This window comes from Pteropus medius, unplaced genomic scaffold (assembly GCF_902729225.1).
Source record: "Pteropus medius unplaced genomic scaffold, Ma_sr-lr_union100, whole genome shotgun sequence".
NCBI classification, from domain to species: domain Eukaryota; kingdom Metazoa; phylum Chordata; class Mammalia; order Chiroptera; family Pteropodidae; genus Pteropus; species Pteropus medius.
Window position 1 is genome coordinate 2,547,396 of NW_024344378.1, and position 54,400 is coordinate 2,601,795.

General features: G+C 46.2%; 1 protein-coding gene across 2 annotated transcripts; it reads left to right on the forward strand.

Annotated features, from left to right (window-relative positions):
• The first annotated feature begins 13,117 nt into the window (after positions 1–13,117).
• NET1 (neuroepithelial cell transforming 1) lies at positions 13,118–40,252 on the forward strand. 2 transcript variants are annotated; one of them, XM_039870991.1, is made up of 12 exons: positions 13,118–13,389; positions 19,973–20,039; positions 24,071–24,130; positions 33,671–33,778; positions 34,185–34,352; positions 34,728–34,790; positions 35,111–35,210; positions 35,348–35,424; positions 36,111–36,368; positions 36,778–36,948; positions 37,905–38,091; positions 38,431–40,252. In XM_039870991.1, the coding sequence occupies exons 1-12, from the start codon at positions 13,262–13,264 to the stop codon at positions 38,835–38,837; spliced, it is 1,794 nt and encodes a 597-aa protein (XP_039726925.1). In that variant the 5' UTR covers positions 13,118–13,261; the 3' UTR covers positions 38,838–40,252. The 2 variants fall into 2 exon arrangements, with proteins under 2 accessions (XP_039726925.1, XP_039726926.1); XM_039870992.1 differs by lacking the exons at positions 13,118–13,389; positions 19,973–20,039; positions 24,071–24,130 and adding an exon at positions 28,478–28,738.
• Positions 40,253–54,400: the final 14,148 nt, after the last annotated feature.

Genomic DNA, 54,400 nt, shown 5'->3' on the forward strand with positions numbered 1-54,400 from the left:
GTTGCTTAAATAGTGGCTTTTAATTTCTGGAGCAAATCTCTTCCAAGCAAAGGAAAAGGACATTCAGGCATAACTAAAACCGAATGCGTGATGGTTCCCTTTCCCAAGTCAGTAATTTTTGCCTGTGTCCATGGGTATGCCTTCCCTTTCCCAGTGACTCCTTGAATTACAGTCTTTCTTTGGATAACAGACCAGCAGTTTCTGTTAAAACTGAGTAAGTTGCACCAGTATTAGCTAAAAAGTTCACAGGTTTGCCCCCTACTTGTAAAGTTACCTTGGGCTCTCGGGGGCTCATTAGATAAGAGCCCTGACGCCCCTATTCATCTTCCAAAAGAATGAGGGGCCTTTTTTCTTCTCACCTCCTGGTTGTTCCTTTTCAGGGCACTCATTCTTCCAATGTCCTTTCTTTTTGCAAATAGCATATTGGTCTCTTCCTAGCCTAGGTTTTCTATTTTGGCCTTCTTCGTTGCTAGGTCCCCCTCTATGGTTAGGGTTTTTTTTTTCCAAGGAGGTCGGTTTCCTTGTTGTCCCACAAACATGACCTTTTGCACACCGTCCCTATTGTTAAAGACCTTCTGAGCTATTTCTAATAATTTGGATAAATTTTCTCCCTCAAAACCTTCCAATATCTGTAACTTCTTTCTAATGTCAGGGGCCGACTGGCTAACAAAGGCCAAATTAATGGCTCTTCTATTGTTGGGGTCCTCCGGGTCAATAGGTGTATATAAGCGGTAAGACTTTAATAGTCTTTCCAAGAATGCTGCAGGTGACTCGTCCTTAGTCTGAATTACTTCACTTACCTTGGACAGATTTATTGGTCTACGTGCAGCAGCCCGGAGTCCCTGTAGCAGAAACTGGCGATACCTTAGGAGAGCCTCCTTACCTTGATCTGTATTTGGATCCCACTGGGGACGTTGAGTCGGAAACACAGCCTGTAACCTGGTTAAGTCTGCTGTGGGCTGCCCATTTGGGTCTGTTACTCCTCTAGCCGCCTCCCGCAAAATTCTTTCCTTTTCTTCAGTAGTGAATAAGACCTATAAGAGCTGTTGGCAATCATCCCAAGTGGGCTGATGGGTAAAGAAAATAGACTCTAAAAGGGAGGTTAGTCCTTGTGGTTTCTCTGAAAAGGATGGCGTTTGCAATTTCCAATTATATAAATCACTAGTACTGAATGGCGAGTAGATGACAGAAGGCTCACCGCCACCTCCTGGAATCACCTTCAATGGGGCTTGAACAGATACTGGCTCTTTTCAGGGAGGTTGAATCAGGGGAAGGTGGCCTATGACCCCTAGACCGGGTTACAGGAGGTCCCGGTCCCTCCGGAGGAGGACGTCTACCCCCATTTCCATTATAGGGTGGCGGATACCAGTCATCCTCCGAGGGAGGTCCCTGCAACACCGGTGGGGGCTTCTTAAAACCCTGGGGTATGGCTGCCATTACAGTAACGGGTGCACGACTGCAACTCTGTAAGTATTTAGGGGCATCAGAAACAACATCAATCCAAACATCAATATAAGGAATTTGGTCAGGATGCCCAGGGTTTCCATAAATCACACCTCGAACCCGGAATGCAGTCTGCATGTTAAATGATCCCTCGGAGGGCCATCCTACTCCGAAGGTCGGCCAATCTAATTGACAAAAGCGCTGCAAATCAAAAGGGGTTACTGAAGCACCATAGGCCCTTGCTCTACGACAAAAATCTTTAAAGTTGTTAAGCATGCACTGTAACGGAGTTAGTTTGCCCTGTGATTGTCCCATAGTTCCACAATAAAGCACACGAAGCAAAACAAAACAAGACAGACATAGACTAACAAACCAGAACAGGACTGAGAAAACTGTCGTCACAGTCTCAGTCGACCGCCGACTTACTTGTCGCGTCCGACGTCCGCACGGTCCCTGGGCCCCCTACCAGAAACTGCCTCAGCACTCCCAGGATCGTGCTCCGCAAAGCGAGAAACCACAGGCGGCGGGCTAGGGCAAGTGCCCTAGAGGCCTCCCCAACCGCAAATGGTCCAACGCCCCGGTGCACTGATCAATTTTCCCACAACGAGAAGATCTCGCTGGGGCCTCCAAATGTTGTGTCCAGAATAACCAGACCCAACTTGAGTGCTCTTAACCAGGAGACAGTTTATTAGCCGGCGGCTGTCCTTGCAAAGGAGCAGCCACGAAATGCCAAGATACAAGGTTTTTAAGCCCTAAATCCTATTCTTCATTCTGTCTTAAACACAAAGGTCCATCTTTCTCCTATTCACTACCTGTCAACCCACTGGTCAGGTGTGCAAGCGGGAAGTACAGAAGCAGAAAGCTTGTGTCAGAATGTTATGTTCCTATGGGTGACCGCCTATGTTCCCATGGACAATAGTCGGTGTTCCCATGGGCGATGGCCAAATAGTAATTTTCAGCTTATATACAATTGATTATTTTTCATGCCACGCAAGCAAGCAGGGTTACACAGGCTAAAATTGGCAGTTAGCGTATGAGCTCATTGTTACAAGTTTCATGATTAACAGAGTGTGGTTAGGGGTTCCAGAAACTAGGCCTAAGTTATAGACTTCCTTTGTCCAGTTTCAGGTTTTAATTATTCTTTAACCCTTTCACATTTCAGCAGGCCATTACAGAAGGAAACAGACGGTCCACCTTGTTCTGGTAGCTCCGTGAGGCACACGGAGGAGGCGTCCCCTGAGGCTACCTGGAACAGGTGACACCTGAACTGGGTTTGTAGCGGGAATGACATCCCGTGGTCACAGGGCCGAAGAGAGAAGGCAGTGACGAGAGCCAAGGCAGAGGAGAGAGAGGAACGTGTGCTGAAGTCTGGCTTCAAGGGCACGCCGGACGCAAAGGAGAGGCTGGGATTAGAGATTCAAGCCGAAACTAGTGGGGACGTTGCTCCACGTGTCACGCGCAGGAGTTTAGACGATGGGGAGTCAGCGAAGCTTTGTGTGGGGAGCGGGATAATCCAGCCTGTGCTTCGGAACATGTGGGCGCGGAGCCGTGACCAGCACAGACTAGGTAGACGAAGCGAAAGGCGGAGAGCATCTGGATAGCGGCACGCTAGGCCCGGGCAGAGGATCGAGCGACCTGAGCTGGGATGGTCGTTATTAGGTCAGGAGGAAGCGATTCTGGAAACGTTACAGGAGCAGAGTTGATAGGACTTAATTCCAGGCAGAGAGCAAAGCAGAGGGCATGTGGACAGAGTCCGTGTGCGCCGCTCAGAATCCGCTTAGGTAGGGACTTGTGACACAAACAAACAAACAAGAGAGGACACCGAAGGAGGGGCAGGGTTCCAGGAGAGTGGTCAGTGTTGCTCAGAAGAAGCCACATTTAAGTGGGAGGACAGGTGCAGCCCGCAGGTGGAAACTCCAGCACAGAACTCGAGAGAGAAGGGAAACCTAGAGTTCCACAGTCACCCACGAAGAGCCAGCGTGGTCGTGAATAAGATAAAGGAAGGGCAGAGGAGAGGACAAAGGGGGACCCCGTGGGGCGGCCAACGGAGAAAAGGAATCTGGAGAGGTGTCCCACTAGGAGGACCACCATGCAGTGCCACAGGAGGCAAGGAAAAGTTTCAAGAAAAAGGAATCACAAAATGCGTAAGGTCAAATGTCCGAAGGCCGAGGAAGTCATCGTTTCGAGAAATCAGGGCTGAGCGATAATCTTCAAGACGGCGGTTTCAGCAGAAGGGTGGGGAGGACGCCAAAGCACAAAGGCCAAGGCGTGAACGGAAGGCGAGGGGTGGGCATCCAACCTACGTTCTTTTGACGAGTTTCACGGAGTGAAAAGATGCGACAGTACGTTGCGGAAGTCACAGAATCCAGAAAAGCGTGTCGGAGTTTTTGAATGAGGGGACCTCGACGTACACGTAGGGAGAAGCAAAAAAGGCAATGGAGAAAGAGAGACAAGTACGTACAAGGGACAGGGAAGAAGCAAGGTCCTCCGGAAGGGGAGGGTCGAGGGGAGAAGGTGGAAAATAATACACGGCCTTGAGAGGAGAGGATTTTCCTCTGAGGGACCGGAGGGTAGGCGAAGAGTCAGGATCATTTTAAGGGGAGATCAAAGAGGGACATAGGAAGTTAAAGTTGGATGGATGTGATTTAAATAAAGTAGGGAACCTGCCCATGCCTTTCGATCTAATAAATAGCGCGTACCCGCTGGGCGCCTGACACCGGAGTGACAGGGACAGTTAAGGCGGTCCCCACCTCGAGGTCACATTTCATTAGCACTTACGGTCCTCGGAGTTATTTCCATCGTTAGCTCAGGTGGTCTCACCCTTTGAGGAAGAAAAGGCAATTATCCGCTCTTCGACCCCAGATCCACGTTAAAAATTCAAAAACGGGAAGAAAATGATGCCCGTGGGAGTACGGTGATACAAGAAGGAACGGAGAGTAAGTATGAGGGAAAGCGAAGCAAATGTCCACTGTTTAGAGCAACGATAATAACGTCTCACGGGGTTTAAAAGACGTGTGGCATTCAAACGCAAAACGCACAAAAAGCAGGAAGATAGTAAATGAAGGGGAAGTGTCCTGTGGCCTTCGCATCGTCCAGGAATGGGGAAAACCCTAATGCGTGGTCGACGCCGCCCAGTCAGGTCTGACTGCGGCAATTTCTAGGGCATCCACTAAAAGAATCCTTTAAATGAATAGTTAACAAGCTAATAGAGAGGAAACATAAGTAATCAAGAAAAATACTTGGTGAATCTGATATCGATATAGGGCATGCAGAGGCAGGGAGCATCTCAAGCTAAGCGATTCGTAGACTCGCAAAATCTTGGAACTGGAAAGGGCTTAGCAATAGCCTTGTCCGAGACGAGGATTTTACGATACGGAGGAGCTAAGTACACACTTCAAGGTCACCTGATTGTAACAGTGCCACGCGTGGACCCGCCTTTCCTAAAATCTAGCTAAATGTGTGTCTCGCATTCCACAGTGGTAAACCTGGTTAAAAGACACAGCCTAGGGAAAAGTATTTGCATCTTGGTGCCTGCTCTCCAGCAGACCCAGTCCTGAGGCTCACAGCGCTTAGGTCAGCAAATGGCTTTACTCACTACTGAATCCGACAGGGCTGATTTTGAAATGCAAACATGAGAGACACGGATTAACTGAAAAATAGAGCCTCCTAGTAACCCGGACATGAGTGTAGGCTTCTTCAAGTATCTGAGGGTTTCTTCCACACTTCAGCAAATGGCCAGACAGTCCACTCTGTTGGTCTAGGTTGGATTTGCTGAAAGTTAACGGTGAGGTTCACCAAATCGCTCCTTTTACTTGGAGGAAAAAAAAAATGTTTTTAACTTTTCTCCAAATACTTGATCACAGCAAGTCAGAGACATGCGGGTAAGAATCATGTTTCTCTCCCCGTTAGAATATTGGGAGTCCTGACACATCTGAGGGATCACCGGCCTCAGTGGCAAAGGGTGCTCTGGTATGACATTGCTTTGGTGTCGGTGTGGCCCAGGCCCCTGGCAGAGGGCCTTGGAAGTCGGGTCCAAAAGGAGAGACAGCCAGATACCTGGAGACTTGAGGACTGAGCGAAAACCCACTGACAGTCGCCTGGGCTGGAAGACCATCCCTCACGGGCACTGAAGAGCATCTCAATACCATCTCCACCCAACTGTGGCCGCCAGCCTCCATGGTGACAATGGTTTGAGTTGAAAACGGGCAAAGCAGTACACTGTTGGAATGGAGCTCTCGAAGGCCACATCTCAGGACAGTGATTTAGTATGTTGTGGGTCCAAGTGACACACGTCAGAAGGTGGCAGCATTGCTGTTTGGTAAGTCTCACAATGAGACACACTACTTCACACCTCCAGTCAAGGCTGTAGGGCCTACTGGACCCAAAGCTCAGGCCGGGTCGAGGCCACGAGGGAGCACAACGCCACAGATGAATGGGACGCCTAAAAACCAGTGGCCACCAACTCGAGAGCAAAGACAGCCCAGGGGGCACCTCTGCAGCATCTAGTTCACCTTAATTCCAACGATTTAGACGAACATCATGGATTTTAAAACTCTGGCTGGTGATGGGAATGCATTTATAGCTACTTCGTCCATAGTAAATTATAACTCTTTTGAAAATGGGACAGTCTGATACCAAAAATCAGTTCCATTAAGTGTTTTTTAAACTTCGCATCCTTGGGTCACACCTCCTCCGGTCCCCGCGGCTCCTAGTTAAGCAAGCCCACGACAGAGTTCAGGAATCCGCATTTTCTCCAAACCTCTGCAACGGGTCTGAAGCGGGGTGCTGCGGGCCACACTTTGAGGACACCTCTTCAAGGAAGGGATCACTTTTACCCTCTGTCCTGCGGGACACGCAGGTTCCAACCTGTGCAAGACCCGGGAATATCCTCGTTGGCTGTGCGTTTGTGTGAAAAGCGAGCCGGGACCGCAAGGCCCACACCCGGAAGAAAGGGAAGAGCCACACCGAAAACGCTCATTGTTTAATCGATGGATGAAATAGAGACGTGGGGGAGAGAACGTTATGATCTATGTCGTGCTGGTTTTCCAGCTCAGGTCCTGGTGGGGGAAATGCATTGACTTTAGGATTTCATGGTCTCCTGGTTGAAAAGGTTCCTGCGGACGCAGGTCCTTACGGAAGAATTGACTGTCGGTCAACAGAGTAACCAGGGATGGACGTGTCAACTAACCCTACTGTGGAAATCATTTCCCAAGGTACGCGTGTATCAAATCGTCAGGTCGTACCCCGGAAATTCACACAATGTTACATGTCAATTATATCTCAATAAGGCGGGGCGGGGTGGGGGTAAAATAAAACATTTTCTTATAAATAAAAAAAAAGAAAGAATAGATGGGAGCTGTACAGAAAGCGTGAGTGCTTCTGTCGCCCGCCCTACGTATCGAGGCGTAGCAAACAAAGCCCACGTGGGGACACGTCCCAGCTCTGAGCATCGCAGGAAGCTCCAAGGCCACGGTTGGGTATGCTGCAGGCAGAAGGTGGGGGACGTAGGAGGTCCCAGCAGGGTCCCAGGCACTCAGGCACGCCCCCCCAACCCCCGCGGAGGACATGGGAGCCACCTGCCAGCTTTCGGATCCTCTCTAGCACAAGGGCTATGACCTCCGACCCAAGAGTAGAGGCCTCGGGCGTGGCTGTTTGCAGCACCCTCCTTCCTGCTGACAAGCTGCTCTGGGTGGAAGGGTGAGCGGCCTCGCCCGTTCGATCCCATCTGCAGATAGGAAAGCTGGTCAGCTGGTCAGCCACGCCGCCCCTCGGCTGCTGGCCTGGGCTCATTCTCACATAACCCGGGACCCTGGCGCCTGGCCCCTTCCCTTCCCTCACGCATGGTGAAGCAGCGGGTTTAAACTGCTGACCTGGCCTTCCTGGATCTAGGAAAGGTATAACTACCCATACAAATCAGAAGTCTGTCTTTCCACCACGCGCCCTTTATTTAGTTTCTGCTGCAGCAAATTACAACAATGTTGGCGGCTTCAAACAGGAGAGATTTACTCCCTCGCAGTTCCCGAGGCCAGCGGTCCAAAGTCTAGGTGTCAGCAGCGCTGGTTCCTCTCGAAGCCTCTGAGGGAGAACGTGCCCCCCGTCTCCCTCCCAAATGGTGACGGCTGACAGTTCCTGGAGTTCCCTGGCTGTCAGGGAACTTAATCACCCATATCTGCTTCCATTGTGCATCCCCCACCCCGGAATTACCCAAATGCATGATTCTTGAAGAATTACGCGGAAGTGTTCTAGAGCTAAGCAGGCTTTGGGGACATCACCGGTCACGGCAGGACGCTGCGTTGCACAGCAGGTAAGGGCCCGCGTGCAGGAATCAGGCTCCTGCGTTCACGTCTCGCCCCCCTCACTTAGCTACAGAGCACGGCCGGATCTCTCTGAGCCTCAGTCACTTCAGCTCACGGGCGAGGATGCTAACAGGACCTGCCCTGCTGTCGCTGTGAGGATTAAACGAGATCACAGGGCACGACGCATGGCCCAGGGAACGAGAATTATAAATAACGATGACAGAGCTGCCTCCCCGACGTGCACCGGTGCAGACGTCCCTCACCGGACGCCGGTGGCCTTGGCGCCATGGTCACCTGCAGTCAGGCCCGGAAGCTCGCTGCCTAGGAGGAAAAGCACTAATTTTTTTAGAGTAAAATGGTTCTCTCAACTCACTGGCTCTCCTGTATGTGACCATGAATTTCTCAACGACAATCTTGTACCCCACCCCAAATGTTTAAATTTACTAAAATCAAGTTGAAATGACTTTTGACTAACATACACAGCTTACTTCCCCCACCCCACCCCCCCAAAAAAAAGACTGAAGTCGGGATTTTTCAAAGATTTGCTTATAAACAAGGCGTAAGTGGGCGTATAATTCTGGGTGGACTCTTTGCTTCCCACCTGAAACTCTAAGGCTGAGTTTGGCCTCAGGAAGGAATTTACGAAATTTAGGAAGCCTGCTTCTCCACGCCAGTGTCCACTTGAGCTCTTGAGGGTAATGAGTTCCATAAATTCTTTCAGCGACATCCTCTTTCTCAGAGGTCAGTGATTACAGTGCCGCTCAAACTGTCCACTCTCACCTCCTGGCACTTTCCCCCGTTGGCCGTGGACCTGAGCCCCTGGCCCAGCGTCCTTAACCTGCATCCTCAGAGACTCCCACGGTTTTTAAACGTGACTATTTGATGATTCCTCGGCTTCCTTCCCCCCAGGGTCATTTGGCTCCACTCTACTTGAATCATCATCTCTTAAAACTGTCTCCCCAGAAGCTCAAACTTGCGAAACCCTTTCTCTGACTACAGTCCCTTATCTCCCCCTACCCAGGCCCAGGACCGGCCCAAGCATCCGTCCAGCTCCACTCCCATCACGCTCCTACTTGCCCTGGAAGTTCCAGCCACTCCTGGCTCCTCCACTTCCTCTAGGCCACAGCGCTGCTCTCTCGGGAGAGGACCTGTGCTGATTCCCCAGCTACATGTGGTTTAGCTTAATTCATTTATTAGTGTTGTTATAACTTTTTCAGTCCCCTCTCCGCTCAATTACACTGCTTTTCTGTTCAAAGAGAATAGCTTTTATGAGAAGGCCGCCCTGGCGGCAAAGCCAGCGCTACCCTCAGTCAGTCAGTGATCTAAGGCAGGTTCCCTAACTTTCCTGGGACACAGTTTCCTCTCCTATAAATCGAGAATGACACCGTTTCGGACGGAGTCGTGGAAAGATCACTGGAGCCTTCCTAGCTGACACCGTGCGATCCTGTTTGGTGGGACGTATCACGCGACAGTCCCACACTCTGGCACCGATGTGATTGCTTTGACCGTGGGCCCGGCCAAGCACACTAGAACGTAAACCTTACATCACCTGTAAGCGACGGCTCCCGGTCGGTGAAGAGCGTCCTGAGCACACGCTTCCCAGCTCTGGTCTCGCAGAAGAAGGTACCGAAGGAGGCGTCCACGTGAGCCACGGTGAGTTTTCCAACGGGTCCTTTTTACCGCCAAGAATGGTAAATCCATCGGGCTGGATTCCATGTTCCGGGCAACAGAGCTCCCAGCGAGCGCCGCCTATCCGGACGCCAGCTCGGCCCCCGCGAGTGGGAAGGCGGTCCCCCGAAAAGAGCCGTGGGAGTTGGCACTGGGCAGGCCTTCTTACATCTGGTGGGCCCCGTCACTCAGCGCTTACGCTTACCATGGACAGAAACCAAGCGAGCTTGTGCCAACGGGAGAAACTGACCGTAAGGCCGACTGAATGTGTCTCCCGGGAACCAAAAGCAGAGTACAGGCGAGCTTAGGGACAACTGAGCCAAGGACTCCAATTCCATTAGAAGAGTTCTTTCAGCAGCGTAAAGTAGGCACCTGTTGCGTAACAGGCAAAGCATGAGTTATAAAAATCAAGCTGTTTCACCCCGAAAAAAATCGGCAAGTTATTAGACAGGAATAAAACCAAAATCAATGTATGGCCTTGACACATTAAAACCCATTGCAGATAAAGATGTTACCTTTTTATATCTCGAGATTCTACATTTACTATTCATACGTGATCTAAATAAGAAAGGATGTCCTAAGATCAAAATTAGTGGAAAATTTACTAAGGAAACATGCAATGGATTTAACAAGCCAGCCTTCTATAAGGCAATTTTTATATACATAAAAATAAACACACACACACACAAACAAACGTTGAGACAGCTACTAGACAAAGAGGCAAATGACATAAACAAATGAGTTACAAAAGGAAGAAAGAATCTGACATGCGAAGATTTAGGCACAGTGGCATTCACGGTATTGCTTACCAGAGTAAAAACCAATCTCTTTAACCATTCAGCTATGCTGTTGGGTGTTTATGGGAAGGTATGTTGCTTGGTACAATGGCATATCTTGCAACCCTCAAATATTTACCAAAGCAGAAATTATGACATAGGAAATGAGTATGATAAAATATTAAGTAAAAAGTATAAGTCGTATAATCGTATATAATGTATGATGTCAAAGACATCATAAAAATAAGCATGAAAAAAGTCTTTAAAAGGTGCATCAAAATAAAACTAGTTACATCTGGGAAGTAAGTGATTTTTTTTCTTGTTTAAACATCACTGTTTTCATTCACCCTCATCAGTCTCCACTCTCTTCCCCCTTTTTAAATCACCATTCAGGTTTTAAAAAAGGCAAATGACCTTTCTCTTACTTGGTAATTTCAACAGACACAAATATCTACTCCTCTACAAGGGCTGAGTTTTGATTGCCAGTGGTCATGGAACAAGTCCACGCAGGGGTCTTAGAGAAGCCTGTTTTCTGCATCAGAAGGGCCCTGCAGGCTGTTTGCCTGCCTGATAAGCTGATGGGCAACCCAGCCCTCCTCCAGGGCTGCAAGATCCCAAGGCCTGATATTTAACTGCAAGAATTCTTCTCTAGTGGGAAGAAGCCCCGGCTGGTTGCACCCCTGCAATGTGACTTGGACTCCGCACCTGCTCGGGGCACCAAACCCTGGCCCTTTGCCTCCTCGATTCACGAGGCACGACACGGCCCTCTCTGCTTTATGAGGAATTCAAGCTCGCCACTTGCTTATTTCCCTTTCGATTCTTCTCTGTGTGACCATCCGTCTCTCATGACGAAGGCTATGAACTCGATTTAGAAAGCACTTCGCTTAGTACCAAGCAATATTCCAGCCTCTAGGGCACATAAAAATCAAAACAACACGTTCTGCCATAACAGCCTTCTCACTCCCCTGTCGGACTTAAAATGAACTCAGTACATTAGCTGCCGTCATCAGATCAAAACATACCTAGGTCTCGAGATTTAGGTAAAAATTTAAAAGGGGGGATTTGTTGTTTCTACAGCATGAAAACCACTTACAGGTAGATTTCTCTCACAGCCCACATGGCACGTGCTCAAACTTTCACGATAAAAATAATCACCACCAACAACAAAATTGCAGGTCTTCAAGTGGTTCAGACACATGAGTGACGCAGTCCTTTTTGAACTCGGGCAGGAGAACTGGCCCAGCAAGGGCCAATCTTGCTTTTACTGGTTTGAGAAGCAGCTGAGTTTATGACATATCCGTGTCCCAGGGTACAGAAGGCTGTTTTCACCTTATTCTTCTCTAAGCCTTTTCCTGCTTTCCAAACTATCTGTTAGAATAGCAATCAAACTATAAAATAACAAAAGATTGTAAAATGTCCACTGAACGACATATGGATAAGTCACGGAGCGTTAATACAGAAGACCTCCCGTACCCCTTACCCATTTTCCGCAATGGAAATACCTTGCAAAACTATAGTAAATTTCACGCCGAGAATATCTAATTGATAGTCAAAACACAGAACATTTCCATTGCCACAAGGATCTTGCGTGGAGGAAGGCACAATGTTTAAGAGCAAAACTATTTAAATATCCTTAAAATGTTGGAGAGAGAGTCCAGTGGGGTGAGAAGCTTAAGGATGAAGGGGGGTTTGAAAGGTTGCTTCTAAGAATCAAGAATTCTGAGATGCTAAAAATCACTATGACTGGCACATAAGAGATTAAAGGGGAAGTGGGTCTGAAAAGGTGGTCCCCAAACGGAAGGATTTAAGTAACTGTATTCATTCATTATCATCCCCAAAGGACCGAACTCAAGAGAGGACAAAGATGTCCACACGCTTTACCTGTCACGCCTCTATCAACTTCGCAATAGTTACCTGGGTCTGAGGTCCCCGGGAAGTCCAAGAGCATCACTGAAAGCAAAGCAATTGATCTTCACAGGAAGAGCAGCATGCCAGGTCTCAAACAAAGGCAAAAACTAACTGGTCCAGCACTTCAATTCGAGGTGGCGATCAACTGCAAAGCAACTAAACTTTTCTAGAAAGATGCGAAACTACAGCTGAATAAGTGAGGGCTTACGCAAATCCACCTCAAATGTGGATAGTGAAAAAACCAAATGGCCCTTTAGAAATTTCTTCTCTTGTATTAAGAATTTGTTAAGAATTGCTTGGTGGAGAAGGAGGCCAAATGCGATGAGTAAAATTTGCTACGACACCAAAGCAAGATTGTCAACAATGTACAAGTCCCAGAGCCACCTACCAGGCTGATCTAAAGGCGCCCCTTGGTAATGACTGACTAGTGGGCCAGGTAAGCCCTATCACAGGACAGGAAGTGTGACTCTATCTGAGGGCCGAGCCGCTGGCTTCACTTAAAGCAGCACAACCTTTTTTCAGCTTTCAGTTCACTCATTTCAAGGTAGCTGTGGTGACCTGAACACCCGGAGGTAAAGCTGTGATTCACTGAGATTGGTCAAGGAATTAGAAGAAAATAAGAAAAAAAAAAAAATCTCTTTTGTAATATACTTTAAGAAATAAACTTTTAAAAAAATTTTTTTAAAGTAATTTTTTTTTCTTTAAAAAACTAAGTCTTAAAAGAAAACAGTTTCCTCAATAATCATTGGAATTTCAAGTCTAGAGAAGTCTTATGGTGTGACACTTTTATGTGTCGACCTGGCTAGCCTATAGTGCTCAGTTATTCAATCAAACACTAACGTAGGTACTGCTGTGAAGCCCTTTTGTAGATGTGAACACTGACAATCGGGTGACCTTAAGTAAAGACTGTCCTTGAGAATATGGGTGGGCCTCGTCTAATCAGTCGAAAGGCGTGGAGAGGGGCGGGCCTCGCGTTTCCTAGCAACCGCCCGCTGCGTCCTGATTGGCTGGCCGTAACACGGCCGCCATTTTCAAACCCCGGAAGATGGCGGCGGTGGTGGCGACGCCGCGTACCTGACAGACACTTCGCTCGCGGCCAAAGCCGTCGGGCTCGGTGCCCGTCCCTGAGGGACTCCGGGCACCCGGCCACCGCGCCGCCCCCTCCGCGCCATGGAGCCCGAGCCGGTGGTCCAAAAGCCGCCCCAGCCGCGGAGGCGAAGCCGCCGAGCGTCCGAGTTCTGCGCCGGCGGGGCCGCGGGGCCTTCGCCCGACACCCCCGGGCCGGAGCTGGACGGCAGGTGAGCGCGGGGGGCCGGCAGCGACTGGGGGCACTGGCGGGGGCGGGGACACGGCCGGTCACTCCCTGGTCCCCTTCCCCGGCGGCGGGGCCGGTACCGGCTGGCATGGGGGCGGTTCCGAAATGCAAATGAGCCCGGAACTGTCCGGGGGGCGCGGGGGGGCCGCGGCGGGGAGGCCGTGACCCCGAGCAGCGTGACCTCTGACAGACAGCCGGCCTCCCGCGGAGCTGGGGCCGGGCTGCCAGCTGGCGCCCCTGGCCCCGTCGCCACTGCCCCGAGGCCTGGACCCAGTTGGGGACGCAGGGCCCGGCGTCTGCCTCGCGGGGCCGCAGCCGCGAGGCCTGCCCGGTGGGGTCGCGGCGAGGACCGCGGGGTCGACGCGTAGTCCGCGGAAGCGCTTGGGATGCTGCGGGTGCCGCGGGGTCCGAAGCGAGGTGTCCACGAAAGGTGTCGCTGCTGCCCCGGGAATGCGTTTCGTCTCCTGACTCCTCGCTTAGCGTTCCGTTGGCCATGCTCCGTCCACAGAACGTCTGTAAAGCCTTGGGTTAGTGATGTCGATCAGTGGAACAATGGCTTTCACTCACAGCCACGTTTGAGGAGCCCTTCTTTGCAAATACTGTAAATAGCGGATGTAAATAAATAACGTTGGAATAGTTCTGTGTTTCTGCCCTGCGGGGCCTTGGGAGAATCCATTGAACATTATGTATCACCCTTTCAAGGGTTTTTTATAATATTTTAACAGATTTGAAGTAACGCTCTCCATGGGTAGAAAGATAATACTGTGATCTATGATCTGCCAGTAGTGATGGGCCTTACTCTTTGAATTTGTTTTTCCAGTAGAATTGCTGAATTTGCAGAATGGATATCCAGGGTTAAAGGCACGGTCTCAGGCTAGGCTAGTTATTTCTCCTGAGTTTATTTCTTCTGTATAAACTCAGATCTGAGGATTCCTGTTCCGTTTAAGGGAATTTAACTTTTTGGGTGGGCCGTTTGTCACAACGTTTTATACTAAATCAGGACATATAAACACAAATAATTGAGCCAGTTCTTGATAACCCAGGACTGTTATTACTATTTCTGTTAATAGTTGCTAAAAATAAAAGGATGCCACATTAGCTCCTAAAACTATCTGCTCCTACATCAAATGACTGTACTTTTTAAAGTTTTATTGAGATACAACTTGTATAACGTTCATCTGTTGTAGCGTGCAGTTTAATTATTATTAAATAATTATTTAATAATTGTTATTAAATAATTATTAATGATTATTGATAAATTTATAGAGTTGTGCAACCATCGCCACAATCCACTGTTAAAACATTTCATCACCCCAAAGATTACCTCAGGTTTTGGGCAGTCATTCTCCACTCCCACCCCCAAGCCTGGACAGCCGTTGACCTGCTTTCCATCTCTGTAAGCTTCTGTTTCTGGACATTTCATATAAATGGAATCAGGCAATATATAATCTTTTGCATCTGCGTGTTTTTGCAGTTCATCTATATTGGGCATGCATCAGTATTTCATTCCTTTTTATTGCTAAATAATATTCCATTATATAAAATGAATAGTCCACATTTTGTCCTTCTTACCGGTTTTTGGAAAGTTGAATCGTTTTCGGTTTGGCTATTGTAGATAAAGCTGCTGTGAACATTTACATGCAAGTCTTTCTGTGGACCTATGTTTTCATTTCTCCTGGGTGGGTTTCCTAGCAGTGGAATTACTGGGTCATATGACAAACTGAAGTTTAACTTTTTAAGAAGTTGTCAAACTGTTTCTCAAAGGCTACTAATTTTTAATAATGTATACTTTTAGATATTTTTCTCTTCCCTCACTGTTACTTACTGTTTTTATCCCCTGCACCCTCACTTCTGAATTTGATGCTCCTGGTAAGGCAGCCTGAGAAGTGTATTAGAATCGCATAACACAGAGGTGCTAAGGTGGTGCTTGGAACTTGTGTGCTGGTTTCTAGATGCTCGACTGTATTCCAGACTAGAGGTGTTCTAAGAGATGTCTGTTGTTTGGGACTCTCAGATACAGGGGAGAAACCCCGCATGCTGTAGAGGGTAGAATCTACGTGATTATCAGCCCCTCCAGAATCTTTAAGAGGTAGAAGAGATAGTTCCTTAATGACAAAGATGCTGAGCAGTCAAAAGAGTCAGAGAGGTTTATTACATCAGATGTTTGATCCAAATAAATGAATTGTTTCTATGATAATTGTCTTTTTTTTTTTTTGCCTAATTTGCAAAGAAATCGAGAGCCTGAATATTTCAGCACCCCCAAAATCAACACATTTTAACTCTAGAGTATGGTTTACATCATTCTTTCTGCATTCCTGGTACCCTTGGCATTTACAGGTTATGTCTGGTAGTTTGTAATTAGGCTGAGGCATTTATTGGAGTTGCACTTGCTGGTGCGTGGGAGCGACTTCCTGAGCCAAGCAGCTACCTTTCAGCACTACTGTATTCTTGTTTTCACACGGGAAAGGATCCTTCTTAACAGATGTGGAGGCATCCCAAACAATTTTCAGTTACACTTTGTCATATTTCAGGTGTTCCTTTGCCTCAGGTCTTCCTTCTTGCTCATTTCAGCGACCTTCTCTGCTGTATTCCTAACATTGATCCTTCTATTTTGCTCACTTTTTAAAAACTTTACTTCGCTAATTTATTTTGGTTGTTTTACATTGTAAACCCTTAAATACCTTCCTTATTTTAAGCCAATATCTTTATGTTTTTGTAGTTTATTTTCCTTCTTAATCGGAGTTGTTTCACTTATATTGTCTAGTACATTTTATGAAAATGTTCATTGAGCTACCTTTCTGCCATTTATAATTCCAATTCAGCTCTTAATTATCTGCCATGATAGGAGAGGGCAGTGACACAAATCATAATCTCTGAAAATGTAAATTGGCTTAAGAATGAATGAGCAGGATGATTCTCTTTTTGAACATCAGTTTTACCATTGTAATTAGGCTTCGTTTAGATTAAATCTAGTTTAGTGTAAAAATAATGCACATTGTTCAAAAACATACCAAATAATATGAAAGGAAGTATGTTAGAGGCAAGGAATAATCACAGTGGTGTTAGTAGGAAACACCATTTTATATACCAAGCTAGTTCCTTCATATATTAGTTTATTTTATGCCTTATGTTATAATTATTTCGATGTATAAGAAGGGAGATTGGACAAAAATTCTTGAAAAGATGAGAGGCAGTCACTTCTTATTTCAACCTTTAAATTCCTCTCTAAATGAACTGTTATTTAGAATTTTCTAGAAATCGTAGTTATAATATTAATAATGCTTTGTGAAATCAAAAAAATGTTTCCCACAAGGATTTAAAATAGCTATTACATTTTGAGTCTGACCTCTGTGAAAAATGACTATGTCTTTCCAAGATTTTTGAAAGTTGGCACTGTCTCGCATGTTTTCTGGGCACAATTTGTTTTTCGGGTTACTTTTTTCCATGGGTATTCAAAATAAATAGGTACTTGTTATTGAAATAGGAAAAAATAGCATTACTGTAAAGCTGATTACAGCTAGTTCTGGAAAGAATCTTGCCATCCAATGGGGAATATTTTTCCAGTTTGTTAACCTGTTTAAAATTCCTAAGAGCTATTTTTCTTTCCAGCTTTCAAACATAGAATTCATTCTGAGGTCAGTATGGTCGATTCTAGGGAATAAAGAAATGAGTAACTTTAGTTTTGTGTTCTCCCGAACACTTGTGTTTACCGAATATTTTAAGTGCCACTATGATTACCACTTTGTAGTAAACATTTGTATTAGATTTAAAATAACCCAAGAAATCGTAATTGCTGCTTCACAACCCAGGCCCCATAGATGGCTCTTTTTAACCATGTGATTAATATAACACTTACCCCCAAAGCAGTGTTTTTAAAAAGTGGTCTATGGACTTACGGTGCGAAGGTTCTGCTCTTCATATAATCTTGCAGCATTTGTTTATAACATATCTATCGTGTAGTCATGTGAGTTATGTATTTCAGATGTCTTTCTGTTTAACTTACACACCTCGTTACAGTGTTTTATCGAAAAGCATGCTGTTTTCTTCATTGCTGCTTGCCTTTTCCACAGCTGCAGAATCGTTTCCTTCATTTACCTTGCTCCACAAATTTTTTGATCTCCAAGAGTAATCAAAGGCTTACTGTGTTTTAATTTGTTAAAAAGAAAGAGCAAGCCCAAAATGGAGTCACTTGTGCCCACACACCAGCAAGCCAAGGTTTCTGGCCTGACCTACCTGCAGGCCCAGCCTCCCAGGATGTAGTCTATGGCCAGCCAGGCCAGGTGAGGTTTCCTGGTGGCGCTCCTGAAGTAATCCTGAAGTAATCTGCATGGTAGGTCCCTTCCCCTCAGGAGGGTGACCTTGCCTGAAACAATGTAGTCTTTTCCTGCCCCCTCTCTGCCTTTAAAGACCTATTTTGGGCAGCTGCTGGGCGCTCCTGTCTGTGTGCTGGATGGGATGCTGCCCAGTTCGTGAATCGTTCATTAAAGCCAATTTGATCTTTAAAGTTTACTTGGTTGAATTTTTGTTATTTAACAAATCTTTCCCAAATAACTTTTTAGGAATTATTTGCTTTAAATACCTGAAGATCTTTCTGCATCTATTTCTAATTATTATTAGTGGCGCCGTATTTCACTACGCCAGGAGCCTTGGTAGTAACTGAACCGGCATAGGGAGGAAAAGGAGAAACCTACGCATGTTGTCATGGTGGCCTCTTTCTACCCTGCTGCTTTTCCCAGACCTTGCTGCTGCCGCCTCAGCCCCTTGCCACCGACCGTGCGCAGTGTTGGAGCTGCCTCCAACCTGGTCTTCCTGCCAGCCCTGCCTTCTTCCCAGCCAGCCTCTTCCTTGCGTAGATTCAAACTGATGGCTGCCCCACGTATTCAAGATGAAGTCTTGCTCTTTAAGGGTTGTGGAAGGCCTTTCATCATGACCTAGCTCTGCGTTATTTCTTTTGATTCCCAAACATAAGCAACTACTTGCAGTTTCCTGAATGTAATTCATTTCACCCCTCGAACATTGCTATTCCCTATGCCCAAAGCGCCTTCCTGACTCTCCTATATGCTGTGCTAATTGCCTTTTCTCTTTGACTCAGCTTTAGTAATTCTTCTGTGAAGCTGTTTTGACATCCTCTTTCTCCTGCAGCCCTTTTCCCTTGTGTTTCTTTTAAAATATAAATAAACTCCGCTTTATATTTAGCTTTGAAAACTACAGGAGCCCTTGTATTTGATTTAAGCTTGCAAATTATTGCAGGAAAAAACAGCCATTTGTGGTGTTTCTGTAACTTACGATGAACAAAGACCATGAGGATCAAGGATGAGAGGCGGAACATACAAAAGGACAATGGCCTGACAACTCAGGAAGCCAAACAATAACTTCTATAACAGTTGGCCCCAGATACCCAGGACTCGATCAATAACTGCCAGCTTCCCTAAAATTGGTGCTCCCTTCTAACTTAGATTCAACCAGAGCAAGACAAATTGCGCCCCAATCAATCACATAGGATGCCCTGCTCCTAGTTAGCCTGCCTACAGCTCCCCGCTGCACACAGCCTCCAGCCAGGGCACATCTGAAGCCATCTCTTTTTTCTACTATAAAGTTATTCCTCCGCAGCCTGCTTCTTAGTCTGCCTTAATGCAAATGATGGGGGCCTTGCTATAGCAAGCTCTGAATAAATAGCATGCGCTTCTCTCATTTGGTTCATCTTCATTTATTTCCACAAGGGAGGAAATATTTATTTACATCTGAAGTGATTAACAAAAGTATAGTTTATAAACTGTCTTTATTTCCTGTGCTAGTGATGTTTTGTTTTTTTTACATATTTTATAAACATAGAGGTTTATATTTTATAAAGTTGAAGACAGATATTTGTCATAAGAATTCTCTATTTCTTCACATTGAATGGAAAGATGACAGAAAGAAAAATCTGTCACTTAATAATAAAGAACAAAATCCTAATCAGATTTTAATCTTACTTGAGACGTTTGCCTCAGATGTAATTCAAAGCTTTTTATTTGGTTTATTAATTTTAATTTTTTTAAAAAATCAGTACATGGAAGAAATTTAATATGAAATGCAAATTAAATGTATTTAGGTTTTATTTTTTATAAGAATACCCTTTTATTCTTGTTTTTAAAATATTAAGCATAAATGTTAAATTTTATCCAACAATTTTTTGCATCATTTACTGTTTTTTACCTATTAGTGCAATATATAACGAGATTTCATATAACTGAAACATATGTATATTCCTAAAATACATTCTGCTTGGTTTGGTGAATTATATTTTTTTTATATATATTCTTAATCTAGTCACTAATTTTATAAAGGTCTGTCACCTTTGTAAAGATTCTGACTGAAAAAAAAAAAAATCTGACTGAGAGTGACCGGAACCTGTACCCTGATTTTTTTTTTTTGCGTACCCTCCCTCTTATTTCTATGATTGAATGTTTAAAAGGCTACTTTAAATGATTTTGAAACTATGAAAAAGATAGCTTTTTAACTGTCTGGTGCTTTATTTTAATGAAGTTGCTCTCAGTTCATCTACTGTTTTAATTTCCTGTTAACAGACACTCCCTTCGGAGAGGTAGCTCCTTCACGTTTTTAACACCTGGCCCCCACTGGGACTTCACTTTGGTGAGTAGACACCTGGGTTTTTTTTATTTAAGACGTTAAATAGGATTAATTCCTGGGTTGTCTTTAAGTCTGGTGCACAGTTCAGTTGTCTGTATTTCTCTTGTATATCTTGAGATACAGAGTTTTTGGCAGTCTAATTTAATTATTTTCTTTTCTGCTAACAAACTGAAGGAAAATTTTATTTCAATTAAATATAAAACGTACTTTGAAAACTACCAGACCTACTCATCTTTATATAATCCTTCCTCTTATTCCTGCTAGTGTTAAAATTAAGAGATTATATTATGAAATGTAAAGTTTTTTATGCACATAGTCTTAATACCTTTTTTCTTGATTGAAAAATACAAAAGTATATATGATGAATGAATTATTTTGCTATTAATCATTTTAGTATAGAGGGACTGCTTCATTATTTTTAAAATGAGACTTTACAGAGGCATTATCTAACTTTGTCCAAAGTGACACCAGAAAATTGATTTTTTTTTGTAATTAAAAACTCATTCATTACCTTATAGTACTCAAATAACTAAAGTATGTACAAATAGAACATGATTCTTACACTTTTCTTGTTTGAGAGAAATAGCAAAAACGATTCTGTTTCTAGTTTGCCAGACTTCTCTTGTGTGCACGTATTGGTGATGTGCTGATGCATTTAGCAATACATATTTAATTTATGTTCTGTTTTTTTGGTCTTTAATTTATATTACTATTGGGAACTCCTGTTCAAGATTTCTGTACTCTTATACTGATTACACATATTAATTGGTCAGTAAAGCATTCATCAAAAGTGTCTCCTGATTTTAATGCAATTTTATATTTTCCTTTGAAACTTTTATCATCTTGATCCCTTTCCCTTACTAGCTGACGAGACTAAACTTAAACAGAAAAAGTTTAGAAGTGTCTCCAAACTTGATTTTGCAAGCCCGTCAGCAAAAATATTTTGAACACGTAGCCTTGATATATTTACTTATAATTTTTATGCATGGACCACCATTATTAGCTAATATCACAAAGCACAATACTCATTTAGAGTGAGACATAATAGTAGACGTAAATATGTATTTCGGGTAGCCATGATAATTTCAGTTTGAGACTGACTTCTTATTGGGTCTGATTAGGTCGCCATTGTCTTTAACCTTATAATGTGAGTGATGATAAGCTTATCATCTGTAAATTAGATATTAATTAAGCTTATTTTTAAGGGTTAAGAAATGCATTTAAAAAAAGTTCTAACGTTTTCCTCCTGCACTCTAGGGAAGATATCTTGCATAGACTCAGGATGGGTGTATGCCACTTGGGAAAACACTTGTAGATGTGTTTTGTAGAAATGTCTTGTGGTTCATGTATTAAAACTCTCGGAATGCAATTAAGGAGTTTTAAGAGAGAGAGATTTATAATTTTTAAATACATAGGTTAAGAAAAGAACAAAAATTAAGCCTCTAACTCAAGAGGTTAGGAAAAGAATAATGAAGCAAACCAAAGGAAATAGAAGGAAAGGTAAGAGTGGAAAAAAATAAAATCAACACCCAATCATGATAAAATTCTTGGCAAACCAGAAATAGAATAAAAAACTTCCTTAGTCTGAGACCTACCACAAACAACAACATATGATAAAATGTTTAGGACATTCCTTTCAAATTTAGAAAAAGCCTGCTATCACCACATCTATTCAGCATTTACTAGTCTAGTGTTCCTAGCTAGCACAGTAAGACGGGAAGACAAATTAGGAAGGAAAGGACAGTATGATTTTATTACTTAGAAAAAATGTGATTGTCTACACAGAATATCCAAGGAGATATTAATAGCAGCTATTAGAACTAATAAGAGTTCAAGCAAGGTTTATAACTTTTTATAAAAGTTATAAAAAGAAATCAATAGAATGTATATATACTAGCAATAGACCGCTAAATATAATTTTTAAAGATGCTTTTAATGAAAAAACAATTTTGAAAGCTAGGAATAAATCTGTGAAAAGATCTCAGTTTGGTGAGAAATATTGGAAGCATTAATAAAGAACATAGGATACCTAATTAGGTAGAAATATACCATTCTCATGCAAGGAAGACTCAGCATAAAAATGTCAGTTCTCCCCAAATTAATTCATAAATTCAGTGTAGTTCTAATAGAAATCCCATGAGAGTATAATAGATCTCATTCCACAATTTCTGTGGAAAAGTGGAAGGCCCAGACAGCAAAAGTAGTGTGTAAGTCGGGGAGCATAAGACTTACTGTATTAGCTATTGAGACTTACTCCAAAAGTATAGTGATTACACAGCATATAATGGGTGCAAGGATGGATAAATAGACTGATGGAACAAAACATGTATGTGAGACCTAACTGTGTCATAAGCATTAGGAAGGAATGGTGCTGTCAAGAAATGGTGTCCAGGGGTGCTGACATGTTGGCTGTTTCACCTCATTCCTTGTACATACAAAATAAACTCTAGGTGGATTGAATATATAAATACGAAAAAGCAAAACTTTAAAATGTTTAAAAGAAAATATAGAAGAATGTATAAAATTGTTAAATTTCTTTATACACATGCCCACACATGTACAATTTTATATAAATGCGTCAGTGTGATCATGTACGTGCTTTTTCCCCTCAGCACAGTCTTTTTGCTTGGCAATTTCCTCCCATATTTCCCCCCACCCCCTCCGTGTAAGTCCTTCGGTCCCCCAGCCTCTGCTCTAGCCCATGTCAGCCACACCATGTGTATCCCTCTCTGTTTTGCTCATATAGTTATTCATGAATATACACACAGCCTCACAGGTAAGATACACAGATGCAGGATTTCACTTAGTTTGCTTTGCAAACTTAGGATCATATTATTATTCATACTCTTCTGCATCGTCTGGATATGACCTTAGGATCAATAAAGATTTCTTGAGTTCTGTCACCCCATTTTTTTTTTAGTTTTTTCTAATTCTGATTTATATTCTTCCATGTCTTGTGTCATTTTCTTAATGTCTTTTAGCTAAATTTGAAATAGTGTGTTACAGCTTTTCTCTGCTTCTTTAAGCATTTCCTTCATTCCCTGCAGGGATGTTATTCTTCCCTTTGTTCTTTTTTTTTTTTTTTCTTAGAGTTGTTTTCTGTAGGATTTGACTTGGAGAATTTTCTGTTCATTTTAATGAACTTAGTTTTCCTGAACTTTTCACAAAGAGGCTTGGTTCAGATAGCTTTTGTAACTTCATAGAGCTCCCCCTTTTGTTGTTTTCAGGATGGCTTGCTTCTGAGACTTCCAGGCTCCCTGTTTTTGCTCCACTTCTACCTGGACTTTATCTTTCCTGTCCTCTGTTGTCCCTGTCCTGCTCGATTTCGATTCTACTCCCAACAGTTTCTCTTCAAGGCTGGGTCAGGTCCTGGAAGGGAGCTATGTCTGGTCAGTTTTGAGAGTTCACAAAACCTAGCTCTATCACAAATAACCTGAAAAGATATTTTGAGATGTTGGAGAATGAAATGTTACTTAAAGAGTCTTCAGTATTCATTAAGAACCAGGAATTAAAGATGTATACACAGTTTTGCCACTAATGGTGCCAGTAGGACTGAATGAATGTGATGAATGACTGGAAGGTACTTCAGGGATGTGTACGTCATCTTCCAGCTGATAAATCCTGCTTCAGGCAACAAATCTTACTTTGGACCATGAGAAAATGATTTTTTTTTCCTAGTGAAGACCCCTCCCTCCCACAGAATACATAATGTGTTCCTTTCTTTAAAAAATTTGTTGCCTAAAAACTCGACAGCCTTTGACTTACATAAGAGTTTGGTTCTGAAAAACTTCTTCCTAAGTAGGTTTTTTAAAAGGATAGCATCACTTCACGACAAGAGATGATTTAGTCGGGTGCACTATTTAGACAATATATATGGTAGAGATCATTTATGAACATCCCTCGTAAAAATATTCTCATAAACACAGCCAAAGACTTCACTTTTTAAAGTGATTTTTCTAGTTGTATAGAGTCTTGGTTTAGTGGAGTATCGTGCATTCCTTCTGTATAATAATGAAATCTTTTTTTTCTTATAGAAAAGAAAACGAAGAGCAAAAGATGATGATGTTGTAAGCCTTAGCAGCCTTGATCTGAAGGTGAGCCTTACTGCTGTCAAAGAAAAGCATTTAAAAACATGGAGATAGCATTTCTTTCTATGCTAAAAGAATAATGTATCCTGGGGGGTTTTTTGCATTTTTAAGTGTAAAGAAAAAAATTTAAGTGTTTATAGTCTTTTTAGTAGTATTTAATTGATCTGGATCCATCTTTTCCCAAACCAAATTCTTAGTAAGGTTTGCAGACACTTAAATTTTTTAATCCAAATGCTTTTTAAAAGCTCATACCCACATACAGCTTTATTACTAACTTCTTTCATACTCATCTAGTCCAAATGCAATTACTTTTTTCGTCATTTTTTTTTAACTCATTATTAGATAGTTTGGAATTCTAGTTCCTCTGAAGTTCTGTTTTATTGATCTTTCAATCGGTGCTTCTTTTTTTAGTAAAACTTGAAATTCTGTGTTTAACTAACCTATTTTTAGTGCGATACATAGTAGTTATTTGTAATCGTGAACTCTAGAGTTTTAAAGTAGAACATGCTTTTCTTATATTTAGAAAAAGTCCTCAAAATATTTCTCATGAACTCTGGAATCTTTTTATACACTTATACAATTTTTAAATATATGTTTAATTTAATGATATAAAACATGAGAGCTATACAAGGGTTGAAAATACAAATGTTTCTCTACAGACTAAAAGATTTTTAATGCATCCCTCTCTATAACAAGGTCCTTATAAACCTAATTACAAAGTTATAAAAAAGCAGGTTAGCGATTGCACTTCACAGTATCCCCTGTAGAGGGCAGCAAAGAGCTTAGACTTAGTTCTCTCTTCCCATAGCCATAAACTGAATCGGGATCTCTTCTAAAACTTAAAACAACTGGATCTCTTATCTTTTTACTTGCCTGCCTTGATAGAAAAAGGCTGGAAGGCAAATAATCTCTCGACTTTCTTTCTGGTTCTTTCTCTAAAATACTAGCAGCTCTTCAGCAAACACCGTCCCGTGCTGGGAGACTGAGGTTTTGGACCTGGCTCTGCCCCTGGCTTCCAGCCTGACCATGCACCAGACATGTGCTGAAGGTGCTACACTGAGTGACTTCTCTGCACAGCGTGTTCCAGTGGGTGCCGAGCAGGCCAGATTCAGCCCTCCCAGCCATTGATTACCCATGCGACTTGGGACGAGACTCTTAAACTCTCCAAGTCCGGATTTCTCCACCTGCAAATGAAAGTAATAATACATGCTTCGTAAAGTTGGCTAAATAAGATAGCATGAATAAAGCTCCTAGCGCAGAGTAAGGACTGACAGCCCCCTTTTCTTTTTTGTGGCTGTCTTTCCACGTCCTCCTAAGAAAACTGAGGAGGACGAGTTAGTGATCTCAAAGGACCCCTCCAGCCCTTGATTTTATGAAGCGTTGCTGGAGCCAGGACGCTCAGGCTCGTCACTCAGAGTGCTAATTGAACACTCCGTGTTCATTATTGCTTTTTTTAGATGCTATCTGCAGTTGTCAAAATTATATTTGGACCACAAACCCGAACATTCAAATGAAACTAAGATTTTAGGGTTGGCGAGCTGGGATTTTTGTGCTACGACTGTCACCATGAGACCCTATTTGGCTCCTGTAGGCTTTTTATTGTTACATATGAAGACTTCCACCTTTACCTCATGGGTCCCCAGCTGAAGGGGAGAAACGAGCTATTCCTTCCCTTCATTATCTTGGCCTTATCTGTATCAGAACTGAATAGAAAAACCTAGTTCGGAGAAAGACATCAGGTAAGAGACGCACGAGATTACCCTAGAAGCTTCTTTCCTCTCGCTGTGCAGAAGTCCTTTGTTCCTTTATGAAACTAAGTGGCTGTGCTGCTGAAACTAACAGAGCCAGACACCTGGCTTCTAGCTTAGCCTCTCACTGTCTCGGAGGGCTTAGGCCGATCCGTGTTCTGACCCGTGACATTTAGGGAACTGGATTCCATAATCTCTAAGGTGACTCCACTGGAATGCTGTATAGAGCTATCTTCTACAAACAGCTCCTCTGAAGGCCAGCTGCATCGTGTGTGTCAATGCACACATATTGATGACCGGGCGATAAAGGATAGATGGTGAAATATAACCAGTCTCCATTGCTAAAAAAAGTCTCAGTGCAGGAGGACGAGTTATTACCATCATCTTGGATACGAAAGACATTGGTGTTTACAGAAGAGCAGCATTGGGCCTTCCTGCAAGAACACGGCCCCGCAAACCTTCGTAAATCGTTTTAATAGATTATTTGTCATTATAAATAGTCTGTGCCCACTATTTATTTGTCCTACTCTTTAACCTCTGTAATAGGTCCTCCTTAGACTCATAATCACTAAATCCATGAGTCTTTTCTTACCCTTCTTAACCTTTTTGCTGTAATTAACACCTTTTCTTCCCTTGGCATCTTGCTCTCTTTCCTTTTGACTGTTCCATCTGCAAAATTTTTCCCTTAGCATTGGACCCGTCTCTTTTGTCCAGACTTTATTCCTCAGGCATCTCACTCCCTCCCAAAGCTCGGACGCTGATCCCTGTGTGTCTGATTCCTCAGTTAAATCTCCCTGCTGGCCTCGCAGTTTCGGGCAGCACTCCCGCATGCTAGCTCTGTATTTCCATTTCCATGTTCTTCCACCACCTCAGACTCGGTATATGTAACATGAAACTCAGGATTTTCTTTCAAAGCTTATTCCTCCTTATTTCTCTATTCGCATTAACAGTTACCCTCCTAACTTTAAAATCATAGGCATCTTCGACTTCGTGCATTTGTTGTCCCTTGCATGTATCCTGCTCCTACCTGACACAGAGTTCTTGATACCCGCTTGTGATTTTTGTGTTGCTTCCAGTGAGTTATCTTTCAAACCATTTTAAACACCACGTTATAACATAAGGTGCATTTATCTCTTGCATCTGCCCCTCTCCCTCTCCCCTTACCCATAGCCCTTACTGCGCGTTCACACATACCACCCCGCTACGTTTTTGGGGAACACCATGCACATCTCCCCTGCTCAGACCTATGAGAGCATACCATGGCCTCCAAGGCACCACTCAGCTTGGAAACCTGCCAGAGTGGTTTCTCCCGAACTCCCGTAGCACTGACTAGCTGTACAGCTTATTTTAGAATCTGCAGAAGCTGCCCTGTATTAGTCACCTCTCCATGTGGCCTTACACAGTGGTCTGGTAGCACTTTAGGACCAGGGATGAAACTTACTGTTTTGTATCACCCACCGTGTCTAGAATAGTGCCTTCTGCATAATAGAGTTTTCAAGCTTCTCTGCTCCTCATAAATCCTAAGAATAGAAGTGTTTTTGCAGATTACCAGCATTATATGATTTATAGTAATATATACAGTTAGAATCAAAATCCTACCTTTCAAAATAGAATACAGTACTTTCTGTTAAAGAAGAAAATCTGCTTTGTAGCAGGCCTACCAAACCATCAGAAGTAGTGAGTTTTCATAGAGGAAAGGATTTAAACAAGAAATTCAGACTATCACTTGTATGTGGCTTCAGGCAGGTCACTCCACCTCTGTGAACTTCATTTCTTCACCAGTAAAATGCAAGACTTTACAAGTAGGCCTTTTTACCTTATTGGGGCTATATCAAGATCAGTTAATTCACAATAGAGAACAACCCTGTTATACATTTTTAGAGTAGAAATCACCTTTTATGTATTTATGTTCTAAAACATCTATTACACAGATAATCAGATTTGTCAAGCAGAAGAAAAACTCTTTGCCTTTAAGTCTAGGCAAGGCCCGCGCTTTAAAATCTGAGGGAGCCCAACTACCTTTTGCCCACAGCCCTGGGGAGATGTGCTTTAGGAAAGAGTGACCTGAGGGTGCCCACTGCTCTTACTCTGCTGGTCTTAAGAAAAAAAGGTAGGAACCGGTTGGCAGAGACGTAGGTAATTTTACAACTGTGACTATGCTTGTACTCGTGTAAAATAAAGGCAAGCTCCTGGATAATTAGGCATCTCTTTAGCATATACACATTTTAGCTCTGAATTATGATTTCCTTAAAGCTGCCAAGTTGTCCGCTCTAAATGCCCTTCTAGGTGATAGAGTTTTATAGAAAAAGGACCGCGCCTGTGACCAAGCGCTGGAGCAGGTGACCTGGGTGAGCAGTTAGTTTCTCTTTGGGAGTGCTTCGGAACCAGGAAAGGCCTAGCCAGTGGCCCGGTTTTCTTCCCTACTCGTCTTCCTGTACACATTCCAGACCTCTTCTTGAAAAAGAGCTTGCTTTTGCACAGCGAAAACTGAGAAGCCTAGGTGTGCCCGGCTGTCAGTTAACTGGAGTCACGTGCTCCTTAGGTGCCCGCCCCCCGGAGCCTGGCCGGCGTTGGCCCCGCCCACAGAGCCCTGGGGTCTGCGTGCGTTTCGCTGCGGCTCGCAGAGGCAGGCAGCTCCGCCGCGAGGAGGCGGGGGCAAATGGCTGCCGAGGGCGGCTGAGCGCGCCGAAAGCTGTGCCGCTGCGGGGCTCGGAGACAGGGCTGGCCCGGAGGCGGACCGATTCTGAGAGTTCTGAGGGGTACCTGGTAAAGCATGGTGGCGCATGATGAGATCGGAGGTCTCCTGCCTATTAAGAGGACCATACGAGTCCTGGATGTGAATAACCAGTCCTTCAGAGAACAAGAGGTAAGACTTAGAGAAGAATTAAGCCAAAGGAGTGTTTTCTAACTTCACGGAACTTTTCAGATTTTAACCATTTGTTAACAGTACAGTTTTAAACTTAACTTCTGGCCTTACTGAGTATTACAGTATGACGGATTCAGATGCAGAGTTGGAACCGGGTTTCGGAGCTGCGGTGTAAGTTTAGGGGCTATGGCATAGCTAGGTTTATGCATAGCGTAGCACGAGCGTTCACAGACTTGTACACGAAGAGATTTTAAATATATGTGCTACTCGTTTTGGTTAAATGGGTCACATTTCTGATGCTTAGTACAGTTGCTTTTTAAAAAATAACTTGTATTTATATTACTCAGTCTTAAGAACTGCTTTATGGAGTCGAGAAGACTCCCCTGAAAGATAATACTAGTGAACAAATTGCAATTAGATCGCTATCTGACCTAGAGCTCATTTTTCTTTTTCTTTTCACATCTAATAAGTTCATTGTGTATGACTTTTTTTCTTCAGAAAGAAAAATAGGTTAAAATATTTAAACCAATGAATTATATTTTAGATACTGCTGCCCTCCCTGCTTTAATTTTCTGAAGCCGTTTTGGTTTTTAAAAGTCTTTTTGAATAGTTATCAAAATAAGTCAAGAGATTTTATGCCATTTTATTTAATTTTGACAGTTGGTTTAACACTGTATGGGTGGGTATTCCATTTATACTGCATACTACAGTATACCTACTTTAGCATTTCTGTATTCAATTAACTCTGTACTACTTACCTTGATTGTGGTGATGGTTTTGTGGCCATATACACATATCAAAACTTCCTTAATTATATACTTTAAATACGTTCAGTTTCTCGCGGAGCTCAGTGAGGCTTTGTGTCACACACACACGCCTTCCGGTGTTAGAGAGCTGCCTGAGGAGGTCTGCTTCCATTTGGTGCGGTTTAGCTCTGGGTTTTGTTTTCTGTTTGTTTGCTTTTGGTTTTTGCTTATATGTTTTCATTTTCTCGAAATGTCTCAGCATTGCCATTGATTAGAGCAAGTTGTACGTGGTCATACTAAAACTGATCTTTTTGTTTGGTATCAGACACTAACTATGTTTCTGGCATACCTTTATACCAAAGGTTAAAACCGCCAGGAATGTTGTCAGGTTTTAGTACTAGCAACACAGCCTTAAATAACTAAATTTGACTATTTTTATTACTACGTAGAAAGGGAAGAAATCACATGTGATCAGAACTCAGTTTTATCTCTTTATAAATACCTTTTTTTCGTTCTTATTTTAAAGTCCTTCCCACATGGAGATTATTTACCCAGTAACCCAAACAAATAAACCCAGACACATACTGTTTTTTATTTAAGGGTCTTGATTTGGTTGACTGTAAAAGAGGCCCTCCTGAAATATACCCTCTTACATGACACCATAGGTAGAAAAAACCCTTTTACAAAAAAGTTGAATTCACAACAGAATTTTTCCATATTGTTGCTTTTATGTGTAAGGTACATTCCAATAAAAGACTTTAAATTGATCTTACCAATTTTCTGTTTATAGATATCCAGAAAACACTGAAGACCTAAAAATCTGACTACGTGTGGATTAGTAAAATTATTGAATTTATTAAAAACTCAGTCTAAACGCAGATTCCCCATAGAAATGCTCGTGATTGCCAAGCTAAGCTAGATAGTCTGGTTAAAAGCTAAGCTAAATAAACAACATAAATTTATGTTAGAGGGTGTCGGGTGTTTTTCCCGTCTAACTGAACTTTAGCCCTGGTGAAAGGTCACCTGTGGTAGAAAGTTCTTTGAACATGTAAAACTTGTTCGTATTTTTTAGTTTATTCCTGTAAATATTGTAGATTTTCAGATTGTCTTTTGAGCGGACCATATAGTTTCAATATCTGTACCCGTTCTTTAAGCTTCTTGTATTCAGCATAACGCTGTTAACAGCATTCCGAAACAAAAATAAGTAACAGCAACAAAAGCAATACGTAAGCCTTATCTTGGGAGCCGGTGAGATAGACTCCTGCCCCCTCTTCACTCCTCACCTCTAGACACCGTACCTACGCCCTGTGTGTACAGAGAGCCAGTGGTAGGTGTGATACCAGTTCTCGGAAACCTTGGTCTTCGAAATATATTTTATGACAGTGCAAACGTTTAGGTTCTTAATAACCAAACCGAGATCATTAAAATCATGCATCTGGATCTCTAAAGAAAAACTTCTGGGTGTATCTCACAGTGGCCAAATCCCAACCTACATTTTAAAAGACTTTTGTCCCAACCTTATGGGTGACGCATGAATGCCTAATCAGTCCATATCATTTTCCACAAAAGTTTTCCGCGTGTCAGTTTTTTCAAATAGTGTGTGTCTTGAAATTAGTGAACCATGTTCAGCATTATGGCTTCACATTTCAATCACGTTTTTTAAGGTATCCGTTAAAATTTTTCATATTTTCGAAATATATGTGCTAAAAGTTTGTATTGTGTCTGCCAAGCATTCTTCACATATGTCCTTTTAGTAAGGCAGGAAGGTTACTGTTGGATCCCCGGAAGTAGGTGCGAAGAGTACAGAGGCGCCCGCCCTCCCACCACCCCCGGCACCGCCACCCCGGGTCCTGACGCGGCGCCGTGCTTTCTTACCACGGCTTTCTAAGAGTCTCCTGCTCCACTGACTGCGCCAGCCAGGCGCTCTGACCAAGGCCTTCTAGATTAGATCACCTCTTAAAACTAACATTCTTTGTGAAGAAGTGAGATCGTAGATGGGTTTCTAAAGGACTAAGGAACATTATTTAACCACCAAATACTGCTTCGCATAATATCCTGCCACCCTAAAGAGAAAATCCATAAGCAAAATCCACAGTTGTTTCAGAAAGATGTTATAGATGTGTTTACATTTAACTATCTAAATCTAAATTCTATAGTTTTAAGTTTCAGTATCACATAATTTCGAGTTACCAGGAAAACAGTAGTTGTACAGTATCTGATCTTATAAAGACTTTTATTAATTTGATTTTATGTAATAAAAAAGATATCAAAAATTACTTTCCTCCCAGCTAAACTAACTCTGCCTTTCAAATTCACTGGGAAGAGTACCTTTCCATAGACTTTTTAATTGAAATTAAAGATTTTGTGATTACTAAGAAGTTAAATTTGTTATGCTTTGACCAAGGAAGAGGAAATAACCTCTTTCCAAAATGTGGAACAGAACTTTCTGGTGACTGCTTTGTTTCTGGTTAGCGCTGGCACACTTACTTCGTGAGGTAATTCTATCTCCATTCAAACAGAAGACTCTTTGTACTGTCTTTACTAAACAGAAAGGAATGCCTCATGCCAGACCTTCTGCCCAGGCATGTGTCACTTCAGTCTTGCACACTTGTGTATTGTAAAGGCATTCACACATGTCCTCGGCCACACAGTGTGCCATTTTGCTACATATCTTAAAGGTTTCTTTTTCAGTTCATTTAACATTTGCACTTGAGTGGCTTTATGTTCAGTTTTACTTTTGGAGTTAATTATTTGCGGGGGAAGGGCTGGTCTACAGCTCCACCTCTTAAGGCCTTCGAGGGCTCGAGTGGATTATCTGCAACCCTCTGCGTTAGTGGGCCTCGTTCTTCTCTGATTTGTGTGTCTCCCGTCGAGAACTTTAATAAGTCCAGTTGCTTCTTTGACTTTTCAGATCATTTAAGTTTCTCGGCAAAGAATTTTGACTCGACCATTTTATTCTTAAATTGCTCTAAATGGATTATTTTTACTCAATTTCCGTACCTCTTTTTCATATGACTTCAGTCATATCAAAGAATTTTTAGAAAAACATATTTCATCTAGCACTTTTAAATGGTAATTTTATCTTTAAGTGCGAATTTTAATATAAAATTTTAATTATATATCTTTCTGAATTCTCATCAAAATTATTTTGTCAAGTATGCCACAATTGTCAAAGGCATCAAGTACAAACAAATAATTATACTCCACAGATATCATAAAGGATTGGCGTGTTTTTTGGTCGGGCCTTCTTTACTTCAGTAGCTGTGTGAGTCATCTAATGGTATGCCTCCATTTTCCTAGCAGGAACATAGGAAAATGCAGTTTGTAAAGTTTTGAGATCCTTGAATAAGAGGTGATATATTTGCTATGCTATTATTATTAGTTTTAAAAATAATACATGTACAATGATAACTATTTCTCATGAATTTGTAAATAATTTCCCCTTAAGTTAATAAATTAAATATGTGAGAGAGGATCTAATTATTTATAAATCCCAACATTTCCATGGTAAGTGGAAATATTTCTAAGAAAAATATTAGTAATAGCTAAAACAATAAGATGTCGCAAGCACTGTTCTGAGACCTTTAAACATATCCTGTTTAATCTTTATAACAACTTCAAAAGAGTTCTCCTATTAACCTCATTTTGCAATTGAGGAAACTGAGGCCCAGGATGTTCCCTAGCGAGCACCTCTGCTTGAGCACTTCCCAAGACAGGGGCCTCACCGGCTTCAGAGCCAGCCCGTCCCATCATCAGACACGCTCACTTAAGGCTGTTCTCGCATCACACTGAAGCGTTTAAGGGGGAAATGATGTGAAGCCTAGGATCTGCTTTAAAATATTCCAGTGGGGCGGGCACGAAACATAGTGCCACCCCAAAACTGTTGAAGCTGAGCGGTAAGTACTTGGGGTTCATTATGCTATTCTCCACCTTTGTGTATGTTTGAAATTTTTCATAAAAATGTAGTTTCTTAAAAGTCGAACTCTATATCATACTAAAAAGTTTTACAGGATTTTAGAATCTAATTTGCTTGTCGATTTTAGTTTTTCTTATGTTTAATGATAATACTATGTTCTCGGTGATATTCAGATATTTGGCCTTTCTTAGACCGCTTATTTTTTAAATAAATTACTACTGCTCATTAGTGTTCTCAGTATTTTAACCTAATCTGTTTTTGTTTTTACAGGAGCCAAGCAATAAAAGAGTTCGACCTCTAGCTCGAGTCACATCCTTGGCCAATTTAATCTCTCCTGTGAGAAATGGAGCAGTCAGACGCTTTGGTCAGACGATACAGGTACGTGGGGCCGGGTGGGGAGCAAGCAGTGTAGTGAGGGGCGTTTGACAGAGGCCTGAAGCTCGCGTTTTTCTTTGCGCTGTACACACAGGTTTACCTTAATGTACTTACCCATCAATTTTCTTTTTGGAATATGCTGGTAAGAAACATTGTTACCAGAACACACTTAACTTGATTATATGCGCATCTTATATCAAAGCATGGTCGTGGATAGCTTTTATTCCCTAAAAGGAATTTTGGCTGATCAATATTTCAGAATGATAAAGTTTAGATAAGTGACTGTTTTATGCATCGAGAAATTCTCAGAACTTTGTTTTTAATTTGTCTGATTTTTTTAAGAAGAAGGAATAATTACTGTATCTTCCAAATCTTTTCTCCTTTGTTTACCTCTGTTTTCTCTTTTAAGTCATTTACCCTTCGTGGTGATAGCAGATCCCCAGCTTCTGCCCAGAAGTCATCGAGCAGATCAACAGTCCCCACACCTGCCAAAAGGAGAAGCAGTGTCCTGTGGTCAGAGATGTTAGACGTCACTATGAAGGAGTCTTTAACTGCCAAGGAGATCCGGCGTCAGGAGGTTGGTTGGTGTCCAGCAGCAAGGCCATACATGTCGGCTTTCACGCAAAAAAATAGTCCCTGTACTTTGAACATATGTTTTGACAGGAGACTGGCAAATTAATGCCCGTGGCAGAATCAACTTACATTTTTGTGTTTGAGTGGCAACTCCTAACACGTGTTGAGTAGCACTTTGTGACAGGTGGCAGTCAGCAAACTTTACAACTCTAATGAAAGGGTAAAATCATGAAAGCTGGCAGCCTCTTGCTTGAGATTCCATTCTGAATTATAGATTTCAGACTGAGTCACTTTAAAAGGCACAGTTCAAAACATTAGTTAAATAATGGTAAGTGTCAGTTGTATCTAATGACCTGTGGTGTTTGCTGGATTTTTTTAGGCAATGTATGAAATGTCCCGAGGTGAACAGGATTTAATTGAGGATCTCAAGCTTGCAAGAAAGGTCAGTAAGTAACTTTTGATCATATGCCCTAGTTTTTAAAAATTACATTTCACAAGTTCTAAAGGATAGTTTTTTTTACCTTTAGAAGAAGAAAATTAGAAACTATCTACTGGCGAATACTTTTTTTAGATGAGGTTTGTTAGACACATCTCTTCAGATGTGAGTATCCGTAGGAGAGTCTGTTTGGGGACTAACATACACTTTAATTTTATGTGTAACATAGAATCCACTCTAGCTTTATATAGTTAGTCATGCTTGCCTTTAAGTACAGATCTCTCATCATGTTTTATTTGCTTGATCTCAGGACACGCCTGGAGCAGGGCCTATCATATGACCCCATGTTAAAGTTGTCTATTATGTCAGAAGAGGAATTAACACAAATATTTGGTGATTTGGACGCTTACATACCTCTGCATGAAGGTAAACTATGCTACTTAATTTTTATTAGTATCCGAACAGCAGTAATACAAGTAATTTTAAGTCTAAACTACTAATTTAGTGCTGAATTATTTAAAAAGTAAACCAATAATTGGTGTTCCTGCTTTTTTACACTTCAGATCTGTTGGCAAGAATAGGAGAAGCTACTAAGCCTGATGGAACAGTAGAGCAAATTGGTCACATTCTTGTGAACTGGGTACGTCACGACTCGTTTAGATAGTTTTTACAGGTCTGCCATACTTGTCATTTTTGATGAGTATCAGATCGCTTTGCTGTAGTAACTGGATTCTAAAGACAGATAAACAAGGCATTATAATTGAACAAATTTATGCACCTACAAGAAGTTACCATCTCTGTTTAAAATACTTCATGAATGATGCAGTTTTATTTATTTTAAAACTGTGTTCCTCCTTGGACACAATTCAGACAGTATATGCCATTAGTTACATTCATTCTTTCTGTTAACATCTGAGTGCCTGCCAGATGCTGCGCTCTGCTCCAGAAGGCATCGCTGCAGGGTCAGTGATCAAAGACAGTGTCCGCGTTTATGATCTAGCGAGAGGATAGCCAAGTATATGAAGGCTCAGTGTTGGTGACAGATGTGACAGGTGTCCCAGGAATACAGAAGACTAGCATCTAACAAGGCTGGGAGAAGTAGAAGTCGCAAGTCTTTGATTAGGTTTAGCCAAATTAGGGAAATGGGGAAAGGTGGTTCTGATGTCAGCCCAGAACACTACCCTTCCCCCACTGTTAACTGCAGGAAAATGTCAGCTCATTAAAACTTTCAAGAATAGCTGTAAGTTTTGTTTCATGTTCACAGGCTTACTAAGGGACTAAATCGCAACAGGAACTTACACCCTGCTTTCTGTTCTTACTCTCCAGTTGCCAGGTCTGAACGCCTACAAAGGCTACTGCAGTAACCAGCTGGCAGCCAAAGCTCTTCTTGATCAAAAGAAGCAGGACCCCAGAGTCCAAGACTTCCTCCAGCGGTGTCTTGAGTCTCCCTTCAGTCGAAAACTAGATCTTTGGAGCTTTCTGGATATTCCTCGAAGTCGCCTAGTCAAGTATCCTTTACTGTTAAAGGAGATTCTTAGACACACTCCGAAAGACCACCCTGATGTTCAGCTTCTGGAGGAAGCCGTAAGTAGGCCAATGAATGATTCTTACCCTGCAAATTTATATGTTCGCTTGCTTTAGAAAAGTGCACAATGACATACTCAGATTTTTTGCATATTGAATCAGCGTAGTGAAGTGTTCTGTACGTTAGTGTACTGTTCACTGAGCAATAAAGATGTGACACATACTTATATTGTAATCAGAAGACTGATTCTAATCTGGTCTCTTTCCCTGGCTAGCTGTATGACTTTGGGCAAATCACTCAATTTGATGCTGTTTCTCCATCTGTGAAATGAAGGGACTGACTGAATTAACTGATTTCTAGAATCCCTTCAAGGTTTACAATAATTCTGTCATTTTAGTGAGATGTTTTAGCCCTGTAGGATAAATTAATGTACTGAAAATGCTTCATCAATTTTTTGATAATTTTTAGGTATTGATAATACAAGGAGTTCTCTCTGATATCAACTTGAAGAAAGGTGAATCCGAATGCCAATATTACATTGACAAACTGGAGTATCTGGATGAAAAGCAGAAGGATCCTCGAATTGAAGCAAGCAGAGTACTGCTCTGCCATGGGGAACTGAGGAATAAAAACGGACACGTGAGTGTATCTCGGTGCTAACACGAAGTGAGGTTTCACTTTCCTTTCCAGCCCTGTTTAATCTTCCAACACAAATTATGAAGCAGGCTTGTAAAATAAATTCATCACCTAACGAAGGAAGGTTACTCGTTTTTATTTTATGTTATCAGCTTGGATAAAGCAAACGTTTGGATTCTCTCGTTACAGAATGACTTAAATGTCTCAGGAGAATCGGTAATACTTTTTTTTTTTTTTAGTTCTGAAGCATACATCTTGTTTTTCTAGGGGTTCCTTTCTAAGTAAATTATTTTATAATTTTAATAAAACATTCAAAAATATTTTTGCAGTTTACTGTATAGTGATGGAAGTCGTTTTTAGACACATTCTACAGCAGATTGAATGAAAGCAAACTTATTTTTCAAATCTTAATTACAAAAATACCTGCTAGAACTAAGTGTAAGAGTGGATGGCATTTTTGTTTCATGATGTGCTTTTCAGAAGCCTAATTTATAAGTCGAGGTTCTCTTTGGGAAGAGTTGAAATCTGACATCTCTGATTTCTCCCGTGAGTCCTAATGTTTTTAAAAGTTTAAATCTCTGTGGGATGAAACAGACCCATTAACATTTTGCCAGCTTGCATTTTCTAATCCTTGTTAGGAAGCTGGTAGACAGTCCTGGTGTTGCCAGTGACGTCACACCGATGGCCAAGGCTCTGGGGAGCAGCATTTACAGAGCTGCTGCTTAGTCTGGGGTCACACGCCAGTACACATGTCTGCACAGTTTGAGGTTAGCATCACTCTCCAAGTGGAGCCTGCCCTGCCGTGGAGTCACCGTCCCTGTGGGGTCCCTTGTAAGGGGCTTTCAGCAAACAGATGTGTGAAATCCGTCATGTCAGATCAAGTTACTTTAGCAATGGATTTGGGTGCCCTAAAGTCACAAAGTTCCATACTTAGGAAGCTTTGTTTCCTGTTTCTCCAGAAACTTTACATTTTCCTGTTTCAAGACATCTTGGTTCTGACCCGGCCTGTTACACGAAACGAGCGTCACTCCTACCAGGTGTACCGGCAGCCAATCCCGGTCCGGGAGCTGGTCCTAGAAGACCTGCAGGACGGAGACGTGAGGATGGGAGGGTCCTTTCGCGGGGCTTTCAGCAACTCAGATAAAGGTGAGTCCACGAGTTTCAAAGCAGTTTACGTAGACATTGCTCAGAACCTGAGCGAATTTCATTTTAGTCTAAGAGTTCTGTCCCTACACGAAGAATTAAAAATGACGTGGGTCCCCTGGTCCCATGCCTGTTGCTCTCACTGGGCTGTCAGGCGCTGCACGGCTCTGACAGCAGCAGCTGTTTCTGACAAGTCCCGAGTAGGCTTCGTTTCAGGTCTCTACCTAATAGAAGTGCGTGTCGTGTAAATACCAGCACCCCCTTAAGATGTAGGACCCTCTTAGCCTAAAATAAGCCCTTTTTAAGTTAGCTTTCCTTTTCTCTCCATTTTTATTTCTCTAGCTAAAAATATCTTTAGAGTTCGCTTCCAAGACCCCGCTCCGGGCCAGGCTCACACTCTGCAAGCCAATGACGCGTTCCACAAGCAGCAGTGGTGCAACTGCCTTCGCGCCGCCATCGCCCCTTTCCAGCCGGCCGCAGGGCCGGCCGGGCTGCAGGGTCTGCCGGAGCTGCACGAGGAGTGGGAGGGGGGCAGCCCCTCCGCCGGGGGCGCCGGGCCCCAGAGGAGGGCGTCCACCACGCCCAGCGCCCCCCAGGTCGGAGTCGGTGGGGACGCTTCAGAGCGCGGCTCCCCGGCGCATGCGGCGGACGGCGTGAAGAGAGCCAGAGCGCCGCGGACGCAGTCGGGCCCCCGGAAGGCGAGGAGCAAAGCCGAGCCCAGCGGCCGGCGGAAGGAGACCGTGGTGTGAAGGCGCCTAAACGCTCACCGTCTGCTTTCCCGCCTGGCGAGCGTGGGCGCGCCGCAGGGTTGCTTAGCACCAGTCTTAACACTTCCTGTGTTTTGGGTTGGTTTGGGTGGTTTTTCCTTTTTCTCTCTTTTTTTTTTAATGGCAGCTAAAGGTATATATACAGGTTACTGTTAAAATGCAATCTTTTTTTTTTAGATATTTTCTCAGATTTAGAACATTCAAGCCTGGTGTTTTTAATCAAATCAAATAGGTTTTCTCTTCATTCTGCATTCATGACTTTTCAGTACCAACCAACCGTGATATTTACAGTATTTGCCAAAACTTAGTATTGCAAATACTGGGATTTTACCAGTGTTTCTTTGATAAACTTTGTGTGCAGAATTTGAAATTTTAACATTGGCACCTAAAATATGGAATACTTGTAATATTTCAGAATTTTTATCGAAACATAAGTTCCTTGGAAAACAAAGCAAAAACATAAATAAGTTTCCCATTTTGTCAACTGGAACACTTTATATTTGTTTTTCACTGCTCAGTCCTCATTTCTCAGTCATTTAACCTGCCAGTTATTTAATTTTTTTTTTTTTACAGTTTTTAGTATTTGCTTTTATTTTTTTACTTTGATGCCTTTTCAAATCGGCACATCTTTAAAGTATTTTTCTTGATTAAAAATGGGTGTGCGTTTGTATGTATATATATATATAAATATATGTTTTTTAAATCATATTAACTTTACCAGGTGAAACCAAGCCATACTGTTTTTGAGCCAATTAAGAAAATTGCCATTTTTAAAGTGTAGCATTTCAGAGTGGTAAACACACATGAAATGACCCGGTATCTCTGGACTACTGAAAGAAAACGACGTTAAGGATTTTGTTGAAAGTTTTAGTGTTTGACAAGCAAGAGGGAGGCCGTTGACTGGTGATAATTAAAAAAAAAAAAAAAAATAGGAAAAAGAGAGTAGTTTTGTCTTAAAGTAAAAATGTCTGGTTGTGCCAGAATGTGGAAGGAGATAGTAAAAACTAAACTCGAGGGTGTGTAGTAAGTTGTAGAAGGTTGGGGGAAGTGGACCTTATTTGCCTTGGTTTACAATACCTGCAAATAATGGGTTTGAAAAGAAGCAATGAGGTATGTTGAAAATTTGACGGTATCAGATTCAGAACAGGGAAAAAAAGACCGATGAGTCATTTACTATAAAGTGTTTCTGTTCACATGAGGTCGTAGTCTTTAGGGGTGAGGAGGAAAAGCCCTGTGTCCTGGCAGATTATAGTGGTGATCAGTTCAAGTAAATGTTGACAATTACGTGAACTATATATTTTGCCAGTGGAATGAAAATTGAAAAAGACTGTAAATAGATCCATCCAAATGATTTCTCTGTATAAATGAATTATACAATTAAAAAAAAAAAAAACACACATAATCACCCTTAAAGCTTTCTTGGCTGATGGATGTTTGGGGGATGTTTGCCAGAATGTGTTGGAATGACAAAGGAGGTGATGGCAAGCCTCACAAAAGTTTTAAAAAAATCATACATACTTAAACCTTTGAAATTCATTGATGAATAAGAAAGATTCACTTCGGTCGCTTTCTGCATCTTATTAAACCATTTAGAAGTCAGTGTAATCAGAAACAGCAGTTGGCTTCAAGACAACTGAACATCTGGCCACAGTATTTATGATAGGCTAATAGCAACGCATCATTAATTTGATTAATTTCAGATTTTAATTTACGTGTCTCAGCTTCTTAACCTAGACTGAAGAGACATCAAGCACTTGCATTGTATGGACTTAATTGGATTCTAAATTGAGCAAACTTTTAATAAGACGATCAGAAATATCCAGTGTCAACTGGACATTTGAAGTCCAATCATTATTATGTTTTTACATTTAATAGTAGTACTATGATTACAGTCCCCTTAAAGACACATGCTGACATATTTATCGATCAAATTGTATGACGTGTATGCCGTCTGGGATTTCCTTCAAAGTTACGGAGCAGGAAAATGAGGATAAAAATGAGACAAGATTGACCGTAAGCTGAGAATGTCTGAAGCTGGATGAGAGATGCTGAGAATCTGTTTCACTCTTTGCATATCTTTGTGTATATGTTTGAAATTTTTCACTTAAAAGGAAAAGACTTAAAGAATTCCTGGTATCTAGTAAGTTTCCAGTTCAACCTGTCAACCCCCTCTGAGCCCCCAGCCTTCACTTGTCTAAGTAAAGGCAGAACATTATCAAACAGCCGCCTCTGCTACCGTCTCACAGAAACTCAAAACCTTTGGCCCAAATTCGACACTCGTATCCCCTCTGTTACGGCAGGATCGTCGTACCAGACCAGTCTGGGCTCCTGTTTAATTCTTTTGGCCTTCCCCCCTCCCCCACCTTCCATTTCCCTGTGTCCCCCCGCCTCCAGCCCATTCTCTCCAACACAAACGTGGAACCACACTCCGTGTTAGCTGAGGCAGCGAGAGGTGTATGTCCAGCTGTCCCCCTGAAGCGGCTGCATGCAGCTGGGTCCCGAGGATCCCAGCAAGGGCCAGTTTGTTAGCTGCATCCCTTCCTCTCAAGAAAGGAGCCAGCGCTGTAATGTCTGATACGTCTGATACGGTTCGTGCTACTGAGTAGACCAGAAAGTAAGGCACAATTAGCTGTGTGCGAAGAATCCTGAGCACCTGCCCGAGAATTCCGATTTCTCCGTAGCTGCCGTCGGGGGCGGGGAGAGGGTTTCCTTTTCCCTCCCACTCCCAGCCAGGCCAGCAGGGACCGGGCGTCAGGGTGCGCCCGAGCTCTTAGTCTGATGCCCTCCTCACCAGACGAGGCTTGGGAAAGCGACAAACTCGCCCAAGTGACTCGCCCAAGAGCATCGTCTGGTGCGTGGCAAAACTGACATGATGCAGCAGCGTACCAGTCCTGTATGTGTGTGTCCAGCTCCCCAGGAGCCCCCCAGCCCCGCCCCAGGCCACCACCATTCAGGAGTCAGCCTCCGAGGCTGGGGGGGTGGGGGGGGGAACCTGTGTCCTTCACCGTGGCCCAGGCGTCTTGAGCCCTGGCTCGTTCTGCACTGTAATTCGTCAGCTTCCTCCAAAAAGAGCGACCACTGTGCCCCCCACCTCCAGGGGCCCACGCCTGCCAGGACCCCCAGCTTCCATCTCTCAGCAGCTTGTGCTCCCTTTTGGAATCACCGTCACCTCCAGCTCCTGTCCCAATGGTCTCCTTGTCCCCCGCCTTCCTAGCATCTTCTCGAGTCCTCTCCAGAGCACTACATGTTGGAAAGCTTCAGGGCTGCGTCCCCAGACCTCTTCTATGCTCCCGGGAAATCTCCCTCCCTGTGACTTAAACATCACCAACACCCAGCAACTCCCAGACTTCATCTCCAGGCCTCCCCCGACCCTGAGCGCCAGACTCACCACCCAGCAGCCTACCTGACATGCCCACTGGGAAGCCTAGCATATCTCACAGTCGACTCAAGAGAACTATGGCCTCTCCGACCCTAATCTCCCCATCTCAGTAAATGCCGTGACCACCCATCCAATCCGATTCCTCTGACTCGCTCTCCTCCCACGACTGCTCTGGCTGTAAATTCAGAATCTTACTGCTGCCCGCCACCTTCATTGCTCCAAGTTAGTATTAGCGGCAGGAGCTCTGATCCAAAGAACAGCATCAGCGGCCCCCCACACCTCGCTCTCACCACTCCCCAGTCTGCCCTCCACAGGACAGTCTTCCTAATGCAGAAATTAGCCCGCGATAAAATAGCAAAGTAAAACGTTAGAGCTTTCGAGATAACTTTCTGATGCTGAAAACCATTTTCATCATGGAAAATTTGGAAAATTCAGAAAAGTATTTTAAAAACTATCTGAAGAGAATGAGAAGACCCAGACTCCATAGACTAGAAAATATTTGTAAAAGACACATCTGATAAAGGATTAGTGTCTAAAATAGGCAAAGAAAAACCTTAAAACTCAATGAGAAAATGAACAAACCAATTTGAATATGGGTAAAAGACTCGACCAGATACCTCACCAAAAAAGACATTCAGATGGCAAATTAAGCATATGAAAAGATGCTCCACATCATACGTCATTAGCAAAATGCAAATGAAAGCAACGAGACACCATGTATTAGAAGGTCGAAATCCAGAACACTGGGGGGACGAAGGCTGGTGAAGATGGGGAGCAGCGGAAACTCATCCATTGCTGGTGGGAATGCAAAATGGCGCAGCGACTCGGAAGACCGTGGGGCGGCTTCTTTCCAAACTACAAATCTACCGCGTGACGCAGCAGTCACGCTGTCTGATGTTTACCCGCAGGAGCTGAAAACGTGTCCACACAAAAACCTGCCCGCAGGTGTTTATAGCAGCTTCATACCTAAATGCCAAAACTTGGAAGCAACCAAGACGTCCTTGGTAAGTGGATGAACTGGGGTTCATCCAGACAACGGGATATTGTTCAGCACTAAAAAGAAAGGAGCCAGCAAGCCGTGAGACGACGTGGAGGACGCTTAAATGCGTGTTACTGAGAGAAGCCCGTCTGAAAGGGTGCATGTTGCGTGGTTCTACCTCTAGGACATTCTGGAAAAGACGAAACGACAGAGACAGTGACAGATCAGTGTCGGGAGCTGGGAAGAGGGAGGGGTGGACGGGTGGGGCACAGAGGGTTTTAGGGCAGTGAAACGACTCGATGTGACACAATAATGGTGGGCACACGTCATGTTACATTCGTCCAAACCTGCAGAATGTCGTGCACCGGGAGTGAACCCCAAGGTAAAATGGGACTTCGGGTGACGTATCCATGGAGGTCCATCGGTTGTAACATCTGATCTGGGATGTAGAGAGTGGGGGGCATGCGTGGGGGGTGCAGGGGGAATACAAGAGGCCCACCCCGTCCACCTAATTTAGCTGCAAACCTAAAGATGCTCCAAAAATAAAATTTTTTTTTTAAAAAAAGAAATTACCCAGACCAGGAAAAAAAAGTGCCATTAGGAGTACACGTCCTTCAAGTCACATGAACAGAGACCAAATCTTGAATAATTCTGTATACGTTCTACAGACAAACACTGAATGTAAGTGCTTAGCAAAGTGACGCAGGCCTGTGTGGACGTCTGGGCCACAAGCCCTCCCCCTCAGACCGCAGTTGCTCGGGGCAGCTGTGCATCCTGGGGTCAGGATCTCAGGCTTGACCCCCAGGCCCGCGGGCCCAGACCCTCATGCACCTCCAGCCCCTGAAGCGTCAGACTGCAAGGTGTGGGCGCGGCCGTGGGCCTGCTCTTCACAGGGGTGGAGGGTCACGGTGTCACCCTACATCACGGGGCAGCAGCAACACCCCGTCCGGGTAGGCAGGGGAGTCCTAACCTCTTTTTGTCCTCCCCAGCTGAGTCTGGAACTGAATCGGTCCCTTGCAGCGAACCCGGGGTGGACCAAGCCGGGGCTGGGCCCACTGCCTGCGTCTCTCCCTTCTCTCCTCGCCAGCCGGCTGGAGGAGCGTGGCGCCCGTGGGAGTCAGAAGCAGGCCCTGTCCCCCGATCACCACGCAGCCTCCCCAGCGGGGCCCAGGGGTGAGATCTGAAGGCTCAGGCGGCACCCCTGCGGCCAGATGTGCTTCTCCCCTCTGGACCCCATTCTCTGCGGTTCCAGCTACGAGCGCCTGTCGGACATGACTTGCGAGGCTGGCGTCAGGCCCCCTGCCACTGCTGCAAACTACCCCGGGGCTGGGAGAGTCAGATACCTGAGTGGCATCACTCACCTGCGCAACCACCAAGCACGGCCTGCCCGACTCCTTCCGGGCAGAGCCCTCTCCAGCCCCCAGCACGCCCCACGCCGGGCGGTCTCCGGGCGTGGGTTCAGCCCTCAGCTCCCCACCCCGCTATCGAGAGAAACGTGTGGAGTCTGAGGTGTCTGGGGGAGAGGAGGGAGAGAAAGGGGGAAAGGCCAAGGGCGGGAGGTACCCCAGGACAGCTCTGCGGATACGGTGGAGCTGCGGGCCTTGCTTTCTATCGTGTCTCAGATGTCCACATGCCGTGTCCTCACGTGGGGCAGGAGGAAGGGCTCAGCACTATCCTGCCCCAAAGGAAAGTGTCACCTCGGACAGTGAAGCCGCCCGCAGGACACACCTCAGCAGCTACACATGCGATAAGCAGCTAGCACGTTCCTCTTCCAGAGCATCAAAGGTATAGACAGCACTTTACAGGGTGGCAGATGGGGCTCGAAACTCAGCACTCGCCGGCTCGGGCAGGCCCATGAGTCACACGTGTTCCCTGCCGACCCCGGGGGAGCACGCTTTTCCAAAACAAAGGGAAAACACACAGGCGTATAAACACACAGCCCTGCGCGCTTCTGCCGTCTGCGAGCAGCCGGGGAGGGGCCCCCGGCACCGCCACGCTCGGATGGAGCATGGAGCCGACTTTTCCACCGTGCAAAGAGTTGCTGTCATCCATCCTACAGCCAAGTCCCCAGGGCTGACGCTCCCAAGACCTCTCCGCTGAGCGTCCTTGTCACAGTAACTGACAGGCCGTGTGGCCGTCGGCACCTGCCCGCCTAACGGTACATGTACAAAGGGTGTGGAACTTTCCACTGGTTCTGGGAGGTTCTGGAATCAGCGTGTGTGAGAGAAGCGACATCCTGACCCAGCAGGACCCAGCGCCTCGGCTCCCGGTGACAAGCCAGGCCGGGTCCACTCTGCGCCTTTGCCCGCATGGCACCCCACCTGGAAGGCCATCCCTCCCTCGTCCCTCCCTCCTTCTGCCTCGTGACCTCCTACGCACCCCGCAGGACCCAGCCAGGCCTCGCCCTCTCCAGGCAGCCTTCCCTGACTCCCCCTCCCACCTACCCCCTCCACTGGGTCCCCACCCGCCCCGCCCGGGGACCTGTCGCTGCCTGTGCTTCTTACCACTTTCCAGTGGAGTGTCACCTTCTCCACTAGTCCGTGAGTTCATTGGTCTTTGTGTCCCCAGTACCCGCCACTTCTCCTGACACAAATGTGCTCAGACGTGTTTGCGGAATGAGGTAGAAAGGCTAAATGATTTCAGCTCTGCCATAGCGGGAGCCAGTGTCACGGGGAAGTGGCCGTCAGACCCGCAGAGCTTCAGGCCTGCAGGGCCCGCAGGTGGCCTCCGTGATGCCCCTCCTGGGATTCACACCCTCCCCAGTCCCTTCCTACCCGTGTCAGGGCTGGTCCGCGGGACGGATAGGGTAAGACGTGACAAGGTGTGATTTCCTCTGCCTTGCTCTACCTGAGGTGTCTCACTGTGGATGAAGCCAGATGCCGTGTTGTAAGGACACCCAAGCCGGCCCGTGGACAGGTCTGGGGGGAGAGACCAGCACCAGCTCGGCCACTGTGAGGGAACCCCGTGGGAAGCAGACCCTCCAGCGTCAAGTGGAGCCTGCGGGCGACGCAGCCTCATCCGGTGGCTTCTTGACTGTCACCTCCAGAGAGAAGCCGAGCCAGGACCGCTGGCTGAGCTGCTCCCAGGGAAATGGCGAGACAATGTGCGGTTGTTACTGTTTGGAGCCACGAGGGCTTCATGTAATTTTTGATGCAGCAGTGGGTAACTGATGCAGGTCCTACAAGCTCGGCTGGGTCGTGGCTGTGGGGAAAATCGCAGAGAGTCCGGCCACGGGAGCTCGCCAGCCCCCTGGGATTTGGACCAAACAGAGGGAACAAATAAGAAGTAAATTTCAGTAAGAGAAACCAAGGCCCGTCTCCAGGGCCCGAAGCAGAGAGGCAGGGCCTGCCCACACTGACCAGGCGCGGCCTGAGGCCTGCTGCCCTCTGTCCCTGAATCCTGCATCCAGGGCACGAGCGAAGAGGCTGACCTTGAACGCCCCAGTCTTACTCAACCCTTCTTGGTTTCCCAGCGGGGAGCTAACCGGTCGGTCGGGGGCCCCATGGCCGCTGCGTGGAGGCAGAGCTGAGCCTGCGCCGGCTCCTGGCCTGCAGCTCCGTCCGCTTCTGGCTGCACCCTCATGAGTGGGGGGACAGGGGCTCCCGTGTCCTCCTCCCGGCCTGCCTCTCACCCCCTCTCTCCTCCTCCCCACCCTCGCCTCCCTCTCCACACAGAACATTCCCAATCGCCTTAACACTGGACGCACAACCACGCAAGATTTGTCAGACACGTGAGCTTGTGCTGAATAACACGACCAATGAGAACTACCCTTTATTCAGTATTTGCCATCTGCACACAGCCGCCCCTACTACTGGCCCAGTCTGTCCCCTTTCCTTCCCACCCCAGCTCTGTCCTGCAGTGACAGGGGCCTGGCACGTGCCCAGCCCACATGGCCACATTCTGCCCACTTCTCCCGCAGACACAATCCCCCCAAACAGCCAGTCCCTGGGCCAAGATGCGCCTCCACAGGCCAAGACATCCCCCTCCCGTGGGCAAGGCACACGGAGCCAGGTGACTCCAGGAAGGCCACCGCGGCGAGGGTCTGTGACGTTGGCTCCACAGGCCCGTGCTCTGGAAGGCCACAGGCATTTGGTCCAGACGCCAGGATGTGGCCGGTGGGAGCCTGCGATCACCCCGCATCACTCCCAGGTTTGAAGTGTGCAGCCCCAAAATTGCCCCATCGCTCCCGCTTATTAACTTCGTTTTCCGGGGGCGGCTCAGCTACTTCCAGCTCCAGAAAGAGGCCAGAGAGCTGCCTTCGCTGGCTTTCGGGGTAAGGGGCTGTAACGGCCGGGCCCAGACCCACAGGCTAAGTCTTCCTGAAATCCGCTTTGGGCAGAGCGGCGGGCGTGCAGCAGACATCTCAGAGGCTGACAGTGACCCTCAGCAGCTGAGCCCCCACCCCAGAGGGCCTGAGATGGGGACACATGTGCTGTCCATGTCAAGACGCCATCGATTGAGTTCGCAGATGCGGGCTTCAAACATTAGCCGAAAATCAGCAGTCACGCTGCAGATGCCCGGCTCAGCGTGGCAGGCACAGGTCTGTAAAGAGGCTGTCGCCACAGGAATTTCTCTGCAGGGGACAACATCCTGTCCTCCCCACGGGCACCCTGGGGAGCCAACTTGATGTCCAGCCCGGGCGGCGCCACCCTCACAGCCTGGGCAGCTCTGTGGTCTTCCCCAGGAGACCCCTGAACACCATGGCGTAACTTCCCACCCCGCCCCCGGGGACCCGGCCAGGACTCCCAGCACCCGGTGCCTGGAGATGTCCCTTTGTCCTGCTTGAGGGTCCAGAGAGACGGCTTCGTCAGAACCAGCGATGTCTGCCGGCCTCCGACAACCGTGCCTCCGTGTGTGTCGGGAGGATAGCAGAGGACGCAGAGGACATGAGGAAAGCGCCCCCACCCCGCACCCCCTCGCTAGCCTTCTGTCTGCACTGCTACACATGCTAGAAGCTTCCAGAAGTGACTCAGCCCGAGCCCTGGCCTCAGAGCCTACAGTTTACCAGATGCCCCGTGCGCTGCCATCTATGCGTGTCAAGGGCGTTTCTTGGCCGTCTACCTTGACTCCCTCCCATATTACTGAACGTGACCTTCATGCTCCAGCCTCCCTGGACCCGGAGGACGAGAAGGGCACTGTCCTCTCCTCACTCCAGGATGGACGGCGCCAGTCCTGCCTCCCCGCCTCCCTTGGCGTTGGTGGGGATCTACAGGTCACGAGACAAAAAGTGGCCCTGGTACTTTTCTTGATGAGCAAAAACAGAAGTTTCAAGGCCTCGTGGAATTTTTGAGAACCTTTGGTGAAACGAATCAAAAGGCGTGGAAGCTGTGTCTTTCGAAAGTCCCCTCTGTGGCTGCAGCTCGATTTTGGTCCTGAGCTCCCCTGGGCGGGCTTGAGGCAGGAACAGGGTGACCACTGCTGTGCCCCTTCCCGAGGTCCGAGACTCAAGAGCTCCATCCCTCTGTGGCCTCCGTACAGTGGGAGGCTGGGTTACATCTCTGTCTCCAGAGGGCCAGTCATTCAAAAGCCACCGTCACCGTTTCGCATATTTTTTGGGGATTATCCTGTGCTTGATAGTTTTCGATCTACACGGGCCGCATTTAGTGGCTGCATTCTCAATATGCTAAATGACCTCTTTATGTCAGGACTGTAAGTGGAAAACCAGCTTCCCTTCCTACAAGTAAAAGGAAACGACGGTGTCCTGCCAACAAATGTCACCGGTCAGTCGGGCCCGGAGCCCTGCGCCTCGGGAAGGGTGCTCCGATCCCTCCCTCGTTACCTCGGCCAGCTCAAGGCCTAAAAGCACCTCCCGCACCGGTGGACGACAAATGCAAAGGCCTCTGGGGTCCCTTTCAGAGCAACCAGGCTAATTCGTTATTGTCGTCCGATTCCCTCTCCCTGTCCCTCCCAGCTGCAGGTTACGGCCCACGAAATAGTTGTAACACCCGGATACAACCCTCGGTCCAACGTGCGCTAAAAGACTGTGTTTTTTTTTTTTTTCCAGCGCCAGCCTGCAGGGCAGGGGACCAGCATTGTTTTGTGAGAGATAACGAGCTGTTTCCAGCCTCCCTCCAGCTGGCCCTGGCAGATACCACCGGGCTCCTGACCACGGAAATCCCCTCTGTCTCATGGAAAAGCGAGAACGGAGAGCAGCCCCTGGGGCTGGTCAGGATCCTCCCAAAGTCAGAGAAGCAAAAAAACATCCATCATCTCAGGTGGGGGGCGATGCCCCTGGGCTGTGACAACACCTGCAGGGACACAGAAGCCTGTGGGAAGACACACTCACCACGGTGTCCCCCACAGGTGCGTCTGTGCCATATTTACCAGGTCCAAAGGGGCGCTGGCTCTGACAGCGACCTGATGCAGTCTGCAGAGGACGAGGTCCTGCCAATGAGAAAACCAAGCAGTTCGGCCCAAGATCTCACTCAAGGTCAGCGCCAAGGTCAGCTTTGCTCCCCTCAGCTCCCCACCCACAACTGGCATGAATAAGACCTCACCGAATTTATTGCCCGGTTCCTTCTAGAACTCATAAAGCTAAGCACCCCTCCGCCCCCACCCCAGGCCATCAGTGGAGCTGGCCTGAGCACCCGGAGTGGGAGAGAGGAGGTCGGGGGTCTGTGTTGCTTCTTACGTGCTTGAACAAGCTGTTGCGGGCACAGCTCAGCACTTCATCCATGTCACTTGCTTGGGCTTCACTGCAGCGTCCAGGAGCTGTCATTATTATTTCCCTCAGCTTCGCGGATGAGGAAGCTGGGAGCACAGGTGACTCGCCCAAGGTCGCACAGCCGTAACCCGCTCAGCTGGGACTTGAAAGGAATTCCGAGTCCTGACAGCCGGGCCTCAGTAACGGCTCCACCATCTCCCTGGTCTCCCAGGCAGTGTGGACACCCCCAAAGGCAGTGCACGCCCCACCCCCAGACTTTACTCTCACGGCTCCTTCTGCCGAGGTGTCCTCTCACTGGCTGAGAGCCTCGTCCTCCTCCAACACAGAGCCCGGGATCACCGCCTCGGAGTCTCTGCCCTTCACTGTGCATGCTGGTGACGCCGGGATCCATCCGCGCGGGTCACCCGTCTCTGCATGTGGTCACTTATACCCACATCGCATCTCCCTCAGAAGCCAGAGGCTGGTGTGACACCTCACTCGTGTTCACATAGACCCAAAAGGGGGCGCCTCAGGAGAACACTTATATAATGAATGAATGAATGAATGAATGAATGAATGTGTCACCACCATCAGCACCCCCACCATGCTGTTGTGACCACCAGTCTCTGGACTGGAGAAAATACAATTTTCTCAAAAGCACTCACATCCCCTTCCCCAAGATTTGACTCCATCTGAGTCAAAGGTCAACCAGGCCGAAAGTGGGGACTTCCCGGGCTGGAGAAGCTCCTGGCACCTCGTGTCTGGGTGGCAGAGTGGGTCCTGGGGCTGGCAGGTCACCAAGCAGAGCACTAGCTGTTCCCAAACGGAGTGACTCAGCCTCGACTTGTGTAATCGACAGCCTCCCACCTCGGATCCGTGCAGCTGGGCGCTCCCTCCTGACCCCCCGCCCCCCGCGGCAGGTCCCCGCCCCCGCATCTCGGTCTCCAGGGACCAGGGGCGGGCCACAGCGGTGCCTCCACTCTTGGCTTCTCAGCCTCACCCCTCAGGCCCCCAGGAGCTTAAGGCAGATACCAAGCCTGGGCTTCCCACTAACTGGGGGTCAGAAAATCGGGGGCGCCAGACCAACCGAGGGGTCAGGACACGAGAGGCCCCCACGTGGCCTTTTTCAGTGGCCCTCCGGGTGCTCTAATCGTGCAGCCAGAATGAGAATCTCAGGGGTCCAGCCAAGGGTGGGCACAGGCTGGAGAGGCAGAGTGAAATGGGAAGTGGGTCCCAGTGCCCTGGGGGTGACGACCGTCTGCAGTGGGGAGAGAGGAGAGAGCACCCCCAGATAGGGAAGGACTGCAGATAAGCAGAAGGAGGCGTGGGGCTGTTCCCAGATTATAGCGAAGCCAGAGAGAGAAGGGCAGGCGAGGTCATCTGTGGGCTGGGCGGCAGCTGGAGGTGCAGGCAGGCCCCGCCCTCACAGGTGCAGGCTGGGGACCCCGCCCTGGCTCCCTCCGGAGGACACGCCAGCAGCTGAGGAGTGGGGTGGCCATAGTTACTGGCCCCAAAACTCAGAACCTGGGCTAGTTTACAGAGAAAAGGAGACAGGATCACTTGTCTGGAGTGTTCCTGGGACCAGAACATACATACAGTTGAGAATCTGCTCTTGTGAATTTTCGGGGCGGGGGTGGGGGGTCATTGGTGCCCTGGGAAGAGAGAAGCCTTGATCTGACACCCCATAAACTGGTCAGAGGGACCTGATGTCTAAATTTTGTCTGTCCTATGGGCACACGCCCTGGGATCTCCGTATTTCTAGACCAGGAGGGAGCGGACTTGAGATGGTTAATTCCTTGTGTCCACCTGACTGGGCCCCGTGGCGTCTGGGCAGCGGGCGAGCATCATCTGTGGGGTGTCTGCGGCCCTTTCCGGGGGAGACTGGGGTGAACTGAGCGGAACCCGGGGCCTCGCCCGCACGACCCGGCAGGTGTCATGGATGCACCGAGCAAAAGACGCGGACGGACATCCATCTCCTGCCGGCCGGACAGTGGACACCGGACAGCGGACAGCGGGCACCGGACACCAACGCTCAGCCTGGGACAGCACCGACCCCCGAGTCTGCCCGGCAGGTGGCAGCCGTGGGTCCCCTTGGCCTTGGTAACCGGGGAGCCAGCCCCTCGGACGTCTCTGCTTCCTGTCGGTTCGGTCTCCCCAGGGGACCCTGACGCATCCCAGCCCGGTGGGGTAGATGACGGGGTGCAACGGGGTTGCCGTCCGTCCAGTCACCCCTGGGCCTGTCCGTCGCCCCAGGGAGTGACCTTGCAGAGAGGTCATCTCTGCAGGTGGAGGGGACGCCTGGGGTGCGAAGGAGGAGGGGGGCAGCCCAGCTTCGTGAGGATGGTGCAGGATTCGTCCCAAACCAGCCAGGCCTCGCCCTGCGCCCCGAGGCTACGGTCTAGTGCGCCCTCGATGGGTTCACTTTGTTATTCGGGGTTCCGAGGTAGGGGCGAGGCCTCGTTCGCGAGGAGCCATAATACAAGGTGCGTGGTGACAAGGTTGGTGCAAAGAAGGGGCGACCCAGTCACGCTCCCCAAGAGCACGTAGCCAGGGTCTATGACGCGCCCAGCTCTGTTCTGGAAAGCTTCCTGGAGGAGGAGGCATTTGATATGGACCTTAAAAAAAGGATGGGTTTTTTCAGGCCGGTCAGGAACGGGTTGAAATAGGATTTAAAAGATCCGGGGCGATCCGGTGAAGAAAAGGTATTGTTTAGCATATGGAATTAGAAACATCTGGGGCAATTTCGCGTTAGTCTAGATTAGTTGTGTTCTCGCCCCAACCAGACTGTGTGGGTTCAGTCCTGCTCGGCGGAAGGTCGGTTTTGTGTGTGATTCATGTGTCAGATACCGAGCACTTACCACATGCTAAGCGCACACGCACATATCCATGGACGGAGCCCGCTGATGAATCAGCAAAGGCGAAGGAGCACGAAGGTGGCGAACAGTCTGGATGGATCTGTTAGGAGAGAGAACTCGGCCCCACCCATGATTCGCGAAACCTCGCAGGCCCGAAAAGGATCAGTTCGTCTTCCCCGAGCTTATAGACCCTGTGGGCTGAGAAAACAAGCAGAGAGCTCCTTGTTTTCCAGTCTTTGTCTGGTCGTGGCGCAATGTTTAAGTGACTGCAATGGACATAAGTCACCGAGCCACAGGTGAAAAACTACAGGGAACTCACATATTCAGCTGGACGAAGACTGCTTCAGAGAGATCTTCAAAACCTGGCCACACATCCCATCCGAAATGAATCTCATCCCTGCCATTCTCACGAAGGCAGCTGGGGGCTTCGGAAAGCTGTTTAAAATGCTGGGGGGCATAGCCCCGCCCCACCCTCCAAGCCTTCAAGGAAGCTTGGGGTCGACCCGAAGCGCTTTCTGCATCTCCTGCAGAGTCAGGTGTGAGCGGGCCACTGAAACTCAGGATGCCAGCTTCCGGAAGACATTCTGTCCTGGGGGTCCCAGCCAACCCCAACGCCAGACCCCCGCCCAGGGCCAGATCCTCCGGGCAGGTGACCGAGGCTCTGCTGGAGGGCAGGGCCCTCCGAGCCCTCAGTCCCCTCCAGGCCCTTCTGCCATGCAGTGCCTGAAATGAGTCACTTTCTGTCCCAGACCCTCAGATTCTCTCTGTTCTCTCGGGGCAGTAGATGAAGAAGTCCCTGCTTGCTTCTCGCCTTGAGGCCCCATCAAGCCCTTTTTGGGACCAGATCCCCAGTGAGAAGCCCCCAAGGTCCTGGTTCCAACACCAGCCACACCTGTGGTCCTGAGCAGCCGGTGGCTCATTTCTCTGCATCTTAATCCTCCGTGCAGTGTGCATTATTTTATTTTATTGTTTCAGACGTACAACAAAATGGAGAATAAAATGGCCAGCTTCCTCGTAGCTGTCAGCCAGATGAAGCAACGAAGCACGAGGCCTCCGCTGGGGGCCTGTGTGCCTCCCTCCTGAACTTGGGGTTCGCTGTTCCCGTGTGTGAGCCACGTGTTTCTGCCATGTCAGGGGGCAAAAAAGCATTTTTTTTTTTAAAGAAAAGACAATCAATTTTACACTCCACGGACTTGCACAGTGAGTTGTCTTCAGACGTCAAACCTCGTAGGCCAGTAAAATGTCAAAATTAATTTAGGGCACTTGTAGGGCTCAGAGTAAGAACATAGGGAAAAAAACACACAAAACGCAAAACTATCCTCTGCAGTTACAATAGCTCCGTGAAGGGAAGAACATCTAACGCGAAAAATGTAAAACGAGGAGCATGTTCTCGGAACTTAAAAACCAAATGCATCAGGTTAGTCCAAAACGTCTTTATTTCCCTCGTTTCCACACAGAGACTGGGAAACTTCATCTCGGACCACTTGGCATTTAGGAATCACTAATGCACTAGTCACTCAGGCCGCTGTGACCTCTGTCCCTTCGAGAATGGGCTTTGTGGAGGGAGCACCCCGTCCCGGACACAGGGAGCACGTTGCCGCCCCCTTCTCCAATCACACTCCAGGGGTGCAAGGCCTCCGCCCCGTTCCCTTCTCCTCCCGACTGTATCTCCAGATAACTCCTTCCCCG

Bases quoted from the DNA above. Each gene is read 5' to 3' on its own strand.
- NET1 (XM_039870991.1), top strand. From the start codon at position 13,262: ATGGAGCCCGAGCCGGTGGTCCAAAAGCCGCCCCAGCCGCGGAGGCGA. The intron at 35,211-35,347 runs GTAAACTATGCT...TTTACACTTCAG, and splicing joins TTACATACCTCTGCATGAAG to ATCTGTTGGCAAGAATAGGA. The intron at 36,949-37,904 runs GTGAGTGTATCT...CTGTTTCTCCAG, and splicing joins TGAGGAATAAAAACGGACAC to AAACTTTACATTTTCCTGTT.